We start from the raw sequence: 72,089 nt of genomic DNA, 5'->3' as shown, positions 1-72,089 counted from the left end.
GGGGTGACATTTTGGAAGAAAATACAAAAAAAAATCAAAAAAATGTTGGAAGAAAAACAAAAAAAAATATATTAGTGAGAAAAATATACTAGAAAGCCCAAAAAATCACCAAAGATTGGTTGAAGATGATAAAATATACAAGATTGAAAAATTTGACAGTGTACTTTTTACTAATTAATGCTTTATCAGTAAAGAAAATTTAATTTGAGGAGAGAAATTCAAAATTGAATGTTTAAGGACTTGATTAGAAGTTTTTTCAAGGTTTAATTGAATTTAATGACTGCTTAATTACAATAAAAATTGATTTTTTGAATTTAACATAGGCTTTAATAGGAAGAAATTAAAGTTTAGGGGGTCGAATATCAATTTTTAAGAGTTAATTTGATCAAATTAGGGGCTATGTTGAAGAATTTGAAAGTTTGTTAAACAATTAAGGATCAAAATGCACAAATTTAGAACCAAGAACCGAAATGAAATGGGTGACCAACTTAGGGGTTGATAAATGAGTTTGGCGGAGGTGAAATTGTAAGAAATTAAATGTTTAAAACCAATTAAGGGTGCATATGCCACAATTAGTACAATTGGTTAGGGTGTCTTCTACTTATTTGATGGTTCAACATCGTGTCCTCCCTCTCATGCTTATGATAGTCATGTTGGTTCTTCTTTGGTAATTAACCTCTCTTTTCTTCATTGGAAGTAATAAGATTAACTTATTTTTGAGCACGTTATTCTCCTCTCTTTCGTGGATGTATTACACCTTGTGGTAGATTGTCAAACCTCTTATTCTGTTTGGCACACTTTTGAGAAAGCTCTCACCTCTCCATCTAATTCTTGCATTATGCAACTCCATCGATCTTTCAGGATCTTCGACAAGGAGATGCTTTGGTTGATATGTACATGCACCAAACAAAATCATTATTTGATGATTTAGCTGCTACTAGTTAACCTATCTCCCTTGAAGACTTCAACCTCTATGTATTTTGTAGCCTTTGTGGTGAGTTCAAAGACTTTGTAACCAACCTCATGACCAAGGCAGAACCGCTGTCATATGCTGACCTTTATAGCCATCTTCTTACACATGAGTTTCTACACAATACATCCCTTCAATCCATAGATGCAAACCCATGTATGTTGCCCAAGCCATCTTTGTTGTCCTCAACTCCTCTTACCCAGTATCAACACAACCCTAATTGTAGTTGTAATAGAGGTTGTTATCCTAGCAACTAACATCCCAATAATAGCATTATAGCCACTAACACAAATTTGATTTTTGTGGCTTTCATTCCCTTGCTCCCACCAAATGGAAGTAGAACATTTCTGGTAATAGGACAGACAACCCTCTAGTTCTGGGCAGTGGTCTCCTCACCACTATTTTGAGTAGAACATCAAGTGTTATCTGTGCTTCTCCTTGAGCCACATAGCCCTTCAATGTGCCTAGTTTTGCAGCAGTGGCTAGCAGCCCTCTGCCTATCTCATTGTTGGTATTGTTTTAGCCACTACTTGGTTTCTAAATACTGATGCGAACCAACACGTTATGTCTAATGTTTTAACTCTGACCGATTCTGCACCGTATCTTAGTAATGATCATTTGCATGTTGGTGATGATAAGGGCCTTTCTATATCCCATATTGGGCATACCATGTTACGTTCCCTAAAATGCACCTTTACATCAATATTACCAAACCATTTCTTTCTGTTCAAAATTTTTTTCATGATAATAATGTTTATTTTGGTTTTCATACATATGTGTTTTATTTAAAGGATCTCAACACCAAGGTAATACTCCTTTCTAGTCAGAGTGATGATGGTCTCTATGTTCTATTTGAGTCTTCTACCATGTCCATCCATTAAGCTTATTGGTCTCCTTGTGTCTCTACCATTGATGATCCATGGGATTGTTAATTGGGTCATCCCACTTCTTTTATTTTCAATTTGTTAGTTTCCAAACATAAAATAGCTTATACTTCTAGACGCTCTCTTGTTCAATGTTAAGCTTGTCACCTAGGCAAGTCGTCATGTCTGTCATTGAGACCTACAGGTCACAAAACTACTACCCCACTTGATTTAATATTTAGTGATGTTTGGGGCTTTGTTCCTATGTTTTCATTTGATGATTTTCATTACTTTTTTTATTTTTATTGATGCACATACAAAACATATATGGTATTATCCTCTTTGTCGAATGTGGTCACACGACGTTGATGGCGATTTCGTCGTTGTTTGTTGATTTAGGAGTCGCCACCTAGTATTTAATTAAGGGTTACTAGGAAACCCGGATGTACTGGTCTTTGTCAGATATTTGAGAGTAAGGGACTGGTTATGGATAGGAAATGTATTATCACCTCTATCGCACCCTACCTGAGGTAAGCTGCTCTACGATTTGAAGTGCTTTAAAGATTTTAACAGTTGTCTTATTGGTGGTATCAAACAATTTGAAATTTACAAAATAAACCCCCTAAAATTAAAGCAGTTTTGGGAAGACTTCTGGAATTGCAGGAATAGTAACGGAGCATTTTCAAATTGACCTGCTGCTAGCAGCGAAGAGGAAGGGGTGAGGGGACTAGTTTGGGAGAAGTGGGGGACGATTGAAAATGGTAGAGGAAGGGGTCGTTGATGTGGTTGGCGAGTTTTGTGGGAGGAGGAAGAACATATCAAGGGGAAGAGAAGGAAAATGCAATGGCCAGACTGAGTTAGTCAAGAGAAAATGGTGATGGGGAAGAGAGTGAGGGGCTTTAGTGAGGGGGAGTTGGTTTAGGAGCAAAAAAATCAAACCCAAAAGGGCAGTGGCTTGTTTTTGGTAGAGGTCAAAGATTGCTTTAGGGTTCCCTCTGTCCCTTTCCTTTATTTTCTTTTTTACCCCTCTCCCTATATTTTTTCTCCGCCTCCTGACTCTTCATTTTTCTTCTATATTTATAATAAAAAAAAAATTAAAATGCTTGGTAAAACATCTATATTTTTGGTTTTTTTTCCAAAAACAAGCAAAATCAACATTGACTCAACGAGAAAAATCAGTAATTTTGAAAATGACGCATTAAAATTCAAACGCATTTAAAAGATCTTTGAAATTTAAATTTTTTGTGAGACGATAAAAATGCCAAAAATAATGCAAATATATTAAGAATGTATTTTTTGGCTTTTCATTATTTTTTGCTATTTTTGGTTGTTTTAAAAGATTTATCAAAAAACTTGGGTAAAAAATTAGGTAGCTACACTCTTGTTACAAAATTAGATGTATTTTCTACATTTCTTTGTTTTCAAATGCTTGTTGAGCGTTAGTTTTCACACAAAATTAAATTTGTTTAAACTAATTAGGGTTGTGAATATAGTAAGTTAAACAATTTCTTCCAAACTATTGGTATTTATCACAGATTAATTTGTCCTCGTACACATGAGTGAAATGGTATTGTTAAGTGTGTCATTGGTATATTATCGAAACTGGCCTTATCCTCTTAAGATAATGTAGTGCTCCATTATGGTTTTGAAATTATACCTTTAAATTATTAGTTTATCTTATCATCGCATACCTACTCTTGTCGAAATCAATTTTTATCAATATGTATTGAGTTTTCAAACAAAAATTAATCTAGAATTAATTCTGATAATTATCAAAATTAATTTTCACCATTTTTCTTTACTTATGTGCCATAAAAAAGAAAAAAGAAATGAAAATTTTACTTAAAAAACTAGACACTTTTACATAGATAAAACTATTGGGAAGGTTGTCATTCATGGGTTGGTAAAATAAAAAACTATGGACCAAAGAATTATTTTCTATCAAACCCAAGTCGACTTATAAAATTAATTATTTGCTTGTACCTGAATCAAGTGAGTGCAATGTGTGACTTACGCCCAGGACACACACTTCACTTTGGCTCAATTATGTCTACTAAACTTTCCACAATATAAATTACAAGAAAATATTTAATTTTTTTTAAATATAAAATAAAGTGTTTTGAGTTTAATTTTTCATTCATTCACAATTTATTTTAATTATGTTAATGTTCCATGTTTAAAAAAAAAAATTGTTGGAGAATAATTTCCAGTAAATTTTAACCCTAAAATTAAGTTGTTTCCACTTTTAATTTGGTTTTAAAAGTGCCAATTAACCATGTTTTTAAAACCATTTTCTAACAAAGAACAATTGTAAACAATCACGTCAACTTGATACATTACATTGGTGGTAAGTATTTTATTCAGTGTTTAATCATGCCTAGATATTGATGGTGGATTGAAAATGTAATTTCTTAATATCTCCTAAAGAAACTGAAGTTTTCGTGTAGATAAACTTGATTGGAAAACCAACACTACCTCGTGCTATAAACTGAAGTTGTCGTGTAGATAAACTTGATTGAAAATGTAAAATTGAATTCCAGGCTGATGACTAGTTGATCGCTTGAAAGCATAAAGGTAACTGGTTTTCCAGCAAATTTCGTGCTTTCTTGCACGATTTAGAGATGGTCAGCACAATATTTCAACCATGAGCTGATGACTTGATGAGGTAGCAACTCATATTAATTCTTGGAAGAGTAAAGTGTACTTTGACGTTGACAAAATTTCCTCATCAATACTTTTAGGGTTAGGCGCTTGTTGAAAATGCTAAGCAAATAGCATTTTATGAAAAAATATATATATTTTTTTATGTGTTTAGATAGTTTAATATTTAAAATAATTATTTTAATATAATTTTAAATAAAATAAAAAATAATTACTACCACAAATAAAAAAACATTATAAACTCAAGATAAGTTTGGTTTACTATTATTGCACACGTTGTCGCCAGCATCCATGTCTATCTCTTTTATTTATTAAGGTTTTTTACTTCTTACAGTAATTAAGCATTGTCGTCTTTAACATAATAATATTCTAATTTAGAAAGCAAAATGCCTTTGGACGTTATACCTCCTTCCTAATTTCTTAGTACTTTCAAGCTCTAACATTATACGTACATTGCGCACATGCTCGGCAACTTTGGGCAGTGACCTGCAGGGTGGGCAAATCGCTATCTTAGCTTGAGTTTAGTATTCCATTACTATACACGGCTAATTGATTAATATTATGGCTTTTAAACTTGAAATTTATACATGTTTATATTATTTAATATTATTAATTAATTTTAATTAGAAAAGAGAATAAGCATACTAAAATTCAAACTATTAATTAATTTTAATTACAAGAGAAAATAAGATGGGAAGATTAAAACTTGTAATTATTTGGTTATTAAAATTTTGATATCATATTAAATAAATATCTCAACCTAAAAAATTAAATTTTTAGATAAGGTTTAAAAAATAATGTTTTATATTAGTCTCCAAGGTTTTTGGTTTAAGATCATGTACATTGCTTGACTTGACTAATTCAACATAAAGAAATTGAACATGTTTTAGGTTTTTATAAACTCTTATTGCCACGTTTCATCACATAAAGAATTTAACATGAATTCTTATTGCCAAGTGTTTGGATTAGGTTTTTGTATTAGGCTGCTTAATTTTCTCTGCTGCAAGAACAGTTGGTAAGCATCACAATGCAATTAGAGCACGGAATCTTAAGTTTGGTGTTTCTATCAACACTGCAAATTCCTCAAATGACAAATATACAATTAGAAGTTCTAAATTGAATTTTCTTTGATTTGTCAATTGAAATAATTAAAAAAATAATAATTGTCCAGGTTCATGATTGTGGAGAATAACCTTTTCTGATGATGCCTATAAATAGGGTCTGGCATGTTCGATGTCCTTTCAAAATAATTACTCAAATTTCCTTTGGTCCCTTTGGCAAGCAAAGTTGGTAAACCAATCCCAAGCTTTTATTGCTCTTCTTGGAGGCTGCTCAACAAAGACTTAGTGTATATCATGGGAAGTATTGCCAAGTTGAGTCGTAATTCTTTCCCAGCTGGTTTCGTTTTTGGATCTGGTTCATCAGCTTACCAGGTACAACAATATTGCTTCAAGTACTCTGGTCGAGGAGAGAAACGCCTCAATTGTTTGTTCTCTGGTAACGTTTAAATTATATGCAGTTTGAAGGTGAAACGAACAGGAGAGGTAAAGGGCCGAATATATGGGACACCTTCATCGAGGAGCATCCAGGTATCTCTTTATTCAATGCAGGAGTTCGTTACAATGCTTTCGTAACTAAAACAACGAACATAAATCCCTCAAGGAGTCACCTGCCAGCATGTTGATGGCCTGCCTAAAACCATAGTGTATTTTGTCTATTAAATCCAGAAGAAGAGAGAAAAAGGAAAAGAGAGAAGGTGACTTTTAGGGTTAGGGGGAGAAAGTGCGTGCAAATTAACGATGTAAATATGATTTTTATCAAATAATATATATTCAAATAAATTTAAGAACAAATTCTGAAAAATTGCAGAGAGGATAACTGACCATAGCAATGCAAATGTGGCTGTTGATTTCTATAATCGCTATAAGGTACGATGTTCATCTTATTTTTCTTTTAGTTGCCTTTTGTCGATCTGATCACCATTACACTTGTTGATATGTTTTACACACAAAATGTTATAGGAAGATGTGCAAAGAATGAAGGAAATGGGAATGGATGCTTTCAGATTCTCTATTTCTTGGTCTAGGGTATTACCACGTAAGTTTTGTTTGTTCCTATCTCTTCTCAATTCCTTTTTAATGACACGTAACTTGCTGATATATTTAATTCTTTATTTTTTTTTTTCAATTATCGAATCCAGATGGCAGACTAAGTGCTGGAATAAACGAAGAAGGCATCCAGTTTTATAACAATCTTATCGATGAACTCATAAAAACAGTTACGATCTTCTCCTTTTCTTCAATGACTGTGTTTCATATTATGATCCTTTTAAAAGTAGAACTCGCCATGGTAAATTCTTAAATTTACCATCTAAGCATAAAAATAAAGGCAATATTATTTTGATTAAATTTTGAAAATTCAAAAAGCAGTTTCCAAACTTTCATATAAAACGTTTCACATTTTAATTTTCTCATTTTATTTTTGTTTTTAAATGTACAGATATACAACCTTATGTAACTCTCTTTCACTGGGATACTCCACAAGCAATTGAAGACAAATATGGTGGTTTCTTAAGCTCTAATATTTTGTAAGCAATCTTTTTTATATTAATATTAGCAATTGAAGACAATATTATATTTGCTTCAGAGTTTCATAACCTAAATTTAAATCCGCAAGGCTTGAATCTAATAATTTAAAAATTCATGTAGAAATGATTTCCGAGACTTCGTGGAGCTTTGCTTTCAAAAATTTGGAGACCGAGTGAAGCACTGGATCACTTTAAATGAGCCTTATATATTCAGTGTCTATGGTTATGACACGGGCACAGTAGCACCTGGCAGACTTTCAACTTTGGAGAATTATCCGATCCAACCCAAAATCTCTGGTGCTACTGAGGTTTTACATAGTAACCCATCATCAACTGCTTGCTCATGCAACAGCTGTGAAAGTATACAAGGAAAAGTATCAGGTTTGCGAAAGCTCAAGCTGTAATTTGTAGTTCGTTTCATAACATATTTCAGTTAAGTTTTTCAGTGTGATTGTGCTAATTTTATCATTGACAAAATCTCTTCAGGCATGTCAAGGAGGAAAAATTGGGATAACACTTGTTTCTTATTGGTTTGAACCTTACTCAACTAGTGAAAGTGATCGGATGGCAACTAAACGAAGCCTTGATTTTATGCTTGGATGGTAAGCATTTTGCCAGCCGATATGGATAATATAATAATTTGAAACATTAATTTGCCAAGATCTTAAATTCTATGTTGTTGGCAGGTTCATGGATCCTCTAACTAAAGGTGACTATCCACAGAATATGCACGACTACGTTGGAGGAAGATTGCCTAGATTCAGTGAGGAGGAATCCAAGATGCTGAGAGGATCTTATGACTTTATTGGGATCAATTACTACACTACATATTATGCTCAGAACGTTGAGGATGTTAACTATAAAAATATTGGGTTTATGGAAGATGCTCGTGTTAACTGGTCAGGTGAAATATTTATTTGCTTGTTAATTAAATGATAAAAAAAAAACTCTCAGAATAAGATGGTCTAAAATTCTACACTTTCTCACTTATGTTGATATTATTTTACGTACAGGGGAGAGAAATGGAATACCAATAGGCCCACAGGTGAATGTGATTCTTCATTCTTGTTTCAACAAATTAGTAATTGATATGTAGAATCTTTCCTTTTTCCCCTTGGTATTGAGATATATAAATCAAATTCGCAGGCGGGTTCAAGTTGGATTTATATTTATCCCGAAGGTATTCGTCATCTTTTGAATTACATAAAGGACGCGTATGAGAATCCAACAATGTATATCACTGAAAATGGTAAGAACAGAGCTGACAGCCCTCATGTGTTTATGGTTGTAGTTTTCAAGAAGCTCTGATTTACTGATTTGTTGGTTTTTATTTTATTAGGTGTTGATGACCTGAAATCCTCGTCATTAGAGGAAGCCCTCAATGATCCCATCAGAGAGCAATGTTATAAAGACATTTTCCACAATGTTCTGAAATCTATCAAGTGAGTTTGTTCTTTTCAAATTCATGTTCTCCGTTCCTTTTTCAAACAGTACTAGTTTTTACTTTAAAAGGAATTTCTTTCTCAGTCTGATCTGCTCTAAAAACTTGACTTTTGCAGTGACCATGGTGTCGATGTCAGGGGGTTTTTTGCTTGGTCATTCTCGGATGATTTTGAATGGGAAGCCGGTTATACTTCAAGGTTTGGTCTCTTCTACATTGACTACGAAAACAATTTGAAACGATATGCCAAAAATTCTGTGAAGTGGTTTACGCAATTTCTGAAGAAGGACGAAACTAAACTCAACGATAACATGTAAGGACTCTTTTCATCTCCTCTTATTATTATAAAAAAAAATCTCTCAACATTTCTCATAACACAAATGATTGCAATAGCAGAAAATCAAAATCTCGAATGGAGGACGGATCAGCTCGTAGCCGTAAGAAGTCGAGAATTGATTAAACATTGAAATATAATAAGGTATTGTATATCATCTTCCATAGCTACTAATCTTTCTTTTTATATATATATATATTGTTGTATATGTTTTTCTTTATTTTTTTTATGCTTAACAAACTAATTTATTAACAATAGGAGCCATATTCGTACGGTCAAGACCCACTTGAAACCAGGAGGATCTACATGAGAATAGCACCAAGGCTGAAGTATTGCAGCAAGTTAGGTTTCCATGTCTGATAAATTATTTTCGTTGTTTGCATCCTTCAAGGTTCGTGACATCAGTGGATCTTTGTCTTCGAATTCCCACATTTTCGTCTAGGAAATTATTGTGATTGTAATAATATTACTGATTTGTATTGTTTTAGTGTGCTACTTAAAATAAATGACTTTTTATTTTTACTTTGTTATTGTTTTATCGATTGATTATTAATCAAAATCGATATTAAATAATAACTTGCTTTCCATCCTCGGTTTGCGCAGTTTGAATTTTTTTTTTTTTTTCATTTTGTACTTTATTCACGCATAATTGTTTTCACACATTGAAATTTAACAAGATCCAATGAACAATCAAATAAATAAATAATACCTATAGATCATAATTAATTTTTGAGGATGCAAAATGCAGGGACTCTTTGAAATAAGCTTTCAATTCAAGGGTCGGTGGTACAACGGATTTTGGCAGTTATGGTACTACAGTGAAAGCTTGTTCAATTTTTAGGGATGACGAGTTGCCTAGGCAGTAGGCATAAAGTGCCGTTTGTTGCAGGTCGTAACCTTGAATCGTTAATAATAATAACAAGGTCTAGCTCAAGCCCTTTTCACTAATTTCTGAACTTTGATTCCATCATGAGAAAAGAAGCACATCTTTTACTAGATTACTTGAACGCTAGTAAGAAATCAGAGAACCACAGCCCAACATATATTTCTCAAAATTAGCGTAAGAGAAACGCAAGCCCACATGGAAGTGTTAGAATTGAATATCAGTAGTGTTTAGAGTTTGTAAAAGTTCTACTATTTTAGAACTCTACAGTATTAAGATTATTATGTATTAGAGTTTTATTATATATAAGGATAAACCTTAGATAGACAAGGATAAAAGTCTTAGTTTAAGTATGACTTGTGAAGCTATATATAGTCATCTTAAACATTTAGGTTATAAATAAAAAAGCACAAGAAAATAACAAAGAGAGTGTTAGCGCAAGAGAAATGCAAGCCCTTAACAGTGACAGCACCAACAAGATTCATTTTCCAGAAGATTGGAAAACAGACCCAAGGTAGTTGTAGCCTCCCAAAATGATCCAACAGTGATCAAAAACTTTTCCAGCAGCAGTTGTACGCAGCAGTAGCCTTGGAAGAGCAAATCATTCTCTGGCAGTAGCAGCTTGGAGCGCCAGCAGCCTTGGACCAGCAGATCACGACTGCACGTTATTCTAGCAGCTTGTAGCTGACGTGGCAGCAGTAGACAATTTTACTAGCCTCTTTGAAATAAAAAACACAGCAATAAATCTTCAACACAGTTAGTTTCTAGTAGTACTTGTTTATACCCATTTTTTGAAGCTCTACATAAAACAAATTCAAAAAAGCGGGGAAGAGAAAATAGAAAAAAATGTAAAAATGTAAAAACAAAAAATATATATATCAATTGATAAGAACATACCAGAATGCCCATGAAGTTGCCAAAAACTAGTTGAGGAGGAATAAAATATATCAAATTGGAAAATTTGACCATTTTGACAAAGAAAATTCAGTTTTTAAGGAGGAACATTCAAAATTTTATGTTTAAGGATTCAATTGGTATTTTTCAAGGTTTAATTGAATTTATTAAGGGCATATTTGCAAGGAAAATTAATTCTTGAATTAAATTTAAGATTTAATTGGAAGAAATTAAAGTTTGGGGGCCAAATTGTAATTTTTAAGAGTTAATTTGGTCAAATCAATGGCTTAATTGCATAAATATTAAAGTTTTATTGGTAGTTAGGGACTTCAGGTTTTGAAATCATTGAGATCAGAGGCTAAATTTTTTAAAAAATAAACATTTGATGGTTAATTTAGGTCCAATTGAATAAAAAAAAACAAGGATCAAATTGTAAAAGATGCTCAAATTCAAGGCTGACAATTGAGTTTAGGAGGCCTGAAATTGAATACAGGTTCAAGAGAAACTTAAGGGTTTAGCCTATATGACATTGAAGTTTATCAAATCCCAATTTTTTTTTTTTAAAGAAACCTAATTTGTAGGGTTTAGCCTATATGACATCGTTCGGCTACTATGCATCTTTTTCTTCGGCAATTTTGGTTAATCAAGTAGGCATTAATACCATTTCCATGAAATCAAATGTTTGCATGCCATTTTCTTTAATGATCTCAACAACTTGTCCAAGATCAGCGACCACTACATTTTCAGATTCTATGCTTATCATGTGGAAACTTTCAAACGAATGAATGTGGAGCTATAAATCTCTAAATTGAGCAAGTTTAGATCCAACATAAGGGTATGGACCCTTTCAACCATGATCAAGTGTTCTCCAGCAATGTTGATTTCAAAGTTGCTCTAGCGAAGCTGTCGCACGTGTGCGGCGATGTAGCGATCGTCCACCCTCTCAGGAAAAATGTAAATGGTGTTAACCTGTCAAATATAGGGAGACCAGAAATTCTTGTCTTTTATTAGTGGAAAATTTGAATGGGAGTCGCCACCTAGTATTCTAGTAACTAGAAACCTTAATTAGTCTTAGAGATCGGGTACGTAGACTTGTTGCATAAAGGGAAGGTATTAGCACCCCAACTACGCCCTACCTAAGGTAGTCTGATTGTTTTAATGTCTGATAAAAAACTATGGTCTTATTGCGTTTTCTAATTGTTGGTCTGTTTAACGTTCAAGAAAAGCCCTCCTTAATAAGCAGGCTCTTATTTTAATGGTGTAAAAACTAATTGTTTTAGTGTCCAAACAAAACGAATTTAATATCCAAAATACATATTACATGTAATTTCATATCCTGGATACTAAAAGAAAAACAAAATAAAATTTTTGTTGTTTTTGAAATTTTGGCTAATGTTCTCTTGATTTTAATAAACTGGTTATTAAAGCCAAAGTGTATGCTAAAACATTGTTTTTTAGTGTATGAAAAATACAATATGATTTTTTAGCTTTGAGACACTTAGCCGTATGCCAATATATATATATATATATATATGAATATGGGTCGGACTCGGCCCAGATCAGTGGGCTAGTTATTGTGCTTATACACAATAACCAGCCCCCTCATCAGTTGCAGAACGTGAATTATTCATGTTCTACATGCAAATGCAGGTAGGGACAACAAGAAGAAAATAAACGGGGCAGCAAGAGGTTACCTGGGGTGGTGTAGAGGTGGTGCTACTGGCGATGGCAATGCTGTTGTTGCGGTGGAGGGACTGTAGTGGGCGGTGGTGCTTCTCATTCTTCTTCCTCTATTTTTTTCTCATCTGTTTTTTCTTTCTCTTTCTTTCCTGTTCTTCGCCTCTTTTCTCTCTTCATTGTTCTCTCTTTCAGTCTCCTCCCTTTCTTCTACTCTCTCTTTTCTGTTCTACACCTTTTATGTCCTTGTCTCCCTTGTTTTTATAGGTGAAAATAGGGGAGAGACATGGCTGGGGCAACCATTGTGTTGCCGCCCCAAGACTGCCCGAGGAGGCATGTCTCCTTCATTTCTCCAACCCGTGGGAGGCCATGGGTCAGCTAAGCAAATGAGGTCTATGGTCGGCGTCTTTTTCAACTAAAATGAGGAATAAAAGGCGGTGAAAACAGGTGAACAAAAGCTCCCTTCCCCTATTTTCAACACGTCTAAGGGAAGAAGAAGACATACAGGGTCGTTCAAAACGACACTGTTTTGGGTCTATCTTTTTTGTTTTTAATGAACACTATATGAAAGGATGTCATTTTAGACAAAACACGTTGTTTCATTTATAAGGAAAAGGCAGCAAAATGTGTTAGAGTTCACATTGGTCCTCGATTTGTGATTTGTTCAATCGAGTCTCCAATTGCAATTTTGATTTAAAAAATAATGCAATTGGATCCCTGCCAAAAATCAAATACTGGCCTTGAAGTTGGCTACCTTTTTCACTTTGGTACTTGGTCTTGAATTTATACAATTTAACCCTTAATTGATCAGTAAACTTCTAATTTCTTTAATTTGGCCCCAAATTTGGTTTAATTACAACCCCTTTATTTACGTGCATTTTTTATTTTGGTCCTTGGTTTTAGATTTCTTCAATTAAGTCCCTAATTGGCTGTCAAACTTCAATATTTATGCAATTAAGTCCCTGATTTGACCAAATTAACTCTCACAAATTATAATTTGATCTAGAACTTTAATTTCTTCCAGTTAAAGCCCAAATTGACTTCAAAATCAACTTTTCTTGCAATCAAACCCTCCATAAATTTAATTCAACCTTCAATAAAATTTATTTGAGTCCATAAATATCTAATTTTGGAATTTTCTTCCTCAAATTGAGATTTCTTTGTAAACAGGGCTCCCATCAGTCAACAAAATGCTGTCAAATTTTATTTTGTATTTTTGAACCTCTTCAATCAATTTTTAACAATTTTTAAGGTGCTGTGGCATCCTCTTTTCACTGTTATAATTTTTGATAATATATTTTTTTTATGTATTTTATATTTTTTTTAAGAGAGAAAAGATGTATGGCAGTTTTTTTTTTTCTCCAAACAGCCGCCCCCCATCATCCAAAAGCTTTTTTTTCTTTCCCCAGCTTCCAGCCGCTCAAGTTCCCCCCAACACACGACAGCCTTTTGAAAAAAACAGAAGACTATGGCAGCCACCCCTGATCTCCTTCATCCCTCTCTTGGTCGAGCCTCTATTTCGGCTGAAAATCAAAGAGTCATTCCCCGCACAAGCCTGTTCCTCTTCTTCCCTCTTAGCTATCTCCTCAACTGTCAGCCACAGTAGCCAACACACGACAGCCCACAGATCGATGCAATTTCCTTCAACCACCAATTGCAGTGTCCAAAGCAACAATCTGAATCCAGCGCCGTCGCTGCCCATCCACCAAATCTGCCACCTAAAGCAGAGGAGAAGACAAAACCCATAACAAACTGATCCACTGTGAAGTAAATCTGAAGAAGGAGAAGGGAGAGAAGCCGATCTAGACCAAAAAGAAAAAAAAAATTAAAATCAACTACTGTTGTGTGTTGTTTCCCTTGTTGCAGGTGACGGTGACCTTCACCGTCAGCGTAGGAAGATAGAGAAGAGGAAGACAACCTTGATCCACCGGTTTTGCCACCTTTAGTAGCGACGACGTGTGGAACAACCCGTTGCCACTGTTCCTGCAATTACAGAAGGACTTCTTTGCAATTTTTGGAGTTTTAGGGGCTATTTTGTAAATTTTAAATTATTTAATGTAATTTTTGTTTAGTTTTGAATTTTTTTTATAATTTGTAGTGTGGATGTACTAGAAAAAAGAAAAGAAAATATAGTGAAAGTGAATGTGTTGTTTGTATTTTGTTTATGAATGTTTTTTTAGGATAAAATTGCAAAGAATAAAAAAGAATTTAATATTTTGATTTGTTAACGGTTAAGGATTATGAACTTACACATAAATCGTATTTCTAAAATCCGATGAAAGAACAAAATTTTTAAAACTTCTTTAACACATCAAAGCCACGAAGCGGCTTACCTCAGGTAGGGTGTGTTAGGGGTGCTAATACCTTCCTTAACCACAACTAGTCCCTTACCCATGAGTCTCTAACAAGACTAGTACATTTGAGTTTCCTACTAGCCATTAATTAAATACTAGGTGGCAACTCCAATGAACAAAGCAAAACAAAACTGAAAAATCGCAAAGCCGACGTCGTGCGAGTGACGTGTGACAGCGTGAAACACCCAACGCATATCAACACAATCCTGTATTTTTGTAAAAGCTTTTATAGGAAGGCTGACCGAAGGGGAATTACACCACCATTGCAGAATGGAGTCTGTTCTTGTTTTCCCAAAAAATAACTACATCTATTTGATCATACCTTCAAAACTTCTTGATTTTTGTTTCAATCTGTTCTAGTTTTTGTTGGTAATTCGGCTCAAAATTCCACAAGATTTTCCTTGTCAAATGATCTTTTATTGTTAACAAAAATCATGTGCTTATAACATGCCTTCATTTTTGTTGTTGTTTCATGCAAATAACACATTGAACATAACCTTTAAGCATGAAACCATTACGCCAAGAATCTTTAGGTATGTTTCCCATTTCTTCCAAAACTATGCATGATCACACATGTTCACAAGGATTTTTGGGAATTCAAAGTTTAGTACAAAAATAAAAATCATGTTGGTGTTTGTCCAAAACAAGCGAGTTATGAAAATTCAAATGATTCCTTCGAAAGGTAAGCATACACCTAGAAAACCTAAAAAAAAAAGGAAAAAAAAAACACATGAAGTGACTCCAAAAGCTGAGTTTTATTTGAACGAGTAATGAGAAATCATGTTGTACACTCGCATGAAAGCAAGGCTTATCGATCCTAAATGCATGAGTTTGGAATGAAGAAAGGCCATCTTTGATAACCTTTTCACAAGGCTAAAATATATCATTTGCAGTCCCCTTTTGAGCCTAATGCTTTTCTTGAGAAAATAACCTTGGCTAGGATCACACCCCATACTGGGGGCAAGTGCAAGAGACATATAAAAAAACAACCTTAACTCAATCATCAAAGGTGCCCAAACAAAGCTTGGAGGCATCAAGAAAAATCCAAAGGATCCAAACAATTTTAAGCAAAAAAAAAAAACCAAATGAGATGCTCAACCAAATGAAGAAAACAAAAACAAAGAGAGAGAGCCCAAGCCCAACACTGGAGGGAATGATAGACAATTTTGGAAAGACATTCAATGAAAAAAGGTCAAGAAACAAGCACAAGTGATCGTTAATCTTAAAATCCCTTAAACATCTGTTGAGCCTACAAATATCCTTTTTCTTCATAACCAAGAGCCCAAGCTTACATTACGTGCCTAATCAAGCCCTTTCTGATCAAAGGCAAGTAATCTGGATTGGTAGGCAGTGCTTTCTCATGCGAACCAAATTATTATTCATGCAAATAAAATGAATGCTTTCAAGACTGGTTCTTTATAACCTTCAAATTAAATCTTAAACCATTTTCGACCAGCCAAATGTCACTTCATGTTTTTCACCAAAAGCAAAACAAAAAAAAAGTTTTCGTCACTTCTGGAAACCTCTCTATAGGAATCACTTGAACTTCTTCAGAATGAGTTCGCTTTGAATCGATGTCAAAATGATTTCTGTGTCTGGAATAGCTTTGAAATTCCAAAACTTTGTATGGAAATAACTCTTTGTCAAACCTTCCTTCACAAAGCCTCATCCCCAAACCTGATTTGAATACTTGGGGGCATGATCAAGCTAGGGGGCAATAAAAAATTGCATGATAGGGCTAGCTCCAAGATTCCCTTCCTAAGAAAAATGTCAGGCAAAATTGACAACCATTGAGATCAAGGGTGGAGGACAAAGAAGTATGATGACATTAAGTCCTTCCTAGGGGTCAAGATCATAGGATATGACTTGAGTAAGCAAGAGGGAAAAAACCATCGATGTTTACTCTATCACACCCCCTCAAAAAATTATAAAGGCATGACATCGGCTGGCGATTTTCGTTGTGTTCTAAGGATTTGGTTCTTTGGAGTCGCCACCTAGTATTTGGTCACTAGGAACCCTAACTGGTCTTTCAGAGATTCTAAGGCAAGGGACTGGTTGCGTAAAGGGAAGATACTAACACCCCTAATACGCCCTACCTAAGGTAAGCTGCTTGGTGTTTGGTTTGCTCCATAGTCTATGGTGTTGGTGTCTTCTAAACCCGTCAATTTATTTTAGATAGAAATCTAAGGAAATTCCATGTGCTATGAAAGTTCGTTTTTTCCTTTAGTATTTCAAAAGTCGGTGACTCGTAAATCGCAAGGAAAAGGAGAAAAAAAAAAGAACGAAGAAAATTTCACAGTTACATAAAAAAACAATTTTATACTTTTCACGACTCGTAAATCGTGGAGAAAAAAAAAATTAAAATTTTGAAATGTTCTCGATCGCAACCAAAGCTTCTTTCAAACATGTGCGTTGATTTATTACTCCCGATAATATTTTGGATGTTCGTCCTTTTAAGAATTTCTTCATCCAAACATTAGCGGTGAACAATAACCACAACTTCTCCTCCCAAAATAAGATTTTTATAGTTTTTGGAATATTGGCCAATACCCTTTGGAGTTTTACAAACAGGTTGTAAAATCCACAAATGCAAGAAAATGATTTGTGTTTAAGAAATCCATGCGAAAACACATTTTCAAAACTTCCAATATTTTTTTTTTATATATAAAAAGAACATTCAAAACATGTTAGTGTATTGGCCGTATGCATGAAAACAAAACATTTTTTTTTTAGTAAACATTTTTTTTTTGACGAAAACCGGGTATTTTAAATGCTAGATTTCTATTTTTACAAATAAAAATACACATGCCTTACTCGGTTACTGTTCAAGTGAATTAAATTTCACTTGAACAGTAACAAAATGCAAAAATGCATGCAAAAGCTGGGAATAAAAGGCTTACCTGCTAGACAACGGCTGGAGGCGAAATGGAGGGAGACGACTGGTTACTGCTCGCGAAAGACGTCCCTGCTCTCTGTTCCTGGTGGAGCCAGGTTTGCTGCAGTGCTGGACGTGTTGTAGACACGGTGCTGAGGAGGATAGACTTCTGGTTTCTTGCTCTCTTTTTCTGTTTTCTTGTGAGCTGCCGCTGTCTCTACTGAGCAGAGATGGTTACTGCTGCTATGGCTGGCAGGCTCACAGTAAGAAAAGGGGAGTGAGGGCTGGTGCTTACGGGGGATATGGTGGTCATGGTTTGGGGAAGATGGTGTGGGTGTACATGGGCTGCTGGTTTGAGTACAAACAGGGGCTGCTGAGGGAGAAGGGAAGCTTGTGTGCAGAGGGAAAGTCTTGGCTGAGAAAGGGGGAGGAGCGGTGACGGCTGTTGTGGAGAGGGAGAGTTGCGCCGGCTGCCTCTTGGTTGGGAGAGAAAACCGTGAGTTTGTGTTCAGCTAAAAAGGGAATGTCTTCTGTGTGGGAGCTGAGGGAGGAGAAGAAAAAATCTGCAGAAATTGGGCGAAAATGCTGGTTTTTGGCTGACTTTGGACCCCCCTTTCTCCCCCCCAGATCATCAAATTCGACTCTATTTATAGGCTTTGGAAGAGGGCAATCTTGTCTATGTTATGGAAAAATTGCAACCCTTGATTCAGTTGGGAAGCATCTCAACCGTTCGCTCAAAATGTGCACCTCGAGCTGCCAAATTTGGCAGCTCAAGGCTGCGAACTGCCCGAGGTGGCCACTTTGAGCCACTCAACGGAGCCGTTTCTAACTTTTTCGACCCGACCGGACCATTCTCCGGGATAAAGGGGTTGCATGTGAACATGTTGGTGTAAGGTTTGTCGGATTTGGAGGCCACACGAGCCGGAAAACTCGCCTGGAAAGCAGCCACTCAGGCAGCGTTTTGAGGAAGAAAGTGAACAGTAAATTAAGGCACATTTTCCAAATTGGTCCCTGGTTTCGGATTTTCTCAATTAAGTCCATAATTGGCCCTTAAACTTCAATATTTATGCAATTAAGCCCCTGATCTGATCCAATAAAAATATTTTGGCCCCAGAACTTAAATTTCTTCTAATTAAAGCCCAAATTGACTTAAAAACAATTTTTCTTGCAATCAAATCCCCTATAAATCCCATTAAAAATCCAATTAAGTCCATAAACATCCAAATTTGGGCTTTTCTCCTCAAAATTTAAATTTTCCTTCTAAACAGGGCCCTCATCCTTCAAGAATATACTGTCCAAAATCCATCTTTGTATTTTTAACCTCCTTGACCAATTTTTCTGACCACTTTCTGGGCGCTTCTACCTCCTGTTATTTTTCTAGCCCCTTTTGGTTATTTATTTTATTTATTTTTGTGGGGACCCAAAAATGGGTTACAACAATCAACACTCTAATTTTTTAGAAAAGAAAGACACCATGAAGAAATGGGGACCTATATTTCTCAGGAACGTGTACATGCATATTGATCATAATGCATTATTTTCAACATTGTCAGATTAGTGTTTCATCATCACATTGTGGGTAGTGCGTTTTCTAACCCTACCTCATTTCTAGTGCGTCTTTGAGCCCTCACTTCCTTTTATGTGCACCTTTGAGCCACCATTTCTCAGGAAGTGTGTTTTTTAACCCTACCTCATTTTGAGTGCGCCTTTGAGTCCTCACTTCTCAAGTAGTATGTTTTCTAACCCTAACTCCTTTCGAGTGCGCCTTTGAACCGCCATTTCCCAATTAGTGTGTTTTCTAACCCTACCTCATTTTACATGCACCTTTGAGCCACCATTTCCTAGGTGGTGTGTTTTCTAACCCTGCCTAATTTTGAGAGCGCCTTTGACCCCTCACTTCTTAGGTAGTGCATTTTCTAACCATACCTCCTTTTGAGTGCGCCTTTGAGGCACCACCTTTTAGGCAGTGCGTTTTCTAACCCTATCTTATTCCGAGTGCACCTTTAATCCCTCACCTCCTTTTGAGTGCGCCTTTGAGCTACCATTTCTCAGGTAGTGCGTTTTCTAACCTTACACCCTTTCGAGTGCACCTTTGAGCCCTCACTTCTCAGGTAGTGCATTTTCTAACCCTACCTCCTTTCGAGTGCGCCTTTGACCCCTCATTTCCTTTTGAGTGCGCCTTTGAGCCCTCATTTCTCAGGCAGTGTGTTTTATAACCCTACCTCATTTTAAGTGTGCCTTTGAGCCATCACCATCATTTTTCTGGGTAGGTCACTCGTTACAACGCGACCAATTCTCCATGTTTTTTTTATCTGGGTAGGTCACCCATTATAATGTGGCCATTCTTCCATTTGGGTAGGTCACCCATTATAATGAGACCACTCTTTCCTTTTTTTCTAGGTAGGTCACCCATTACAATGAGACCACTCTTTCCTTTTTCTCTAGGTAGGTCACCCATTACAATGAGATCGCACTTCACATTTTTTCCATTTGGATAGGTCACTCATTACAATGAGACCACACTTCACATTCTTTTCATCTGGGTAAGTCACCCATTACAGTGAGACCACTTTTTACATATTCTTTTGTTTTGGTTAAATGAGGTCACCAGATGGGATCTCAAGTGGCTTTGGTTAAAAGGAATCGCCAAATGGGATTTCAGGTTGACCGAGCTACACACATTGTTTTGGTTCTAGTTAGAGGAGATCGCTAAATGGGATCTCAAGTGGCTTTGGTTAAAGGGAATTGCCAAATAGGATTTCAGGTTAACCGAGCTACACACATTCTTTGGTTTTGGTAAAGGAGGTCGCTAGATGGGATCTCAGGTTAACGAAAGAAAAAAAGAGAGAGAGAGATATAGGAAGAAAGAAGAGATTGAAAAGAGAAGGAAAAGAGAAAGAAACATAAAAAGAAAAAAAATAAGGTCTTTAGATAAGTGGATATTGAGCAAGTTAGGAAGACAAGAAGACAAGTTTTCTATACAAAGCTTACTATACATAACATTAAGGAGTTTTGCTTCGTAAGCATTGTAAAGAGGGGGCATCTGTTACTACCCAATTTTTTACTCATGTTTTTGTCGCACCCCAAAAAAATCTCGGCGCGCGGCATCGGCTGGCGATTTTTATCGTTGTTGTGTTTGCTTTGAATTCGTACGTTGGAGTCGCCACCTAGTAATTAATTGTGGGCTACTAGGAAACCGGATGTACTGGTCTTGTCAGAGATTGCGGGTAAGGGACTGATTGTGGTTAGGGAAGGTATTAGCACCCCTAACACACCCTACCTGAGGTAAGCTGCTTCGCGAATTTGATGCGTTAAAGAAGTTTTAATAATTGTCTTTTCATCGGAAATTAGAAATATCACTTACGTATAAGTTAATAATTCTTAACCGTGATCCGATCAAAATATTAAATTCTTCTTTAATATATTTGCAATTTTATCATTAAAAAATATATACAAATAAATAAAACAAAATACAAACACACACACACACACACATACACTTCCACTATTTTTCTTTTTTTTTTTCTTTTCTTTTCTTTTCTTTTACATCCCTATTTACAAAATACAAATAAAAATTCAATACTAAAATAAAAAAATTACATCAAACCATTTAAAATTACAAAATAGCCCCTAAAACATCCTAAATTTTCTGGAATCCGCAGGAACAGTGCTCGGGAACAGTGGCGGGAAGGTTGCTGGGGCAAAAATCAGTGGCGGCACGTCTTCCCACGCGCCTTCTTCTTCTTTGTCTTCGTCCACCGGCGGTGAGGGTCACCGTCGCCTGCAACAAGAACAAAAACGCACAACAAGCAGTCGGTTTTAATTGATTTTTTAGATCTGTTTTCCTCTACTTTCCATCGTTATCTAATTCACGTTCTTCTTGCTCCGCTCCGGTCTGTTCTTAGGGCTTCGCCGTCTTCGCCTCTGCTTCAGGTAGTTGGGCGGCGGCTGATGGAGAAGCTGGGAGGCGTCGGCTTGCTTCTGTCGAGGCCGTCGAAGACGGCGCTGCTGCACCTCTAGCTGGTTCTGTCCTTCCCTTCTGCAGGCGGCGGCTCTGTGTTCACAGAGGAAAGTGATCGGTGGGTGGCCAGCTGAAGGCCGATTAGCCGATCGGTCGGCTGCCTCTGGCAGGCTGGTCGATGGAGATGAGGGAGACGATTCGGTTCGGCTGACCGGGTCAGTGGCTCTGGTTTTGAGACGGGGGAAGAAACCTTTGGTGAACGCCGGCTTGGGATACAAATCAAAACCGGGGGAAGGGGGGGAAGTGAAACGGCTGCTCTGGTGTCCCTTTTTTGGCAGAGAAGTGGTCGCCGACGTGGGTTGGAGAGGTGAGGGGCTGCTGTTTTTGAAAGTGGAAAGGGAGGAACAAGCCGGCTCTGGTTTCTGAAGGATGAGTCGCCGAAGGAGAAGAAAGGGAGAAACAGCCGAGAGGGGGATGAGAAATGGTGGGGGTCCTTGGCTCTCTGGTTCTGGGAGAGGAAAATCCAAGGACCCCGGGGAATAAAAATTCAAAACCAGTAGGGGAGGCGCCGCCGGCTGGTTTTTTTTTGTGAGTGGGGAGAAAGAGTGGGTTTTTAGGGTTTTTGTGTTTTTTCTGAATCTGTCAAAATTGCCCCCCCTCTTGAATGTGTTGAGGAAACCAGTATTTATAGGCAAAATGTTGCTAGGTTTTTCAACTTGGTCCCTCAACTTCTTTTTTCTTTTGTAAATTTTGATTTTTCTTATTTTTTTGTATTTTTTGAAAACGAGCAATATCAACGTCGACTCAATGAGGTAAATCAATGATTTTAAAAATGACGCATGAAAAGTCGAACGCGTTTGAAAATTTAAATTTTTTTTTAGACGACGCTGAAAATGCTAAAATGACGAGAAAATATTAAAAAAAACATATTTTTTTGGATTTTCATTGTTTTTCTCTATTTTTGGATTTTTTTGAAAATATATAAAAAACATGGGTCAAAAAATGGGTAACAACAGTTTTGATAAATTTTCTGAAAAATCAAAAAATAGAGAAAAAACAACAAAAATCCAAAAAAAATATATGTTTTTTTAATATATTTTCATCGTTTTTAGCATTTTTTAGCCATCGTCTCAAAAGAATTTAAATTTTCAAAGATCTTGGGAACGCATTCGACTTTTAACGCATTATGTTTTTAAAACCATTGATTTTTCTAATTCGAGGCGATGTTGATAAGAAAAATCCAAAAAAATAAGAAAAAATCAAAATTTACAAAAAAACAGAAGAAGTTGAGGAACCAAGTTTGGAAACTTAGCATTATTTTTACCTATAAATATTGGTCTTCAACACACACCAAAAAGGGGGGCAATTTTGAAACATTAAAAAAAAACACAAAAAAAAACCCTAACCCTAACCCATTGTTTTCAAGCAACTGGCCACCCCCTGGTGAAAAAAAGGAAAAAAAAATTTAAACATAGCAAACCCTTTTCTTCTTCTTCTAGGAGCCGCTGCCCCACGACCGTCTCTCTCCCTTACACTATCTCCTTAGCTGCTCCCACTCCAGCCTTCACCCAAGCCACCTCTCTCTCTTGCGCTTCCTTAGCTGAGAGCCAACTCCTCTCCATTCATCAACACAACCAAACAGCCACCCCCCTGGCCATCTCACCATCTTCGGTTCCTCCATCTCCCCTTCACTCTCCCATTCTTCTCAGCCACAAAAAACCAAGACCAAGCCTCATTTTCCCTCAACCCACAACTGATCTTCCCCCATTCCCTTCATTTCAGCCAACAACACAGAAGCCATCCCCAATTTGATTTTTTCTACGCACCAGACCTCCTCCCATACCAGATAAGCTCCCCTCCATCAGTCGTAGCAGCGCCCATAGACATCGTCCCTTCCTCATCCGCCAGAGCTGCCACCTTCTTCAACTAGCAGTGATGACCCGCTACCCATGCAGCAGCGCCTGCCTCCTTCAGCTCCTCCTCCACAGACGTCGTCCCACACAAGCCGAACCCCTACCTGAAGCGAAGGAGAAGAAGATGTAAACCAAAGAAAGATCTACGGTGAAGAATGTTGCTACCCAATTTTTGACCTATATTTTTAAAATAAATTTTTAGAAAAAAAAATAGCAAAAAACAATGAAAACCTAAAAAAATGCATTTTTGATATATTTGCACCGTTTTAGCATTTTTAATGTTATCTCAAAAGAATTTAAATTTTCAAAGGTATTTGGAACGCGTTCAACTTTTAACATGTAAATTTTATTATCACTGATTTTCCTTGTTGAGTTGACATTGATATTGCTTGCTTTCAAAAATACAAAAAAAGAAGAAAAATCAAATTTAAAAAAAAAAGAAAAGAAAAGAAAAGGAAAAGTTGAGGGATCAATTTGGAAACCTAGCAACACTTCTCTTATAAATACCAAGCTACAGTGAAACAAAAGGGGGGAGAAAAATTTAGAGGCCGAGGTGGCGGAGGAAAATTAATAGGGGGGCCATCAGCTAAACAAAAGAAACCCTAAAAAGCCTATCACTTTCTTCTCCATTTTCCAGGCCGTCGCACCCCCTCCCTTTTTATCAAAAAAACCAGATCCCCCTCAGCTGGGACCTTCTCCCCTTAGACATTTCGGCTTCCCTGCAACCGCCCAAAATAAAAAATAAAAAACCCAAGCTTTCATCTTTTCTCAAAGCAGCCACACCCCCATTTTGTCTCCAGTGATTTTCTTCTTTGAACCCGCCAACCAAACACAGCTGGCAACCACCTCACCCGATTTCCCTCTCCTATTTTTAGGGTTTTCTCCCTTTTCTTCTCCCAAAATTAGCCAAAGCTTCGCCCTCACCCCTGGCCATTCCAAAACTTCCCCTTTCCCATTCTAGCCTTCGCCCAAATCAACCATCCTCTTCACCTGCTCTCGGTGACCAGCTTTCTTTTGGACCTCTGTCAAAAGCAAGCCAAAGTTCTGGATCGATCCTATGCCTCCAACTCCTCTATTTAAGGTCAATACGCCTCTAACTCCTCTATTTAATCTAATATCCCCCTGGCCATTTGCAATGTGGGGAATTGACATGATCGGTCTTGTTAGCCCAAAAGCTAGTAATGGTCATAGATTCATCCTCATAGCTATTGACTACTTCACAAAATAGGTGGAAGCTAATTTGTATGCCCTCGTAACACAGAAGGTAGTGAAGAGGTTTGTAGAAAAGGACTTGATTTGTCGATATGGTCCTCCAGAAAGGATAGTGACAAATAATGCACATAATTTCAACGGCAAAATGATAGTGGAGCTATGTACTAAATGGAAGATCAAGCATTCAAATTCCTCACCATACCGGCCAAAAATGAATGGCACAGTAGAAGCCGCCAACAAGAACATCAAAAAGATCATTCAGAAAATGGTAGTCACGTATAGAGATTGGCATAAGATGTTGCCATTTGCTCTCCATGCATACCACACTACAGTCAGGACCTCGACAGGGTCTACCCCATATTCTCTAGTGTATAGTATGGAGGCAGTGATGCCTTTAGAAGTGGAAATCCCATTGTTAAGAGTGTTGATGGATTCCGAACTAGAAGAGGCTGAGTGGGCCAAAGTGAGATATAAGCAACTGAACCTGATAAGTAAAAAGAGGATAGCTGCAACATGTCATCATCAACTTTACCAGAAATGAATGGCCAAGGCATACGATAAAAAAGTTAGACCGTGGTTGTTTCAAGAAGGGGATTTAGTATTGAAGAAAATATTGTCGTTACCCGAAGAAGATCAGAGCCAATGGGCACCAAATTACGAGGGTCCTTACGTAGTAAAGAAGGCATTCTCAGGAGGAGCGCTAAAGTTGCTAGAATGGATGGAGAAGACCTAGCTAGACCTGTGAATTCCGACTCTGTAAAAAGATATTAGGCTTGATGTATGCTCCTAAATCAATAAAGTGAAGTTTGGCCATCGATTTCTTTCTTTTTTTCATTGCATTGATCTTATAACACAATTTATTTTCTAGAATGAAGAATCTTAAAAGGACGAAGAGAAGAGAAGAAAGATAAGAATAGAGTTTCTCAATCCTAACAGTGTATTTTTTTGAAATGAAAAAAAAAATTATTTTCATCACTCACTAAAAAGTTTATCATTAGCGGAATGAATTTCTTCTTTATATAAAAGCCTAGACTAGGATCACACCCCAACATTGGGGGCAATAAGATATGTTCCATAAAAAGTTTTACGTATTTGAAACGGGACAAAAGCCCATAGATTTGAAAATTAAACTAAAGCATTTGACAAAAACATGACAAAGAAGGCAATGACAAATCATACATTTTTGAAAAAAGCTACTTGTAAAAAGTCGAAGACTTCTTCCCAAAGATATGATAGGTGGCATGAAAAACAAATCCAGCATACGACTTCAATAGCAAGCTCTTGTCAAGAGAGAGTTTCATGAAATAAAAGAAGATGATGGGACCTATGTTTCAAAACCAGGTAAGAATGCATGCATGCAATCTAACATAAATCATTGCATGAATGTTTTTTGTATTGTTACAAGAGGAATCCTTAGTGTAATCCAACAAGATTGTGGACGAAGAAAGAATTATTGAGTTGATAAAATCAAAGAATCATGGTTTCGATTCTAGAAAAATAATAAAGTGAGAAGAACCTATTAGGAAATTTTGAAAAAAGAAAAAGAAAGGTTCAAACCTTGCCATCAGGAAGAAAAAGTATTGAATTCAGCTTTGGTTAAAGGGAATCATCGGATGGGATTCTAGGTTGACCGAGCTACAAATATAGTTTTTTGGTTTTGGTTAAAGGAGGTTGCCAGAAGGGATCTCATGTTTCGGTCAAAGGAGGTTGCTAGAAGGGATATCATATTTCATCTTTGGTTAAAGGGAATTGCCAGATGGGATTCTAGGTTGACTGAATTATAAGCATATATATTTTTTGGTTTTGGTTAAAGGAGGTCGCCAGAAGAGATCACATTTTTCAGCTTTGGTTAAAGGGAATCATCAGATGGGATTCCAGGTTGACCGAGCTACAAATATGGTTCTTGGTTTTTGTTAAAAGAGGTCTCCATAAGGGATTTCATATTTCGGTTTTGTTAAAAGAGGTTGCCAGAAGGGATCTCATATTTCAGCTTTGGTTAAAAGGAATTGCCAGATGAGATTTCAAGTTGATTAGGCTACAAATATAGTTTTTGGTTTTGGTTAAAGGAGGTCACTAGAAGGGATCTTAGGTTAACACAATCGTAATACTGATATCAGCTTTGGTTAAAAGGAATCGCCAGATGGGATTTCAGGTTGGCCAAGCTATAAATATAGATTTTAGTTAAAAGAGATCGCCAGAAGGGATCTTGGATGTAATGCCAGGCTAATCGAACCGAAGTTAGAATTCAGAGGATCGCCAAATTGGGATCTCGAGATGACTAAGTTTGTGATCATAGCTTTTGGGTTGAGGAGGATTGATGTTAAAGACAATTTCAGATCGATCAGACTTCGACAAGATCAGTCTCAGAAGTTCAGCTTTGTTTATCTTTATAAAACTTACTACGCAAAACCCCTGCTCCGTATGTATTATAAAGAGGGGGCATTTGTTGTAATCCATTTTTAGGTCACCACACAAAAATAAAAAAAAAAATATATAAAAAGAACATAATAATAATAATAAAATATATAGCAGGAAGAAATTAAAAAAAAAACATATATATATATAATAATTATAGGAGGTGGGAGCGCTTAGAAAATGGTCAGAAAAATTGATTAAAGAGGATAACAATACAAAGATTAAAATTTTGACAGTATATCCTTGAAGGATGAGAGCCATGTTGGAAAAGAAAATTTAATTTGAAGAGAAAAGTCCAAAATTGGATGTTTATGGACTCAATTGGAATTTATTGAAGGTTTAATTGAATTTATAGAGGGTTTGATTGCAAGGAAAATTGATTTTAAAGTCAATTTGGGCTTTAATTGGATGAAATTAAAGTTCTGGGTCAAATTATAATTTTTGAGAGTTGATTTGGTCAAATCAGGGGCATAATTGCATAAATATTGAAGTTTAATGGCCAATTAGGGACTTAATTGAGAAAATCCAAAACCAAGGACCAAATTGGAAAAGGCATGTAAATAGAGGGTCTGTAATTGATCGATTCAGGGACCAAATTGAAGAAATTGGAAGTTTTTTAATCAATGGAGGGTCAAAATGCACAAATTCAAAACCAAGGACTGAAGTGAAAAATGCGGCCGGCATCGACTGAAATTGGCAGGGATGCAAGTGAATTAATTCTTAAAATCAAAATTACATTGTGAGGACTTAAAAGAACAAAGGATAAATTAAGGATTGATTTGGAAACAAATATGTTGGCGCCACATTTAAATGAAACGACGTGTTTTGTATAAAACAATGTCGTTTCATGTTAAAAAAAAGAGAGAGAGAGCATAACAGTGTCGTTTTGAACGACACTGTTCCCCTTTCTCCTTCCCCTTGACGTGCAGCAGGGGAAGGTAGTTTTTATTTTCTTCTTCTTTCTTCATTAACCCCTGCACGCTGCATGACCTGACAAAACCCAAACCGCCACGCACTCTCATGATGAGAAACCGAGGGAGTCGCGCCCTGCCATCCAGCCCACTGGCCAACCAATCCGGTGTCGTGACAGGACAGTAAAGGCCTACTCCCCTTGCACAGCAATAGGGCGGTAATATCCTCCCAAACGCCAGCACGCGAGAGAGAAAAGGAGAGAGGAGAGAGGAGAGAACGAACCGAAGGGAGGAGAGAACAAACCAAAAAGAAAAAAAAAGCAAATAAAAAAGGAGAGGGACTGTGAGGGTTAGAGGAAAAGTTAAACGAAACAAAGGGGGAGGAAAAGAACCGATTAAGAGGGACAGTGAGAGGTAAAGGAGAGTGGACCGTGAGGGTTAAGGAAAAATGATACTAACACCGATGAGGTCGGGTCTTGGAAAGAAACATCATCTAACCAGAACAAAGGAAAAAAGGAAATGCAACAGAAGAAGAGGAGAAAAACAGAGGAGAAGGGAAGAACAAGAGCCTTTTTCTCCACCGCTTGAAACAGTAACATTACTACTTGGAGCCGTCGTCCGTGAGCAACAATATCGCCACCGGCCTCCACTACAGCACCGCCAGCGAAGCAGTCCGACTAGCAGGGCACCACCTCCTCCGCACTAGGTACACTTTTCTTCCCCCCTCATTTCTCTTATTGTTTGCGATTCCTCCTACATGCATAACGATCCTCTTGCATGCAGAACATTCATTCTCCATGTAGGAGGATGGGAGGGGAAAAATAATTCCCCCCCGTTGGTTTTCCAGTGCTGGGCCAGGCAGGTTCTAGCCCAGCACTGTTGGGTTCCTTTCATTGGGCCAGGTGGTTCTGGCCAATTTTTGATGTGTTTGTAGGCCAGACTGATTCTGGCCCAACCCTGCTGTCTGGGCCGGGTCTGGCCCAGACAAAAATAGGAGATTTGGTTGGGCCGAGATCGTCCCAATCCCTATTGGGCCGAGTTCGGCCCAACCCAGCCCACATAGTATTATATATTATATATTATAATGTTTTTTATATTATTTTTATATATAGATATATATAAAAATAAAAAAAAACAATTCTGAAAAAGCCTTTACAAAATTTGTTGATTTTCCTGCATTTTGTATCAAAATTGCTTAATATTGGTTTGTATTTTTATACTGTAAAGATACAAATCCAGTATTAAAATACCCGGTTTTTGTCAAGACAAAATATATATATATATATATATATATATATATATATATATATATATAATATTTTGCTTTCATGCATACGACCTAATCTCTCCAATATAAAGAAAAAAAAATCATCATATCATATTTTCATACAACAAAAAAAAAGTTAAAAAAAAAACATACATATTAGCATGCACTTTAGCTTTAATAACAAGTTTGTTAGAGACATGAGAACTAGGCTAATATTTCAAAAATTCTAAAAAAATCTTTTTATCTTCTTTTAGTATCTGGGATTACGAATTTATATGTAAAATATGTTCCTGATATTAAAAATATAGTTTTCATATAGATGTTAGAATAGTTAGGTTTTTACCCGATAAGATAAGGATTTCCTTACTGAGGAGGATTTTTCTTGAACCATAGACAGACCATCAACTAGAAATACAATAACAACTTAGCTTTTTATCAAACAATCAAACAATGCAATTTACCTTAGGTAAGGCGTATTTGGGGTGCTAATACCTTCCCTTTATGCAATCAGTTCCCGTACCCGATTTCTGAGACCAGTTAGGGTTCCTAGTGACCGAAATACTAGGTGGCGATTCCCATTCCATTTTCCACCGATAAAAGACAATAATTTATTGTCTCCCCATATTTTCCATATAGATAGATATTACATTTTTAGATTTAAAGTGGAACAATTTTCGTCACGACGCCACACACGTGCGACAAGAGGCTTTATAATGGATACTAAAAGTCATGCTTATAGTTCAGTATCTTCTAGTGTTTGAATTTTGGTGTTTGCCTTGTCTTCTAACTATAACATGATAAATTCCAACACCCATCTTCATTGTTTTGTTTGGATGGTAAGGAAAGACTAGCATTAGTATTTTCTGCCCCCTAGTCTATGTCTTCTTTTCTTTTAGCCCTTTCTCTTAACCTTCCCTTTTTCATTGATTCTATCAGAGTCTTCAAAATATCTCTTGTTTGCCCCCTAGTGTGGGGTATGATCCTAGTCAGGGTTTCTTTTGATAGAAAACAATTCTTGCTCAAATGGGGATTGCAAATGATATTTGTCAAGAAATGTGAAAGGGTAACAAAGATGGTATTTTCTCATTTCAAGCAAGATCCGTTAGAACAAATAAATTTTGACCTCATCTAGCGTAAGGCTTTGGACTTGTAAAAATCTTGATTCATGAGTCCATAACTACTGAATCCATTGCGTGTCATTTTGCATATTGCTAAAACTTAGCTATATGATGTGTGGTTCAATTTCAGGGTGTGAGCTCAAGATTTGTTCGGTCACCTTTTGCCATTTTAGTGAACATGAAGTCATTTCTGGAATCAGAACACTTTTAATCATTTAGGATTGATGAACCTTAATTTTACGTGTTGGATTTCAATCAAAATATTTTTGCCGAAATAAACTTTAAAAGAAATATCTTTTTATTTCAAGACAATAATAAGACTAAGAACAAAGCATATCCATTGAAAGGTGAGATGTAATTGACACGACCAAAAGCTTGATGTCTTCTCCCAAGTGTAGGAGTGTCGAAGTAATAAATAACCCGGCAAGACCGGGGTCAAACCACAAAGAGGTTAATTGTATAAATTATAAATAACAATACAACAACAACAACAACAATAACAACAACAACAACAATAATAACAATAATAGTAATAGTAATAATAATAATAATAATACTCAGTACGTGGCGTTGTTATACCTGAGAATGATCTAAAAGATTGGGTCACAGGTTTCCAACCTATATACTAAGTTTATGAAAAAGATCAAAGAGATATATTATATAATAGAAATAGATTTCTGATGCGAATGAACAAGGTAAGACCAACAATGTCAGGATCCTTGATCAAACACATGGCATACTTAACGTACATAAAATATAACAAGAATGCAAATAATAATAATAGTAGTAGTAATAATAAAGAGAGCTTTGAGAGGTAAGGTTGATGTAAGGATTAAACAATAATAAAAACAAATGTCAAGGTTAGAGGATCCACTAATGGTACTTCAAACAAGTATAGTATAAACTCTTATTACTCAATTAGAAACCATACATAAAGGAGGTTCGAATCAGATTATAATTTGTTAACATGATTACATTAGTTATCTTATTCGAATAATGCTAATACTTGTAAATGTTGTCAGGCATTCATGATTATAACTTATGTTAACAACAAATCAAGTTCCTTTCATAGCTTAGGTGTCGGTTATACCATACAGTATGTGGGCTATGAAAGTGTCAAGTATTTGTTGTACCAAGTGTTACACAACATAAATCTAGATTAACCATTTAACAAGCAAAGTATTAAAAGTGAACAAGATAACAAATATAAAACATGTTAGTATCCAACATTAAGGTCCATGTTAAGTTTATATTATACTTATTCTTACACCATTAGTGTGCCCTTTTCACCTTGACATAATTAACTTAGCTAAACATAATGAAAGAAAGAAACATAAATGAACAAGATAAGAACATAAATGAGAAAGAAGTTAACTAAGTAAAGGAAAGGAAATGAAGTGCATAACCTTGATATTAATGAAAGCAAAACATAAGCAATACAAAGAGAGAAAGCAAGAGCATGATCTTGATGTGAAAACCAAGATGCCTCAATACATGGTAAATGCCTCCTTTTATAGGCCAAAATTTGGAGCTATTGATTTGTTGACTAGTTGATGAATGGGTGGCCACATCTTGACTTGGTGATAATCCTTATCATCTTGTCTGAACAAGACGTCATGCTAACATCATAATTTACACAAAATCCTCAGGAATGTTCTAGTAAATTGTCTTAGCTTTCCAACAATAAAAAAGATGAGGTCATTTGGACTTCTAGAACTCAAGATATGGGCTGAACACTGAATAGTGTCTGGGCTGCAGGACAGTGTCGGACTTCTTCGTTGTTCCTACAATTTGGACTTCAAAACGGTCTTCTTAAATCTTGGGCTCCACATGAAAGTTGTAGGCCTATGTCTTACCTTTCTATCCATATAAAATGGACCTAAATCTGAGATCTAGAGCTCCAGATATGATCCAATTACCGAGCAATGTTTCGATTTGGACTGCACCAACATCTCTTTTCTAAGTTTGGCCATCTCTTTGTCCTTTCACTTTCAATACTTAAACTCATCAATCAATCCTTTTATTTATGTGATAGGCCTGCATTTAAGATGAGCATTTATCATAAATTAAGGTATCTTATAGTATCAAACTTGTTATTATAAAACATGCTTTAGTTAAGGAGTTATTGATACTTCAAGTGCAAAATGATGATATAAAACCTTGATAAACATGCACTTTTAAGTACTAATCAGTAATCCTAAAACAAAATGATGGACAACAAAATTGATAACATGACATGTTTAAATAGCCTCTTCATCAGTCCTCCATGTCTTGTTGTCACTCATTGGTGATGGCCTATTGACGATATGATCGTTGATATCATTCTTCACAAAATCTGCCCATCTCTTGCTCACCAACTTTTAGGCTTAATCTTCGAAGCTCTTGCAGTTCTTCACATCTTCTCTAGATTATTCTATTTAGAGAATCATGCCTTGGGTTAATGAACTAATTATGCTAGAATGGGAAGCATCCATGAAGTACCCTTCCCTAATTATAACATGTTGATGCATCCATATTATTTGATAGTTTCACCCACATTTAACTAGTGTTTTGCATATGTTTTATATATAAAATGCCTTGATATTCTTTGTTTTATGTTTTGAAGGCACTTTTGAATGAAAGATGCAAAAAGGAGTAAATTGGAGGTAATTGGCATATTTGACCTTTAGTCGATGTTTTGTGCAAAGTGTGAGCTCTAAAGGTCGAAATCAAGTGATTACAGTGGAATTGAAAAGCTAACATCCATACCTTTCTAGAAATCTAAGGCAAGACAATAAAATAAGGAACAACATGGAAATCGCAGCTTTCAAAGTCAAATCTCGTAATCTACCAGTGTTGACCTTCAGTCATTCTGACTTGAATATCTGGAGCTAAAGAAGCCCAATTGATGCAAACTCAATTGTTTTGGATTCTTGACTAAAAGACCTATAAACACTCCAAATTTCAACAAAAAATGATGTCATATGAGGGAGATATGATTTTTCAAAGATGACAACTGAATTCTACCAGCAAATAGGTTTCATAAAGAAATGAGTCCAAATTATGTTCCGAAGCATCTAAACCGACATCCAAGTTTTTATTTCAGCAATTTAGCTCCTCTAAGTCAAATTTGAAGATTTCATGCAAGGCTATTTCTCCTTTTCTAGGAAAATAGTTATTGAACTACTTAAATGTAAATTGTCTACTTAAAGGAGGACTATTTTGTAAAATAGAGACTAGGGTTTCCTAGCATATAAAAAGAATGAGAGAAGAGAAGGGGGGAAGCCAGCCAAGAGGTGAAAAACACCCCCTTACTCTAAGAAACCCAAAATCATGCATTCCTCCATCTTTTTGATTAGTTATTCAACAAACATGCAAGGCTACTTAAAGGTGGATGTGTGCTTGCGACCAAGGTTTGTTCTTTTGATAATTTTTTGATTTTATTAAATTTTGTTTGATAGTTTTCTGTTTTCTTTTGCTTTAACCTAGAAAACGTCCAAACCCCTCCCCCCCAAAGTGCATATGATCTACCATAAAAATCAGACTTGAACCGTCCTCGTGGGATCGACCCTTTGCTTGCTCTATGCTATCTTGTGTGTTGTGTTTGAAGCTAGGGTAATTAATTTGTGCGACTACGACATCGTAACAGTTTTTGACGTTGTTGGTAGGGAAGTAATTATAGTTGATTCTTATGCTATTATTTTTATTTTTTGTGATTTTTATTTCTTTTTCTGAAAAAAAAAATAGAATTTTTGCTTGCTACGGTACTATTCATTACGACAACGGTATTGTTCAAAACATATTTTTTGGTGGAATTAGGTATCGGCCTTTTGTTTCCTAAAGGGAAACGACGTTCTAAATAGGACTAGTGGCAAACCACTCTCCCAACTCTGTCGAGGCCAAATTCTGCTGTTTTCTAGGGTTTTTAGGCAGTTTTAGTTTTCTAGCGTAGGATTTTCGTACAATTTACAATGTTTTCGATCTCTTGTGTGGTTGGTTTCTTTTAAGTTTTCTTGATGATTTATGCCAGTAACCCGTTCTACTAATCAAAGTCAAGTGCAGTTCTCGAAATAGAAAAAACTTTACGCAGGTTACGAAGGGAAGCTCGCCTCAACACCATGGTTGTTGCACGACAACAAACACTCAAGGAGCTTGTTGCTCCTAACATGGTAAATCAGCCATTGTGCATAAACATCGACAATAATGTAAACTTTGAGCTCAAATCTTGTTTTATACATTTGCTACCAACATTTAATGGTCTTGTAGGAGAAGATCCTCATACTCATCTCAAGGAGTTCCATATGGTTTGTGTTGGCATGAAATCGAATGGAGTTGACGAAGAACAAGTTAAGTTGAAAGCTTTCCCTTTCTCTTTAAAAGGGGTAGCAAAGGCATGGCTTTTCTCCATTCTCCCAGGTTCAATTGGAACTTGGAATGGCATGAAGAAAATCTTCCTTGAGAAGTATTTTCTAGCATCTCGAGTTGCCAACATAAGGAAAGAAATATGTGGGATTCGACAATCTTATAGAGAGACATTTTTCGAGTATTGGGAAATATTTAAGCAACTGTGTATTCAATGCCCTCATCATCAAATACCCGATCAGCTGCTCATTCAATATTTCTATGAAGGATCTCGAAATAGAAAAAACTTTATGCAGGTTATGAAGGGAAGCTCACCTCAACAACATGGTTGTTGCACGACAACAAACACTCAAGGAACTTGTTGCTCCTAACGTGGTAAATCAGCCATTGTGCATAAACATCGACAATAATGTAAACTTTGAGCTCAAATCTTGTTTTATACATTTGCTACCAACATTTAATGGTCTTGTAGGAGAAGATCCTCATACTCATCTCAAGGAGTTCCATATGGTTTGTGTTAGCATGAAATCGAATGGAGATGATGAAGAACAGGTTAAGTTGAAAGCTTTCCCTTTCTCTTTAGAAGGGGCAGCAAATGCATGGCTTTTCTCCATTCTCCCAGGTTCAATTGGAACTTGGAATGGCATGAAGAAAATCTTCCTTGAGAAGTATTTCCTAGCATCTCGAGTTGCCAATATAAGGAAAGAAATATGTGGGATTTGACAATCTCATAAAGAGACATTTTCTGAGTATTGGGAAAGATTTAAGCAATTGTGTATTCAATGCCCTCATCATCAAATACCCGATCAGCTGCTCATTCAATATTTCTATGAAGGATCTCGAAATAGAAAAAACTTTATGTAGGTTACGAAGGGAAGCTCCTCTCAACACCATGGTTGTTGCACGACAACAAACACTCAAGGAGCTTGTTGCTCCTAACGTGGTAAATCAACCATTATGCATAAACATTGACAATAATGTAAACTTTGAGCTCAAATCTTGTTTTATACATTTGCTACCAACATTTAATGGTCTTGTAGGAGAAGATCCTCATACTCATCTCAAGGAGTTCCATATGGTTTGTGTTGGCATGAAATCGAATGGAGTTGACGAAGAACAGGTTAAGTTGAAAGCTTTCCCTTTCTCTTTAAAAGGGGTAGTAAAGGCATGGCTTTTCTCCATTCTCCGAGGTTCAATTGGAACTTGGAATGGCATGAAGAAAATCTTCCTTGAGAAGTATTTCCTAGCATCTCGAGTTGCCAACATAATGAAATAAAAATGTGGGATTCGACAATCTCATAGAGAGACATTTTCCGAGTATTGGGAAAGATTTAAGCAACTATGTATTCAATGCCCTCATCATCAAATACCCAATCAGCTGCTCATTCAATATTTCTATGAAGGATTGATGCCTATTGACCATAGTATCATTAATGCTGCAAGTGGGGGGGCATTAGTAGATATGACACCCGAGGCTGCATGCTAATTGATCTCAAACATGGCAGCCAGCTCAAAATAGTTTGGCACCCATGGAGACTTCGCAAACAAACGAGTAAATGAGGTAAGTATTTCTAACCTTGAGAATAAAGTTAATGATCTTACTTCTCTTGTGCGTTCTTTGGCTTGTGGCAATGTACAGTAGGTGAAAGCTTATAGCATATGCTCTTTACAAGGACATGCTTCAGATATGTGCCCAACAATGCAAGAAGATTACATTGAATAAGCTAATGCACTTGATGGAGCATTTAATGGACAACCTCAGCGTAAGTATGATCCTTTTTCCCACACGTACAATCCTGGATGGAGAGATCATCCCAACCTACAGTATGGGAACTTGCCTTAACAAGGCAATCAAGGCCGACAATTCCATCCCCATGGATTTCAGCCCCAACAGAATTATCAAGCAAGACAACCCCCTCCATTTACAAACTCCAATGTTATGGGGTTGTCATCTAGTGATGATCTTCATGAGATGATGAAAATTTGGCTTCTAACACTATGACCTTGCAACAAAATGTCATGTCTTTTCAACAGAAGACAAGGTTAAGTATTCACAACTTGGAGAAGCAAATAGGGCAAGTAGCTTCAAGTGTGGGGAAATTGGAAGCCCAAATGAATGGAAAATTGCCCTCCCAAGCATTGAATCCAAAAGAGAATGTTAGTGCGATCATGCTGCGAAGTAGGAAAGAACTTGAAGAGAAAAGGTTGAAACAAATTGAGATGGAGGAAGAAGAAGAGATATAAACTGAATTGAATACAAAGAAGGAACATCCTTCTTCTTCACAAACTAAAACAAAGACCAACACTCCATAGGTAACTCCTCAATCAATGACTTCCAGTTTTAAAACAATTCCACCCTTTCCTGTGAGTTCTTCTAGGTCAAAGAAAGAGGACAAAGAAAAAGAGATTTTAGAGGTTTTCAAGAAAGTAAAACTCAACATTCCTTTGTTTGATACTATCAAGCAAATTCCCAAGTATGCCAAATTTTTGAAGGAGTTGTGTACTACCAAGAGAGCTTTCAAACTGAAAGGTCATGAAATGGTAAGTATGGGTGAAGTTGTATATGTTATTGTTCAAAAGAGTATGCCTTTGAAGCAAAAAGACCCAGGTGCGTTTACTATCCCATGTGTTATTGGTAATGCTAGTTTCAAAAGGGCCTTGTGTGATTTAGGTGCATCCATTAGTGTTATGCCCAAACATGTTTATGATTCTCTTAGTCTTGAGCCTTTGAATAAAACTAGCATTGTAATAAAACAGATTGTAGTTTTGTTTACCCACTTTGTGTGATAGAAGATGTCCTAGTCAAGATTGATAGTTTGGTCATTCCATGCGACTTTTATATTCTTGATATGGAACATGATTCTTATGATTCATCAAACAACACTCCCATATTGTTTGGGAGACCATTCTTGAAAACTACCAATATAAAGATTGATTGCGGTAAGAATACTTTGTCTATGGAGGTAGGAGATGAAAAAATTGAATTTAATTTTCATGATGCAATGACATATCCTTATAGTAATGTTTATTCTATCACATGTTATGACCAAGTTGATAAGCGTGTGTACCTAGTTTGTGATTTTAATAGTGAGGATGGATTAAGCATAGCTTTGAGCTATGGCTATGATTTTACCAAGATAAAAGAGATGGAGAGGCATATATGTGTTCCCTAAAATGTGCATGACTTAGCATTGGATTTGCAAGCTTTGCAAATTGTCCTCCATGATGCAGGAGTCATTTACCCCATCACGGACAGTGAATGGGTGGCGCCTATCCTTTTGGTGCCCAAAAAGATTGGAATTATGTTCGAAGAGATTCAAAATGATGCTTATGAGAATGCAAGGATTTACAAAGAAAAGACTAAGAGTCTCCATGACCGAATGATTTCAAGAAAAGAGTTTAATGTTGGAGAAAAAGTCCTTCTTTATCATTTACTTTTGAAACTTTTTCCTAGAAAGTTGCGCTCTCGTTGGATTGGATCCTTTTTTGTTTCTAATATTTTTCCTTATGGTGCAGTTGAAATTACAAGTTTAGAAACCAACTAAGTACTCAAGGTCAATGGGCATCACTTGAAACCTTTCAATGAAGGTTGGACGGCAAAACTCACCACTTTTGCAAAGTTAGCTGAACCAATCTATGAAGAATGAGCATGCAAAATGTCGAGCCAATGAAATAAAACAAAAGCGCTTACTGGGAGGCAACCCAGCACACACACAAAAAAAAAAAATTGCTTTCTTTTTCCCTTATCTTTTATTTTTTCGCATTTTACTTTTGTCATTCTCCTATAGTCCTTTCCTTTTATTTCAACATTAAGGACAATGTTGTATTTTAAGTGTGGGGGTACTGGGAGAATGTTGATTTTCTTATTTTGATTTTCTTTGTTGTTCCAAAAAAAAAAATTATATGTTTGATCTTTTAAACTCCTATTAGTTTATGAGAATGTGAGTATTACATATGAGAATTAATTGAGATAGATAGAGATATGAATCGAATGAAAGAGTGTGCATGTAAGTTGTAAGGTTTAATTGATTTAGGGATTGACTTTGAGAATATGCCATGTTGACTTTACAGTGTTATACCAATGCAAGCTTTTGAGCCTTCAACATTATATTCTTTGATTGTGCATTCTTTCAATGATATGTATCTCTAGAACTTGCTTTATATCTTGTTGAGATTACATTCGCATTACACATATACATGAAGATGATAAAGGCATTAGGAATTTTAATCACTTGAGCCAAAAAGCCAACCTAAAGCATATTATCCTTAATGAGCCCTTTTTGAGCTTGTTTATCTTTTCTTTGCTTTATCCATGTATAAGCCTTAACTTTATATATGTTTTCCTTCTCCCCTGGCCAAGGATTAGTAGAGCATATACTTGTGATATTTCATGGAATTATGGTTGGAAATTATGTGGAAAGAAAGAAGAAGTGATGCTTGATGAAAAGATGGGCAAAGTTGCGAAAAATAAAAAGAAAAAAAATGTTCCTTTATGTTCTTAAGATTTTATGTTGAAAAAGCTTGAAATCAAAAGAAGTTAAGCATTAGTGATTAAAGATGGAAAATTTATGTGCTTTGATGGAATATCTTCTTTGAAATATTATTTTTCAGAATGCTCTACTTTCTTTGGTTTGAACCTTTTCTTTTACTCTCTTTTACCTTACCTTAACCTTAACCCTATTACAACTAGAAAATAAGACCTTTTGATTCATGCATTGTTTGTAATATGTTAGTAATGGAGATGAGATTAAAGAGCAAGCTTATGGTAGAAGATATTCATTGATTGAATTTGAGAGATTTAAACACATAAGCCTTAAACAAATGAGTGTTGAAGTGTATATCAATGAGAGGACCTATCACTTTGGCATGGCATAGATTTCATTTAAATCCCGATAATTAATTGAGTTTTGAAGTTTGCATGTAAATAAATTCATGAAAATTTAAACTCTTTATCCTTCTTAATTGTGTTCTTGTTTATAATGCATATATTCTTGGATATTGATGGGATATTAGAAGATTAGTCATAGTGATTTGATTTAATTTAACTTCAATTTAATTTTACCTATCCTTTCTCAAGGACGAGCAGGATCTAAGTGTGGGGGTATTTGATGCAACCATATTATTCAATAGTTTTACCCACATTTAACTAGTGTTTTGCATATGTTTTATATATAAAATGCCTTGATATTATTTGTTTTATGTTTTGAAGGCACTTTTGAATGAAAGATGCAAAAATGAGTAAATTGGAGGTAATTGGCATATTTGACCTTTAGTCGATGTTTTATGCAGAGCGTGAGCTCTAAAGGTCGACATGAAGAGATTCCAGTGGAATTAAAAATCTAACATCCATACATTTCTGTACATCTAAGGCAAGATAATAAAATAAGGAAGAGCATGGAAATTGCAGCTTTCAAAGTCAAATCTCGCAATTTGCTAGTGTTGACCTTCGGTCATTCCAACTTGAATATTTGGAGCTATAGAAGTCTAATTGATGCAAACTCAATTTTTTTGGATTCCTGACTAAAAGACCTATAAACGAGTCCAAATTATGTTCCAAAGCATCTAAACCGACATCCAAGTTTTTTTTTCCATAAATTTAGCTCCTCTAAGTCAAAGTTTAAAGATTTCATGCAAGGCTATTTCTTTTTTTTAGGAAAATAGTTATTGAACTACTTAAATGTAAACTGTCTACTTAAAAGGATGACTACTTTGTAAAATATAGTATAGGGTTTCCTAGCATATAAAAAGAATGAGAGAAGAGAAGCAGGGCAGCAGCCAAGAGAAGAAAAACGCCCCCTACTCTAAGAAACCCGAAATCATGCATTCCTCCATCTTTTTTATTAGTTATTCAACAAACATGCAAGGCTTAACTCGTTTTCTTGGTTGCAAGGACACGGAAACCTCCGGATTTTAAGAACTGTGAGATTTATTTTACCTTTTCTTTTATGTTTATATGATGAATATGTTTGTTCTCCTATGCTTATTTTTCCTATGATTGTTTATTTTAATTGCTAAAGCGGATTCTAAGTTTTTATTGTGGACAATCTATTGCTAAGTTTGATATCAAAACCGGAGTTGTGGTATATGAACTTGTGAAGGAACTGAGTTTAATAATTGAGGCGGATCTACGTTATTAATCTTAGGGAGAACATTCAATCAAATCAAACATAGACTGCGAACAGTTATGTTTTCTTGATTAATGAACTTATCTAGTTCTTAAGGCTACCATTGAATTAAATTACTAGTGCAAACACTGTGGTTGTTTGATGGTTAGGGTTAGTTATACGGCAGATCCGTTAACTAACCAATGTTAAGAAGAGATAAATATTCAAAATATAAATTGATGTTTCGTTTCCATGATCAATTCTGATTTCTATAGGTGGATGTGTACTTGTGACCAAGGTTTTTTCTTTTGATAATTTTCTGATTTTATTAAATTTTATTTGATAGTTTTCTGTTTTCTTTTGCTTTAACCTAGATAACGTCCAAACCCCCCCCCAAAGTGCATAACATCTGGCATAAAAATCTGACTTGAACCTTCCTCGTGGGATCGACCCCTTGCTTGCTCTATACTATCTTGTGTGTTGTGTTTGAAGCTAGGGTAATTAATTTGTGCAACCGCGACTTCGCAACAAATGTCAATGTGCCCGATCTTAAAATTGACAAAGTTTCAATTTAGTCCCTCTTCTTCCAATTGTTGCATATGCACCCTTAATTGACACAAAACTTTTTAATTGAATGCAATTTAACCCCTGCCAAACTCAAATATTAGCCCTTAAATTAACTGTCTTTTTTATTCTGGTACTTGGTTCTGAATTTATACATTTTGATCTTCAATTAATCAACAAACTTCCAATTTCTTAAATTTGGCCTTTGATTTGCTCAATTTTAACCCTTAGATTCTCACATCTTTTCTAATTTGATCCTTGGTTTTGAATTTCTTTAATTAAGTCTCGATTTTCCCATAAAACTTCAATAATTATCAATTAAGCCCCTCATTTGATCAAATTAACTTCTAAAAATTACAATTGGACCCCCATACTTTATGTTTTTCCGATCATAACTTAAACTGACTTTAAAAATAAATTTTTCTTACACTAAAGCCCTTAATAAATTCAAATAAACCTTGAAAAGCTCTAATTGAGTCCTTAAACATCCAATTTTGATTTTTTCTCAAATTGAATTTTCTTTGTTAGTAAAGCCTTTATCAATTGAAAAAACACTATCAATTTTTATTTTTTTTTGTATATTTGATCTTCCTCAAGCAGTCTTCGATAATTTTCTAGGTGTTTTGGTATGCTCTTCTCACTAATACATGTTTTTCATTTTCTTCCAACATTTTTTTTGTGATTTTTATTATTTTCTCTTTTACCTTTTGTTGATTTTCTGTTTATGTTGATCCCAAAAATAGGTAACAACAATTATATAAAATGATCCAAAAGAAAAATAGCAATTAAAATATTGAAAGATCAAATTTGAAAAAATAAATAAATGAGAAAAATTAAAATCACAAAATAATTAAAAGAAGAAACCAATAAAAAATTTGTTCAGAGCAAGTTATTATTTAATATCGAATTTGATTGATAACCAATCAATACATATAAAAAATAAAAAATACAAATCAATATTATTATTACAACAAGAACAGCATCGATCCTAGACGAAAATGTGAGAGTGAAGACAAAGATCCACCGACGACCATAAACTAGAAGGACGCAAACATGGAATAGAATTTATTAGACGTGGAAACCTAACTTGCTTCAACAAAGTTTGGCTTCAGCAAACATGACCATACGAAAAGGGCTCCTGCATTGTTAATAAATTAGTTTGTTGAGCATGAAAAATGAATGCAATAAAAGTAGTTATGGAAGATGATATACAATAATACCTTATTATATATTTCATGCCACTGTTTAATCAATTCTCGACTTCTTACGGCTACGAGCTGATCCCTCCTCCATTCGAGATTTTGATTTTCTGTTATTGCAATCATTTGTGTTATGAGAAATGTTGAGAGATTTTTTTTAATATAATAAGAGGAGATGAAAAGAGTCCTTACATGTTATCGTTGAGTTCAGTACTTTCGTCCTTCTTCAGAAATTGCTTAAACCACTTCACAGAATTTTTGGCATATCGTTTCAAGTTGTTTTCGTAGTCAATGTAGAAGAGACCAAACCTTGAACTATAACCGGATCCCCATTCAAAATCATCCAAGAATGACCAAGCAAAAAACCCCTTGACATCGACACCATGGTCACTGCAAAAGTCAAGTTTTTAGTGCAGATCAGACTGAGAAAGAAATTCCTTTTAAAATAAAAACTAGTACTGTTTGAAAAGGGAACGGAGAACATGAATTTGAAAAGAACAAACTCACTTGATAGATTTCAGAACATTGTGGAAAATGTCTTTATAATATTGCTCTCTGATGGGATCATTGAGGGCTTCCTCTAACGACGAGGAATTCACGTCATCAACTCCTAATTAAAAAAAAAACCAAACAAATCAGTAAATCAGAGCTTCTTGACAACTATAACCATAAACGCATGAGGGCTGTTAGCTCTGTTCTTACCATTTTCAGTGATATATATTGTTGGATTTTCATACGCGTCCTTTATGTAATTCAAAAGATGACGAATACCTTCGGGATAAATATAAAGCCAACTTGAACCCGCCTGCGAATTTGATTTTATATATCTCAATACCAGGGGAAAAACGAAAGATTCTACTTATCAATTTACTAATTTGTTGAAAACAAGAATGAAGAATCACATTCACCTGTGGGCCTATTGGTATTCCATTTCTCTCCCCTGTACGTAAAATAATATCAACATGAGTGAGAAAGTGTAGGATTGTAGACCGTCTTATTCTGAGAGTTTTTTTTTTTTTCATTTAATTAACAAGTAAATAAATATTTCACCTGGCCAGTTAACACGAGCATCTTCCATAAACCCAATATTCTTATAGTTAACATCCTCAACATTCTGAGCATAATATGTAGTGTAGTAATTGACCCCAATAAAGTCATAAGATCCTCTCAGCATCTTGGATTCCTCCTCACTGAATCTAGGCAATCTTCCTCCAACGTGGTCGTGCATATTCTGTGGATAGTCACCTTTAGTTAGAGGATCCATGTACCTGCCAAAAACATAGAATTTAAGATCTTGGCAAATTAATGTTTCAAATTATTATATTATCCAAATCGGCTGGCAAAATGCTTACCATCCAAGCATAAAATCAAGGCTTCGTTTAGTTGCCATCCGATCACTTTCACTAGTTGAGTAAGGTTCAAAACCAATGAGAAACGAGGGTTATCCCAATTTTTCCTCCTTGACACGTCTGACGAGATTTTTTCAATGATAAAATTAGCACAGTCACACTGAAAACTTTGGTTAAATATGTTATGAAAGGAGCCTCAAATTATAGCTTTAGCTTTAGCTTGTGCAAACCTGATACTTTTCCTTGTACACTTTCACAGCCGTTGCATGAGCAAGCAACAGATGATGGGTTACAATGTAAACCTCGGTGGCGCCAGAGATTTTGGGTTGGCCTGGATAATTCTCCAAAGTTGAAATTCTGCCGGGTGCTAATGTGCCCGTGTCATAACCATTGACGCTAAACATAAAAGGCTCATTTAAAGTGATCCAGTGCTTCACCCGGTCTCCAAATCTTTGAAAGCAAAGCTCCACAAAGTCTCGGAAATCGTTTCTATATGAGTTTTGAAATTATTAGATTCTAGCATGCATGGAGGATTTAAATTAAAGTGAGATGTTTATATAATATGAATATAAAAACGATTACTTACAAAATATTAGGGCTCAAGAAACCACCATATCTGTCCTCAATTGCTTGTGGAGTGTCCCAGTGAAAGAGAGTTGCATAAGGCTGTATACCTGTACATTTCAAAGCGAAAATAATATTAGAAAACTAAAGTGTGAAACGTTTTGTATGAAAGTTTGGAAAATGCTTTTCAAATTTTCGAAATTCAAGCAAAGTAAGATTGCCCCTGCATTTACCATGGCCACTTCAAGATTCTTATTTAGTCGGTAACATTATTATGAAACACAGTCATCGAGGAAAAGGAAAGGGTTATAACCATTTTTTTATGAGCTCATCGATGAGATTGTTGTAAAACTGGATCCCTTCTTCGTTTATTCCAGCACTTAGTCTGCCATCTGATGAATTCAATTCGATGATTGAAAAATCAAAGTAAGGAAAAATGTGGGACTTCGAAAGTCAAGTCGTGAATTAAAAAGGAATGAGATGTAGGGTAAAAACAAAAGAAAACACTTACGTGGTAATACCCTAGACCAGGAAATAGAGAATCTGAAAGCATCCATTCCCATTCCCCTCATTCTTTGCACATCTTCCTATAACATTTTGTGTGTAAAATATATCAACAAGTGTAATGGTGATCAGATCGACAAAAGGCAACTAAAAGAAAAATAAGATGAACATCGTACCTTATAGCGATTATAGAAATCAACTGCCACCTTTGCATTGCTATGGTCACTTATCCTCTCTGCAATTTTTCAGAATTTGTTCTTAAATTCCTTTGAATATATATTATTAAGATCAACATGCTGGCAGGTGACTCCTTGAGAGATTTATACTCGTTGTTTTAGTTAGGAAAGCATTGTAACGAACTCCTGCATTGAATAAAGAGATACCTGGATGCTCCTCGATGAAGGTGTCCCATATATTCGGTCCTTTACCTCTCCTGTTCGTTTCACCTTCAAACTGCGTGCATATAATTTAAACGTTATCAGAGAACAAACAATTGAGGCGTTTCTCTCCTCGACGAGAGTACTTGAAGCATTGTTGTACCTGGTAAGCTGACGAAGAAGATCCAAAAACGAAACCATCTGGGAAAGACTTACGACTCAACTTGGCAATACTTCCCATGATACACACTAAGTCTTTGTTGAACAGCCTTGCAGAAGAGCAATAAAAGCTTTGAGCAGTACAAAAGATTGTTGGGTGATCAGAATAAAGAATGTATAGTGAGATAGCAGTGAAAAAATAAATAAATGAACGTATGAAGTATGGATTTTTGTAAGAACATCGACATGCCAGAACCTATTTATAGGCATCATTTTGAAAGGTTATTCTCAACAACCAAGAACGATAATTGTGGTCAACTATTATTATTTGTTTCAGTTGACCGATCAATGAAAATTCAATTTGGAACTTCTAATTGGATAAGGATATTTGTCATTTGAGGAATTCATGGTGCTGAAACAAGCACAAAACTTAAGATTCCGTGTTTTAATTGCACTGTAAAGCCTAGCAATTGTACTTGAAGCTTGCAGAGAAAATTCAGCAACCGGATCGTCAACATAAGAATTTTCAACGACATTAATTTTCTTGTCTGATAGCAATCATGGAGCCAAGCGAAAGTTTCCAGCCCAAGAAGAGTTTTTAAATGGTAATGTGTGTATGTTGACCTTTCTCATTCAGACATGAAGGATATTCTGAGCTACAAAAAACATTACCAATCGCTTGCTAGAAATTTTGCATGAAACAATTTTAAATTCTTTACGCTGAATTAGCCAAGTCAAGCACAATACATGGCCTTTAACCAAAAGCCTAGGAGAGTAACCAATTACGATCAATCTCTAAGATGACCTTTCTTCAATCCCAAACCGACAACCCATCTCTAAACCGTGCAAGAAATGTTTTGAAGCGATCAACTAGTCATCAGCCTGGAATTCATTTGGCTTTGAAGCCATCAACTAGTCATCAGCCTGGAATTCAATTTTACAACTGTCTGGAATTTATTTTCCAAGAAAGTTTATCCTCGCGAAAACTTCAACTTGATTAGGAGAAACAAACTGTGTTTTGCTTCTATCGGAATTCAAGCATCCTCTTAAAGTCTCCAATGAATTCCTTAACAATTTGCAGTATTAGATTACCATTTTTATCATACTTGTTATAAAATAATATAAATCATTTCCTGAGACTTAAGCTATTGGGTTGAATTGGTTTTTTAATATAGTATCAGAGCCTTAATTTCCAAGCGATCACGAGTTTGAATCTCATTATCCCTATTTATTTGATAAAAATTAAGTGCAAGATAATGTGAGTTTATGTAAGTTTTAAACCCAAAGGGCCTTGACTTGAGGAAGTGTGTTAGAGAATAATATAAATCATATCTTGGAACCTCACCTAATAGTTTAAACTATTGGGTTGAGTTGGTTCTTTAACAAAATTATCCCCATTATCTAGGGGCGATTAAACATAGAATACAAATCACACCACCAGTACAATGCCTCAAGTTCGTAATTATTGTCATTACACTTCATTGTTGAGATTTCTGAACATTTGCAAGATTCTTATAAACCTATTTTCTTTTCTTTAATTGAAAGGTTATCATTAGGAAACCTAAAATTCTACGACCGTGCATTGCTCCATACATGAGGATTAGAAGTCAGAGTTGTATAAAATATATAGGTGTATCTTTAATCCAATGCTTTATATAATAAACTTAATAGAACATGAGCACAAAAAATCATCTCAAATTAAAATCTTAAGTTCTATTATAGAATGCATATATGTATATATATAGGAAATACTATAGGACTACTCTAGTGTTGTAACCTCTACACTTACTATTGTATGCTGCTCTATACATATAAATAGGAAAGGTTGGCTAACTGATAAGTTAGGTCTTCTATTATTCTCAACTTGGTATGAGATCCCTAAACAATTTAAAACTCTTTCTCCTTCTCTCCAATGGACTCTTCTTCTCAGCCACCAGTGCAGACTTCCTTTGCCTCTGCTGCTCCACTAGTGCAAACCTTCTCCTTTGCTGCACAACCAGTGCAATATGAGGCTTCCCTTGCTCTTGTCATGCCTCTACAAAACTTATTCTCTTCCTCTATTCTACACTCTACTCCTGTCGATGTTAGGGTGAGTTCAAAGACTTGGTAACCAGCCTTGTGACCAAGGCACAACCTTTTTTGTATGCAGATCTTCATAGTTATCTCATAACTCATGAATCTCTTCACAAGACCTTCCTTTAATCCATGGGTTTTGCTACAATCAATGCTCCTTTACTGCCCATACCAAACATCCCCCTTTAGCTCCTGTTGCCCAACGTCAGTCTTTTGGTTCCTTTTGTAAGGGCAGAGGATGATTTCATGGAGGGTGGTGTCCCAACAATGGCAACGGTACACACAGGTCTGATTTTTACAACTTCAACAGGTCTTCCAACAATTACTGCAGACAGGGAAATTGACAGCAAAACAAGGGGCATCGTGGCTCTTCATAGTTGTCTAATGTCCGCTGCCGATTATGTCGGGCCTCCAACGAATTCCATAACAATTAGCGGTATTAGATTACCCTTTTTATCATACTATCCCTATTATCTAGGCATGATTAAACATAGAATACAAATCACACCATCAGTATGGTGCCTCAAGTTCACGTAATTATTGTCATTGTACTTCATTATTGAGATTTCTGAACATTTGCAAGATGCTTATAGGCCTTTTTTTCTTTTCTTTATTTGAAAGGTTGTAATTAGGAAACCTATAATTCTGCTTATAGGCCTTTTTTTCTTTTCTTTATTTGAAAGGTTGTAATTAGGAAACCTATAATTCTGCTACCATGCATTGTTCCATATATATGGGTTATAAATAGGAGTTGTATAAAATATATAGGTGTATCTTTAATTTATTTCTTTATAGTAATTGAGTATAATTAAATTAAAAGAGCACCATTAAGAAGATAGTGACTGAAGGAATAAAAAAATACTATATAAGTATCTAAAAGGAGCAAATAAACAAAAACCAAACTAATTAGTCTAGTTCAAGATACAATCAAGACTTCATATGTGATTAGAACTCGTGTAACTAAATTTTCTAACTGAGGATTTCAACCAAAAAGCCAAACATTGAAAGGTAAGATAAAAAATCACATCCCAATCATAGACCTTGCACTCGAATATAAGTCAATTGTGAACTAACTAGATAGACCAATAAAAGCCTTTGCATAGAAGAATAATAGCCTAACACTGAAAATTACCTCTAACCAGCATGTACCATTCTTGAAGATTTTGTTCAGGGTCCTTGAATAGACAAATTAAATACCCGAACCAGTGCATGAATCTACCCTAAAAATTCCATGCAATAGTACAATGATGGAATAGATAATTACTAGTCTCAATCTCCTTATAATAAAAAGGAAAAGGAGCATCCTCATAATTAACAATCCCCCTCTCAACTAAAAAAACCCCTAGTGCTGAGACTACCATTAAGTAGGACACTACAAGATTTAACAATTTTACCGACAGAATTTTTTCATCGGCGTAAGACATATATTCCATCGGTAATTAATTTACCGACGAAATCACTGGCAGAAATTCTCCATTGGTGAATCTTTTGTCAGTAATTTTTTGTCTGTTGGTAATAAAAAAAATATTATTACTGACGGATTTACTAGCAGAACAGACATGTCAGTAATAATATTTTTTTTATTACCAATAGATTTACCGACGAAAATTTCCGTCGGTAAATCCGTCGATAATTATTTAAAATTTTTTTTAAAAAATTCATTTTATAAAAATTATAAAATAATTAAATTAACATAAATCAACATTGTGTAATATATACTCAAAATGCTTGGAAAAAAGAATAAGAAAATCAACTCAAACAAAATTTGCAACAAATAAATAAAACAAAAAAATTAATCCAACTAAAAAAATTCATATGAAAAAAATGAAGTTGCAATTGCTAAAAATTTAAAAAATCCTATAAATAAATCTACTAAAAATTGATCTCATATGAAAAAGAAATCTCACAACAACATTTATACAATTATTAAGAACAAAAACAATTAAAAATAAAATAATAACAAATATAGTGAAAAAATCATGAAAAATGAAGAAAAAAGAAAAATCTTACCTTAATGTACTTGCAAGTGAAGTTGAGGAGAGAGAGAAAAAATTCGTTAAGCATATTAATTAAAAAAAAAAAAAACTAAGAGGATAAAAGAAGGAAGAAGAAGAAGACATACCTGAGCATGGAGAAAAAGAGAAGGAGATGAGGAGAGAAAAGAAGAGAAAGAAATAGATATTGATGTTTTTTACATATAGTGAAGAAGAAGAAGAAGTAGAAGAAGAAGAAGAGGAGGAAATGAGTCTGTCTCTTGTAAAATAAGCAGATTCAGGTTTTTTATTGGGGCGCGTTAGCAATGGATTTACTGACGGATAATTGAATATTAATATTTTTTAATTATTCTATCGGTAATATTTAATTTAAATTTTCAATTTCGTAAAAAATTTTTAGAAACTGCAAAAAATTATCGACGATTTTTCAATCTATCGGTGATTCCGTCTATAATATTTAAATGAAAATTTTAAATCAATTGATTTTTTTTTTAGAAAACCACCAAATAACACCGACGAATTTTCAATCCGTCAATGATTTTGTCCGGAAAGAACAACAATTAACAGTGCAATTGAAAAGTGAACAGTTTTGGAGCTCTATAGAATATACCGACAAAAAATTCCGTCGGTAATTCCCTTTGTAATTGACATGATGAACAGTGTTCACAGTTTACCAACAGATTTTACTGATAGAATAAATTCTGTCGGTAATTTTGTTGGTAAAAATGACACGTCATCATTTTTTTTTGCTTTGTTATAATTTTTTTTTCCACTGTAATTCCCTCAGTATATACCGAGGGTATTTTTCCATCGGTAAAATCCCTCGAAAATTTACCGACAGAAATATTCCCTCGGTATTTCTGTTTGTATTTATCGATTTTCTGATAGTGGGAGCCACATGAACACATCAATTTTAGGAGGTACAAAACCTTTCCAAAGCGAAACACAAAAAGGAGCCCCTGAAGCAGATAACCTCTTTAGAAAATTGCAACCTGAATGAACTGAATAAGTGTTGAAGCTATCAAATTTTCATACCTTACTATCTTAACCTCCAGAAAAAACTAAACCATGCTCCACCACTGTAGTTAAATGTTCCCTTATACAAAGCTAACAAGACCTCAGATTCCTCCTCTAAGTCAAGCTAAATGAATTATCAATCAGGCTATACATATTAGCAAGGCCAAATAATTGCTGCAGAGAAAGATTAAATGGTGTAGGAAATAAATTATGAAGAGGAGCTAGAGTACCTAGCAAAGAATGGATCCAAGAACAAATGTTACTATCATCACCTACCTTGAACACAATGCTTGACTTAAGTCGAATGGCTATGCTTTCTCTTGTGGATAAATTCAAAACAATGCCATGCCAGGTTGGATAAAGAGAGATAACAAACACAGGAAACTCATTGTTGTGGTGTGCATGACCACGATTGGCAGATATGTCTCCTAAGTGTGTTGGAAAGGGGATTTGGATTTAATCATAAAATTATGATTATAAGGTTTAGGAGTTGCCATCTAGTATTATAGGGATTGGTTGTCCAAGAGGAAGACGCATCACTCCCAGTGCACCCTACCTAAGGTAAGCTGCATTGTTATTTGATTGTTATTCTAAGTCGCATTTCTATCCATTGGTTTTGTCTAAAGTTTAATGTAGATTTCCCTTCATGAGGAAGTCTCTACCTTATCAGGTTAAATCTTGACAATTCTAAAGGCTAAACTTATTTATTTCTTGGATATAGCTAAGTCATATCATTCCGAATGACAAAGTAATTATAATGGGATATTTGTTTTTTGATCTATTATAGAATGTACAACATGTATATATATATATATATATATATATATATATATATATATATATATATATAAGAATTAATGTAGGATTATTCCAATATTGTAACTCCTATAGTTACTACCGTATTCTACCACATATATATAAATAGGAAAGGTTGGCTAAGGCCAACCTAAGCCATTCTATTATTCTCAACATGGTATCAGAGCCCTAAATAAACTAAAACACTTCCTCTCCTCGCTCTCTCTACAATGGACTCTTCATCACAGCCACCTGATACTATTCTTTTACAGCACCGGCGGTGCCAACTCTTTCCCCTGCCACAACACCCCTATATTAAATGTTACTATCATCACCTACCTTAATTTATGGTAAATGTTCATCTTAAATGCAGGCCTATCACATAAATGAAAGGATTGATTGATGAGTTTAAGTATTGAAAGTGAAAGGACAAAGAGATGGCCAAACTTAGAAAAGAGACGCTAGTGCAGTCCAAACCGGAACATTGCTCGGTAATTGGATCATATCTGGAGCTCTAGATCTTGGATTTAGGTCCATTTTATAAGGATGGAAAGGTAAGACATAGGCCTACAACTTTCATGAGGAGCCCAAGATTTTAAAAGGCCGTTTTGAAGTCCAAATTGTAGGAACAACGAAGAAGTCCGAATTTGTTCTGCATCCCAGACACTGTTTAGTGTTCAGCCCATATCTTGAGTTCTAGAAGTCCAAATGACCTCATTTTTTTTTTTTTTGGAAAGCTGAGAAAATTTCCTAGAACTTTCCTAAGGATTCTGTGCAAATTATGATGTTAGCAATGACATCTTGTTCAGACAAGAAGATAAGGATTGTCACCAAGTCAAGATGTGGCCACCCACTCATCAATTAGTCAACAAATCAATAGTTCCAAATTTTGGCTTATAAAAGGAGGCATTTACCATGTATTAAGGCATCTTGGTTTCTAGATCAAGATCATGCTCTTGCTTTCTCTCTTTGTATTGCTTATGTTTTGCTTTCATTAATATCAAGTTTATGCACTTCATTTCCTTTCCTTTATTCAGTTAACTTTTTTCTCATTTATGTTCTTATATTGTTCATTTATGTTTCTTTCTTTCATTATGTTTAGTTAAGTTAATTATGTCAAGGTGAAAAGGGTACACTAATGGTGTAAGAATAAGTATAATATAAACTTAACATGGACCTTAATGTTGGATACTAACATGTTTTATATTTGTTATCTTGTTCACTTTTAATACTTTGCTTGTTAAATGGTTAATCTAGATTTATGTTGTGTAACACTTGGTACAACAAATACTTGGCACTTTCATAGCCCATACTGTATGGTATAACCGACACCTGAGCTATGAAAGGGACTTGATTCGTTGTTAACATAAGTTATAATCATGAATGCCTGACAACATTTACAAGTATTAGCATTATTCGAATAAGATAACTAATGTAATCATGTTAACAAATTATAATCTGATTGGAACCTCCTTTATGTGTGGTTTATAATTGAGTAATAAGAGTTTATACTATACTTGTTTGAAGTACTATTAGTGGATCCTCTAACCTTGACATTTGTTTTTATTATTGTTTAATCCTTACATCAACCTTACCTCTCAAAGCTCTCTTTATTAGTACTACTACTACTATTATTTTTTACATTATTGTTATATTTTATGTACGTTAAGTATGCTCTGTGTTTGATCAAGGATCCTGACATTGTTAGTCTTGCCTTGTTCATTCGCATCAGAAATCTACTTATATTATATAATATATCTCTTTGATCTTTTCATAAACTCAGTATATAGGCTGGTGACACGACCAAAAGCTTGATGTCTTCTCCCAAGTGCAGGAGTGTCGAAGTAATAAATAACCCGGCAAGACCGGGGTCGAACCACAGAGAGGTTAATTGTATAAATTATAAATAACAACGCAACAATAATAATAATAACGATAATAATAACAAAAGTAGTACTAGTAATAGTAATAATAATAATAATACTCAGTACATGGCGTTGTTATACCTGAGAATGATCTAAAAGATTGGGTCACAGGTTTCTAGCCTATATACTAAGTTGATGAACATATAATAATAACAACAACAACAACAACAATAATAATAATAAAGAAGAGAAGGAAGAAATTAATGAGAACTTTGAGTTGAAAGATTAATGTAAGGATTAAACAACGATAAAAATAAATGTCAAGGTTAGAGGATCCACTAATGGTACTTCAAACAAGTATAGTATAAACTCTTATTACTCAATTGGAAACCACACATAAAGGAGGTTCCAGTCAGATTATAAATTGTTAACATGATTACATTAGTTATCTTATTCGAATAAAGCTAATACTTGTAAATGTTGGCAGGCATTCATAATTATAACTTATGTTAACAACGAATCAAGTCCCTTTCATAGCTCAGGTGTCGGTTATACCATACAGTATGGGCTATGAAAGTACCAAGTATTTGTTGTACCAAGTGTTATACAACATAAATCTAGATTAACCATTTAACAAGCAAAGTATTAAAAGTGAACAAGATAACACATATAAAACATGTTAGTATCCAACGTTAAGGTCCATGTTAAGTTTATATTATACTTATTCTTACACCATTAGTGTACCCTTTTCACCTTGACATAATTAACTTAGCTAAACATAATGAAAGAAAGAAACATAAATGAATAAGATAAGAACATAAATGAGAAAGAAGTTAACTAAGTAAAGGAAAGGAAATTAAGTGCATAAACTTGATATTAATGAAAGCAAAACATAAGCAATACAAAGAGAGAAAACAAGAGCATGATCTTGATCTGGAAACCAAGATGCCTCAATACATGGTAAGTGCCTCCTTTTATAGGCCAAAATTTGGAACTATTGATTTGTTAATTAATTGATGAGTGGGTGGCCACATCTTGACTTGGTGACAATCCTTATCTTCTTGTCTGAACAAGACATTATTGCTAACATTATAATTTGCCCAGAATCCTCAGGAATGTTCTAGGAAATTGTCTCAGCTTTCCAACAAAAAAAAGATGAGGTCATTTGGACTTCTAGAACTCAAGATATGGGTTGAACACTAAATAGTGTCTGGGCTGCAGGACAGCTTCGGACTTCTTAGTTGTTCCTTCAGTTTGGACTTCAAAACGGCCTTTTTAAATCTTGGGCTCCGCATTAAAGTTGTAGGCCTTTGTCTTACCTTTCCATCCATATAAAATGGACCTGAATCCGAGATCTAGAGCTCCAGATATGATCCCATTACCGAGCAATGTTCCGGTTTGGACTGCACCGGCATCTCTTTTCTAAGTTTGGCCATCTCTTTGTCCTTTCACTTTCAATACTTAAACTTATCAATCAATCCTTTTATTTATGTGATAGGCCTGCATTTAAGATGAGCATTTACCATAAATTAAGGTATCTTATAGTATCAAACTTGTTATTATAAAACATGCTTTAGTTAAGGAGTTATTGATACTTCAATTGCAAAATGATGACATAAAACCTTGATAAACATGCACTTTTAAGTACTAATCAGTTGGAAACCTATGACCCGATCTTTTAGATCATTCCCAGGTATAACAACGCCACGTACTAAGTATTATTATTATTACTCTTAATATTATTATTACTCTTGATATTATTATTACTATTACTATTATTGTTATTATTGTTATTGTTGTTGTATTGTTTTTTATAATTTATACAATTAACCTCTCTGTGGTTCTGCCCCGGTCTTGCCGGGTTATTTATTACTTCGACACTCCTGCGCTTAGGAGAAGACATCAAGCTTTTGTCCATGTCAAGGTAATCTTCTCTCTTTCTCTGCTTTGTTTTTTGTTTTCTTTCATTTGCATGCAAAACGTTAGCAATTCACGTTCTACAGCAAGATGAAAATAATTGGCTGGTTACTGTGCTGTGCACAGTAACCAGCCAATTATAATCTTTTGGGTCGATGCTGGCCCATTTTTCATGATAATTAGAGAACACACTAAGACCAGTTATGGCGACTCCCATTCAAATTTTCCACTGATAAAAGACAAGAATTTCTTGTCTCCCCATATGTTGTAACCCATGTTTGGGTCCCCGCATAATAATAATAATAATAATAATAATAATAATAAAATCAAAAAAAATCAAAAAAATATATATATCAAAAAATATAACAGTGAAAAAAATGCCAGAGCGCCCTAAAAAATGCTCAAAAAGTGATTAAGGATGTTCAAAAATATAAAAATTGAAATTTGACGGTATATCATTGACTAATGAGAGCCCTGTTGAAAAAGATAATTCAATTTGAGGAAGAAAAGTCCAAAATCATAAGTTTATGGACTCAATTAAATTTTATTGAAGGTTTAATTGAATTTATGGAGAGTTTAATTGCAAGAAAAAAATGATTTTGGAGTTAATTTGGGCTTTAATTGGAAGAAATTAAAGTTCTGGGGTCAAATTATAATTTTTGGAAGTTAATTTGGTCAAATCAGGGGCTTAATTGCATAAATATTGAAGTTTAATGGCCAATTAAGGACTTAATTGAAGAAATCCGAGACCAAGGACTAAAATGCAAAACACGCGCAAATTGAAGGCCTTCTTTGAATCTGATGCATTTTGGCGCCTTTTTCTTTTAAATGAAACGGCGCGTTTTGACTAAAACGGTGCCGTTTCATGCACTGTTGCAAAAAAAAAAGAAAAGAGAAGCCCGAAACGGTGCCGTTTTGACGGCACTGATAGGAGACAAGAATTCCTTGTCTCTACACATTTGCCAGGAATAAATATTCCAATAGTTTTCCTTGAGGGTAGACGATCGTCGCGCCGCCGCACACGTGCGACAGAATGGCGACTCCACTGGGGATCTTGTGGACTAAGCTTTGTTTTTGTCTGATTATGGTGTTTTTTTGTTGTGGTTTGCGTGGTTATTTTTATGCATTTCCTTTATTTCTTACGCGCTTTAATTTCTGTACATATTTGTTCATGCATTGTATAGAACTGCCTCATGCATCACATGCTTTACATTTTTCAAGCACACACAAGCTTCTAAGTTAAGTGGGGAATTAGCGATCTACCTTATGACCATTGGTCAGGGTTCAGATGCGTGAAACACCTAACTCATATCTGAGTGCCTGCTTGATAATGGTGGGTATACGTGCCTTAACCATTTCTTGCAACGCCCCTATACTGTCTTTACGAAGATCGTCACTGGGCAGATATGAGACCCTTTTGAGACCAGGTAGAAAACCTACTCATATTCATATAATGAATATAACCTGTCCTTAGGTTGTATGTGCTTTCTATATTTACATCAAGGCAAACCCTTCTTGAAGCATCTTGAACTCAAGACTGTCACTCCAAAAATTTTCATTGTAAAGTGTGGACAAGAATCAAGATTTTTGTTTTCATCATGCAAGAGTTATAATCATATGTCACCCCTCGAAGGGCAAGTTCAGCATATAAATTACATATTCATACATTTAACATGCATACATGTCAGATTGAAATATAGGTCCCTAAAAAGTCTACAACACCCGACTTCGAGCAAGAAACATGGAAGATGAAGAGCATGCTCAACGTGATGCCTATTTGCAAGAAGAGTTGGAGTCTCTGAAAACAAGTGTGGCTCACCTCACTAGCTTACTCGAGCAAACACTAAGAAATACCTCTAGTGAAGGTCCTTCTAATCGACTGATCACCTTTGATTTGGCTCCTACTGCAGTTTAGCCTGAGGAAAGAATGAGCGAACATGGTCAAGAGCCTCAGCAAAATCCGACATTTGTGCAGTCAACGACACCTACACCATCCCCAACAGTCGTGAAGGCATCTACTAATGAGTCCCACAAGGCTAAGTCATCTGATAGCATTGATCAAGCTAAGATAGAGGCGATGGAAGCCAGACTCAAAGCCATTGAAGGGGTAGACTTATATGACCCAGTACGGGCAGCAGAGATGTGTTTGGTCCCAAACGTAGTTGTCCTAAAGAAATTTTGTGTTCCTCAATTCATCAAATACAGTGGAACACAATGCCCCATGACTTATCTCAGGTTCTACTACAATAAAATGGCTAAGGTAGTACATGATGAAAAACTACTAATGCACTTTTTCCAAGACAGCTTAAGTGGGGCAACATTGAGTTGGTACATCAGATTGGACAACACAAAAATCCGCAACTAGAAAGATCTTGTGGATGCTTTTGTCAAGCAATACAAGTACAACATGGACATTGCGCCGGACAGAACCAGTTTGTCCAATATAGAGAAAAAGGATAAAGAAAGCATAAGGGAATATGCTCAAAGATGGCGAGAATTAGCTGCTCAAGTACATCCCCCACTTCTGGACAAAGAAATGGTCTCTTTATTTGCCAACACACTCAAAGCACCATATTACGAACATATGATGGGTAGTTCAGCCCAACAATTCACTAATGTTGTGATAGTGTGTGAATGCATAGAGCAAGGTGTCAAGAGTGGTAGAATTTCTGCACCAACCAAGAAAAGAGGCTTCGAAAGAAAAGAGGTTCACCATGTTAAAGATGGCTACATGGGTAGAAAAAATACATCCCAAAATTACCATACTCCATCCCAAATTGCCAACATCAAAAAACCTGAACCCCAAAACTTTCAAGCTAAAAGCCAAATCGGAAATTCCCAAAGGGTTCAAGAACAACTACCTCCACTATCGTTACCCCTGAATGAGATGTATCAAAAGCTATTGAGCATTGGACAGATAGCTCCAGAACCTTTGACACCTCTGCAACCACCTTATCCTAATTGGTATAAGCCAGAACTCAATTGTGAATACCATGCTGGTATTGCTGGACATAGCATCCATACCTGCAACGCCTTCAAGAGAAAGCTTTTGCAATTAATCAAGGCCAGGTGGATAGAATTGGCAGACGCCCCCAATGTGAATACGAACCCACTACCTAATCATGCTTGAAGCATTTTAGGATGGAATGTTTGGGGAATTAGAAAGCATCAATGGTCCTGCATGATAGCATTTGACCGTGGTGTTGTTCCACATTGTCTATGAGTCCTCTACACATAAATTTTGAAAGGAGGCTAGCCTATGAACAGATTCGCCAAAATAGAGGAATGAAACCTACCTTGTTATTGCCTTTTGTTAATGCTTTTGAACAAGACTTTCTCTCTTAATGAGCTTTTCTTGTTAGTTAAATAAGATCATGTGTTTTCTTGTGTTTATATCACACTCTTTTTTGTTGTTATTACATGTAAATCACATTTTGAGTACAACTTTTGCTCACAAAACTACAACATAAAGAATCCTTCGGTGTTCCTTTCTTCTGAAACCATACATAATCTCATATGTTTTAAAGGATATTTTTTGGGACCTCCAAAGTGAGTACAAAAACAAAAATTGTGTTGCTATTTGTCCAAAACAAATGCATTCTGGAAATTCAAGTGCTTCCTTAGGTAGGTACACATATACCTAGAAAACTTGAAAGAAAAAAGACAACAAAGACAAACAACACTATGAGGTGACTCAAAAGCTGAGTTTTATTTGATTGAATAAATCATTTTGCATACGCACATGAAAGCAGGACCTATCGATCCTTAATGCATGAGTTGAGATGAGGAAAGGCCATCTTTGATAATCCTTTCACAAGGCTGAAATATGTCCTTTGCAGTCCCATTTTGAGCCTAATAATGTTTGTTGGAAATAACCTTGACTAGGATCACACCCCATACTGGGGGGCAAAATAAGAGAGTTTTTTTTTGTTTTTACCATCTAGACAAAGCAATGAAGATGGGTGCTAGAATTGATCATGTAATTTTTAATCTTTCATTATCATCTAAATGAAGCAGTGATTGGTTAAGAAAAGAAAAGAAAAACATCCAAAGGATCTAAAAGATTTGAGCTTCTCATACAAACAACTGATATGATTGTGCTCAACCAAACAAAAATGAAGAAAACAAAGAGAAAAGCCCAAACCCGACACTGGGGGGCATGAAGACTATTTAAAACAAAAAAAACAAATTCAAAAGACAAAAGGTCAGGAAACAAGCACAAGTGATCCTTAGTCTTAAAATCCCTTAAACACTTTTTGAGCCTGCAACATATCCATTTTCTTCATAACCAATAGCCAAAGCCTACATTATATACCTGATAAAGCCCTTTCTGATCAAAGGCAAGCAATCTGGATCGGTATGCAGTGCTTTCTCGTGCGAGTCAAATCATTATTCATGCAAATAAAATAAATGCTTTGAATCAATTCGGTTCTCAATAACCCTTAAATTGAAATTCAAACCTTTTATGACCAACCAGATGTCACTTCATCTTAAACCCAAAAGCAAAACAAAAGCTTTCATCACTTCAAGAAACCTATCCATAGGAATCGCTTGAATTTTTTAGAACAAGTTTATTTTTAACCAATGTCAAAATGAGTTTTGTGGATGGAATAACTTGGAAGTTCCAAAAATTTTGCATGAAAACATTTCATTGTACAAAAAACCCAAACTTACTTTTACATATCCTCACCCTAAAGTAAACCCAATTTGAACACTTGGGGGGCATGATCAAGCTGGGGGGCAATAAAAAACACATAGTAGGGCTGGTTCCATGATTCCTTTTCTAAGGAAAATGTCAGGCAAAATTGGCAACTCTTGAGATAAAGGGTGAAGGACAAAGATGTATAATGACATCAAACCCTTCCCAAACGTTAAGATCACAATATGTAACCCGAGTAAGCAAAAGTGGAAAAGCCATCGAAGTTTACTACCAACACTACAACTTTTGAGAGAAAAGAAAGACACCATGAAGAAATAGGGGCCTATATTTCTCAAGTAAGTATACATGCATATCAATCATAATGCATTTTCTTTCAACATTGACATATAAGTGTTTTATCATCATCCTTTTGGTAGTGCGTTTTCTAACCCTACCTCATTTTGAATGCACCTCTGAGCCTTCACCTCCATTTTGAATGCACCTCTGAGCCTTCACCTCCATTTTGAATGCGCCTTTGAGCCCTCATCCCTTTGGTAGTGTGTTTTCTAACCCTACCTCCTTTTGAGTGCGCCTTTGAGCCCTCACCTCCATTTTGAGTGCGCCTTTGAGCCCTCATCCCTTTGGTAGTGCGTTTTCTAACCCTACCTCCTTTTGAGTGCGCCTTTGAGCCCTCAACTCCTTTGGTAGTTGTTGCGATGTCGCGGTCGCACAAATTAATTACCCTAGCTTAAAACACAACACACAAGATAGTATAGAGGAAGCAAGGGGTCGATCCCACGAGGAAGGTTTAGTTCGGATTTTTATGCTATACGTTATGCAATGGGGGGTTTGATTTGCAATTATTTAAACTATGGCAGAAATTAAACTAGCAAACAAAATCAATTGAAATTGAAATATATCAAGAAAACAAACCTTGGTTGCAAGCACACATCCACCAACGGAAATTAGAACCGATCCTTGAAATGAAACTCCAGTTTATATTATGAATTTTATCTTTTCTTAATATTGGTTAATTAACGGATCCGCCGTATAACTAGCCCTAACCAACAAACAATCACAGTGTCCGCACTAATGATTTAATCCAATGGCAGCTTTAAGATCTAGATAAATTCATTAATCTTAACAACCAAGTTGTCAATTTGTGTTGCTATGATCGAATGTTCTCCCTAAGTTTAATAACGTAGTTCCGCTACAATTATCAAGCTTAGTTGCTTCACAAGTTTATATACCACAACTCCGGTTTTGATATCAAACTTAGCAATAGATTGTTCACAATAATAACTTAGAGTCCGCTCTAGCAATTAAGATAAACAATCATAGGAAATATGCATAGGAAAACAAACATACTTATTCATAACATAAACTAAAAATAAAAGGAAGAATAAATCTCACAGTTCTTGAAATCCGAAGGTTTGTTGTGTCCTTGCAACCAAGAAAACGAGCTTAGCCTTGCATATCTATTGAACAACTACTCCTAAAGATGAAAGAATACATAATTTCTGATTTGTAGAGAGGAGAGTTTGTGTTTCCTCCTCCTTCTTCTTCTTCTTCTTACCTCCTTCTACTCACCCTCTATTTATACACAAATTGTAAGTAAGAAAATATCAAAGCTCAAGTGTGAACATCAATAGATGGTGGTAGTGTGAAGGCTGCTGGCTGCTGGCTGCTGGCTGCTGGCTGCTGGGTTGAGGTTGGTGGCTGCCATGAGGTTGGTGGCTGCCTTGAGGTTGGTGGCTGCCTTCCTTGACCTTCTAGAATATTTACTAGAGGAGCTAAATTGCTGGTCGGTTTGGATGCTTCTAGATGAAATTTGGATTCGTTTCTTCACGCAACCTGCTTGCTGGCAGAATTCAGCTGTCATCTTTGAAAAATCATATATCCCTCATATGACATCGTTTTTGGCTGCAATTTGGAGCGTTTATAGATCTTTGAGTAAGGAATCCAACAAAATTGAGTTTGCATCAATTGGACTTCTGAAGCTCCAGATATTGAATTTTGAATGGGAAAAGGTCAACATTGGCAGACTGCGAGATTTGACTTTGAAGGATGTGATTTCCATGATCTTTCTCTTTTTATTTTTCTTGCATTACATTTCCAAAAAGGTATGGATGTTAGCTTTTTAATGCCACTGGAATCACTTCATTTCGATCTCTGGAACTCACGCTCTGCACAAAATACCGACTGAACGTCAAATCTGCCAATTACCTCCAATTTACTCCTTTTTGCATCTTTCATCCAAAAATGCCTTCAAAACATAAAACAAAGAATATCAAGGCATTTTATATAAATAACATATGCAAAACACTAGTTAAATGCGGGTGAAACTATCGAATAATATGGTTACATCAAATACCCCCACACTTAGCTCTTGCTCGTCCTCGAGAAAGGATAAATAAAATTAAATTGAAAATAACTATGATCAATTTCTTAATCTCCCATCAATGTCTAAGAGTACAAGCATTATAAACAAGAATACAATCATGAAGGATAAATAATATAATTCTCATGAATTTATTTACATGCAAACTTCAAAACTCAATCAATCATCTGGATTTAAATGAAATCTATGTCATGCCAAAGTGATAGGTCCTCTCATTGATATACACTCCAACACTCATGTGTTTAGGGTTTATGTGTTTAAAATCTCTCAAATTCAATCAAAGAGTATGTTCTACCATAAGCTTGCTTTTCAATCTCATCTCCATTAGCAACTTATTACAAGTATTATATGAATCAAAAGGTCTTATTTTCCGGTTGTAATAGGGCTGAGGTTAAGGTGAGGTAAAAGAAAGTAAAAAGGAAAGGTTCAAACCAAAGAAAGTAGAGCATTTTGAAAAATAATACTTCAAACAATATAATTCCATTAAAGCACATAAATTTTTTCATCTTTAATCACAAATGCTTAACTCCTTTTGATTTTAAGCTCTTTCAACATAAAACCTTAAGAACATAAAGGAATACTTTTTTTTTTCTTTTTTCTTTTTCTTTTTTTTTTTTTCTTCGGCAACTTTGCCCATTTTTTTCATCAAGCATCACTTCTTTGTTTTCATATAATTTCCAACCATAATTCCATGAAATATTACAAGTATATGCTCTACTAATCCTTGGCCAGGGGAAAAGAAAAACATATATAAAGTTAAGGCTTATACATGGATAAAGCAAAAAAAGATAACCAAGCTCAAAACGGGTTCACTAAGGATAATATGCTTTAGGTTGGCTTTTTGGCTTGAGGGGTTAAAATTCCTAATGCCTTTATCATCTTCATGTATATTTGTAATGGGATATAATCTCAATAAGATATGAAGCAAGTTATAGAGATACTTATCATTGAAAGAATGCACACTCAAAGAATATAATTTTGAAGGCTCAAAAGCTTGCATTTGTATAACACTATAAAGTCAACATGGCATATTCTCAAAGTCAATCCCTAAACCAATTAAACCTTAAAATTTGCATGCATACTCCTTCATTTGATTTATATCTTCATCTATCTCAATTAATTCTCATACATAATACTCATATTCTCAAAAACCAATGGGAGTTAAAAAGATCAAAATTTGTGTTTTTTTTTTTTTTTAAGAACAACAAAGAAAATTAAAATAAGAAAACCAAAATTCTCTCAATACCCCCACACTTAAAACACAACATTGTCCTCAATGTTGAAATAAAAGCAAAGGAACATAAGAGAATGACAAAGATAAAGTAAAATACGAAAAATAAAAGATAAGGAAAAAGAAAGCAAATCTGATTTTTTTTTTTTCTTTTTGTGCTGGGTTGCCTCCCAGTAAGCGCTTTTGTTTTATGTCATTGGCTCGACATATTGCATGCTCATTCTTCATAGATTGGTTCAATTAACTCTACAGAAGCGGTGAGTTCTGCCGTCCAACCTTCATAGAAAGGTTTCAAACGATGCCCATTGACTTTGAGTATGTTGTTCGTTTCTAAACTTGTAATTTCAACTGCACCATAAGGAAAAATATTAGAAACAACAAATGGTCCAATCCAACGAGAGCACAACTTTCTAGGAAAAAGTTTCAAACACGAATGATAAAGAAGGACTTTGTCGCCAACATGAAACTCCTTTCTTGTAAGCATTCGATCATGAAGATTCTTAGTCTTTTCTTTGTAAATCCTTGCATTCTCGTAAGCATCATTTTGAATCTCTTCCACCGTAATTCCAATCTTTTTAGGCACCAAAAGGATAGGCGCCACCCATTCACTATCCGTGATGGGGTAAATGACTCCTGCATCATGAAGGACAATTTGCAAAGCTTGCAAATCCAATTCTGATTCATGCATGTTTTGAGAAACACATATATGTCTCTCCATCTCTTCTATCTTGGTAAAAGCATAGTCATTGCTCAAAGCTATGCTTAATCCATCTTCGCAATCAAAATTAAAAACTTGCTGCACACACTTATCAACTTGGTCATAACATGTGATAGAATAAACATTGCTATAAGGATATGTCATTGCATCATGAAAATTAAATTCAATTTTTTCATCTCCTACCTCCATAGACAAGGTATCCTTACCATAATCAATCTTTGTGTTGGCAGTTTTCAAGAATGGTCTCCCAAACAATATAGGAGTGTTGTTTGATGAATCACAAGAATCATGTTCCATATCAAGAATATAAAAGTCGCATGGAATGACCAAACTATCAATCTTGACTAGGACATCTTCTATCACACCAAGTGGGTAAACAAAACTACGATCCGCAAGTTGTATTACAATGCTAGTTTTATTCAAAGGCTCTAGACTAAGAGAATCATAAACATGTTTAGGCATAACACTAATGGATGCACCTAAATCGCATAAAGCACTTTTAAAACTAGCATTACCAATAACACATGGGATAGTAAACGCACCTGGGTCTTTTTGTTTCAAAGGCAGATTATTTTGAACAACGGCAGATACAACTTCACCCATACTTACCGTTTCATGACCTTTCAGTTTGAAAGCTCTCTTGGTAGTACACAACTCCTTCAAGAATTTTGCATACTTGGGAATTTGCTTGATAGCATCAAGCAAAGGAATGTTTAGTTCCACTTTCTTAAAAACCTCTAAAATCTCTTTTTCTTTGTCCTCTTTCTTTGACCTAGAAGAACTCACGGGAAAGGGTGGAATTGTTTTAAAACTGGAATTCATTGAGTGATGAGTTACCTTTGGAGTGTTGGTCTTTGTTTCAGTTTGTGGAGGAGAAGGATGATGTATCTTCTTTGTACTCAATTCAGTTTCTATCTCTTCTTCTTCCTCCATCTCAATTTGTTTTGACCTTTTCACTTCAAGTTCTTTCCCACTTCGCAGCATGATCGCACTAACATTCTCTATTGGATTCAATGCTTGGGAGGGCAATTTTCCATTCATTTGTGCTTCCAATTTCCCTACACTTGAAGCTACTTGCCCCATTTGCTTTTCCAAGTTGTGAATACTTGACCTTGTTTCCTGTTGAAAAGACATGACATTTTGTTGCAAAGTAACAGTATTAGAAGCCACAGTTTTCATCATCTCACGAAGATCATCATTGGATGACGATTGTCTTGCTTGATAATTCTGTTGGGGTTGAAATCCATTGGGATGGAATTGTTGGCCTTGATTGCCTTGTTGAGGTTGGTTCCCATATCGTAGGTTAGGATGATCTCTCCATCCAGGATTGTACGTGTGGGAAAAAGGATCATACTTACGCTGAGGTTGTCCGTTGAATGCTCCATCAATTGCATGAGCTTGTTCAATGTAATCTTCTTGCATTGTTGGGCACATATTCGAAGCATGTCCTTGTGAGGAGCATATGCTACAAACTTTCACCTGCTGCACATTTCCACAAGCCAAAGAACGCACAAGAGAAGTAAGATCATTAACTTTATTTTCAAGGTTAGAAATACTTACCTCATTTACTCGTTTGTTGGAGAAGTCTCCACGAGTGCCAAATTGTTTTTGAGTTGGCTGCCATGTTTGAGATCAATTGGCGTGCAGCCTCAGGTGTCTTATCTACCAATGCGCCTCCACTTGCAGCATCAATGATACTACGGTCAGTAGGCATCAATCCTTCATAGAAATATTGAATGAGTAGTTGATCGGGTATTTGATGATGAGGGCATTGAATACACAATTGCTCAAATCTTTCCCAATACTCTGAAAGTGTCTCTCCATGAGATTGCCGAATCCCACATATTTCTTTCCTTATGTTGGCAACTCGAGATGCTGGGAAATACTTCTCAAGGAAAATCTTCTTCATGGCGTTCCAAGTTCTAATAGATCCTGGGAGAATAGAGAAAAGCCATGCCTTTGCTGCCCCTTTTAAAGAGAAAGGGAAAGCTTTCAACTTAACTTGTTCTTCATCAACTCCATTCGGTTTCATGCCAACACAAACCATATGGAACTCCTTGAGATGAGTATGAGGATCTTCTCCTGCAAGACCATTAAATGTTGGTAACAAATGTATAAAACCAGATTTGAGCTCAAAGTTTACATTATTGTCTATGTTTATGCACAATGGTTGATTCTCCACGTTAGGAGCAGCAAGCTCCTTGAGTGTTTGTTGTCGTGCAACCGCCATGGTGTTGAGGTGAACTTCCTTTCTTAACTTGCGTAAAGTGCTTTCTATTTCAAGATCAACCTGCACTAGACTCTGATTAGTAGAACGGGTTACTGGCATCAATTGCTAAGAAAACTCAAAAGAAAGCAACCACACAAGAGAAAAAAAAATGCAAATTATATGAAAATCCTATGCTAGAAAACTAAAACTACCTAAAAACCTTAGAAAACAGTGGAATTTGGCCTCGATAGGGTGGGGCTAGTGGTATACCACTAGTCTTGTTCAGAACGTCATTTCACTTCAGAAAATGAAGGTTAGAAACCTAATTCCACAAACAATTCTGTCTTCAACAGTACCGCTGCGGCAAGTGAACAGTAACACCGCAAGCAAAAATAATGTTTCTCTTTTTTTTTTTTCTTTTTTTTTTCAGAAATGTAAATAAAAATCACAGAAACTAAAAATAACAGTACAAGCACAAGAATCAACTAAAATTACCTCCCCGGCAACGGCGCCAAAATTTGTTGCGATGTCGCGGTCGCACAAATTAATTACCCTAGCTTAAAACACAACACACAAGATAGTATAGAGGAAGCAAGGGGTCGATCCCACGAGGAAGGTTTAGTTCGGATTTTTATGCTATACGTTATGCAATGGGGGGTTTGATTTGCAATTATTTAAACTATGGCAGAAATTAAACTAGCAAACAAAATCAATTGAAATTGAAATATATCAAGAAAACAAACCTTGGTTGCAAGCACACATCCACCAACGGAAATTAGAACCGATCCTTGAAATGAAACTCCAGTTTATATTATGAATTTTATCTTTTCTTAATATTGGTTAATTAACGGATCCGCCGTATAACTAGCCCTAACCAACAAACAATCACAGTGTCCGCACTAATGATTTAATCCAATGGCAGCTTTAAGATCTAGATAAATTCATTAATCTTAACAACCAAGTTGTCAATTTGTGTTGCTATGATCGAATGTTCTCCCTAAGTTTAATAACGTAGTTCCGCTACAATTATCAAGCTTAGTTGCTTCACAAGTTTATATACCACAACTCCGGTTTTGATATCAAACTTAGCAATAGATTGTTCACAATAATAACTTAGAGTCCGCTCTAGCAATTAAGATAAACAATCATAGGAAATATGCATAGGAAAACAAACATACTTATTCATAACATAAACTAAAAATAAAAGGAAGAATAAATCTCACAGTTCTTGAAATCCGAAGGTTTGTTGTGTCCTTGCAACCAAGAAAACGAGCTTAGCCTTGCATATCTATTGAACAACTACTCCTAAAGATGAAAGAATACATAATTTCTGATTTGTAGAGAGGAGAGTTTGTGTTTCCTCCTCCTTCTTCTTCTTCTTCTTACCTCCTTCTACTCACCCTCTATTTATACACAAATTGTAAGTAAGAAAATATCAAAGCTCAAGTGTGAACATCAATAGATGGTGGTAGTGTGAAGGCTGCTGGCTGCTGGCTGCTGGCTGCTGGCTGCTGGCTGCTGGCTGCTGGCTGCTGGCTGCTGGCTGCTGGGTTGAGGTTGGTGGCTGCCATGAGGTTGGTGGCTGCCTTGAGGTTGGTGGCTGCCTTCCTTGACCTTCTAGAATATTTACTAGAGGAGCTAAATTGCTGGTCGGTTTGGATGCTTCTAGATGAAATTTGGATTCGTTTCTTCACGCAACCTGCTTGCTGGCAGAATTCAGCTGTCATCTTTGAAAAATCATATATCCCTCATATGACATCGTTTTTGGCTGCAATTTGGAGCGTTTATAGATCTTTGAGTAAGGAATCCAACAAAATTGAGTTTGCATCAATTGGACTTCTGAAGCTCCAGATATTGAATTTTGAATGGGAAAAGGTCAACATTGGCAGACTGCGAGATTTGACTTTGAAGGATGTGATTTCCATGATCTTTCTCTTTTTATTTTTCTTGCATTACATTTCCAAAAAGGTATGGATGTTAGCTTTTTAATGCCACTGGAATCACTTCATTTCGATCTCTGGAACTCACGCTCTGCACAAAATACCGACTGAACGTCAAATCTGCCAATTACCTCCAATTTACTCCTTTTTGCATCTTTCATCCAAAAATGCCTTCAAAACATAAAACAAAGAATATCAAGGCATTTTATATAAATAACATATGCAAAACACTAGTTAAATGCGGGTGAAACTATCGAATAATATGGTTACATCAGTAGTACGTTTTTCTAACCCTACATCTTTTTTAGTGTGCCTTTGAGCCCTCACCCCTTGGATAGTGCGTTTTCTAACTCTACCTCCTTTTGAGTGCACCTTTGAGCCCTCAACTCCTTTGGTAGTGTGTTTTTCTAACCCTACCTCTTTTCGAGTGCGCCTTTGAGCCCTCGCCATCCAATTCTCCATGTTGTTTATCTGGGTAGGTCACCCATTACAATAAGACCATTCCTCCACCTAGGTAGGTCACCCTTTACAATGAGACCACTCTTTACTTTTATGTTTGGGCAGGTCGGCCATGAAAATAGACCAGTGTCAGCATGAGTGTGTGGGTTGGTCGCCCCTGAAACTAGACCATTTTTAAGTATGTATGGGCAGGTCGCTCATGAAAATAGACCAGGGTAAGTGTGAGTGCGTGGGCAGGTCACCCGTGAAAATATACCATCTTTCTTCAAAAAGCAAAGGGTTTGAACACATAGAATGTTGGTTCTGGTTAGAGGGGATTGGCAAAAGGAATCTCAGTCTATCGTAACCGAACATGTAGAATTTTGGTTCTGGTTAGAGGGGATTGGCGAAAGGAATCTCAGTCTATCCTAACCACACGTAGGATTTTGGTTCTGGTTAGAGGGGATTGGCGAAAGGAATCTCAGTCTATCCTAACCGCACACACAGGATTTTGGTTCTGGTTATAGGGGATTGGCGAAAGGAATCTCAGTCTAGCCCAACCATACATAGGACTTTGGGTCCGTTTGAAGTTTTAGGTCAACCAAATTTTGAGAAGACTAATTTTGGAAGACCAATTTTGTTTATCTTTACAACACTTACCACGCAAAATCTTTGTAAACATTGTAAAAGAGGGGGGCAATTGTTGTAACCCATTTTTGGGTCCCCGCATAAAAATAATAATAATAATAATAAAATCAAAAAATATATATATCAAAAAATATAACCGTGAAAAAAAATGTCAGAACGCCCTAAAAATGCTCAAAAAGTGATTAAGGATGTTCAAAAATATAAAATTCAACATTTGATGGTATATCATTGACTGATGAGAGCCCTGTTGACAAAGATAATTCAATTTGAGGAAGAAAAGTTCAAAATCATAAGTTTATGGACTCAATTAAATTTTATTGAAGGTTTAATTGAATTTATGGAGAGTTTAATTGCAAGAAAAAAATGATTTTGGAGTTAATTTGGGCTTTAATTGGAAGAAATTAAAGTTCTGGGGTCAAATTATAATTTTTGGAAGTTAATTTGGTCAAATCAGGGGCTTAATTGCATAAATATTGAAGTTTAATGGCCAATTAGAGACTTAATTGAAGAAATCCGAGACCAAAGACTAAAATGCAAAACGCGCACAAATTGAAGTCCTTATTTGAATCTGACGCATTTTGGCGTCGTTTTCTTTTAAATGAAACGACGCGTTTTGACTAAAACGGCGCCGTTTCATGCACTGTTGCAAAAAAAGAAAAGAAAAGAGAGAAGCCTGGAACGTTGTCGTTTTGACGGCACTGTGGGTCTTCTTCTTCCCCTGGACGCGCGAGGCAGGGGAAGAAGAAGATTTTCTTCCCCACTTTTCGCCAAACCTCCTTTCCTGCTTTTGCTCAAAAAGACGCCCAACATGGACACCCACTTGCCTACTTTCTATCTGTTGAAGGGATGGTGGAGGGGCGGCAACACAGTAGCCACCCCAGCCACGTCCCTTCCCTTGTTTTTCTGGTATAAAAACAGGGGAAGGGGAGAAAAAAAAAAGAAGACCAAGAGAGAGGGAGAGAGGGAGAACAAGAGAGAGAGAGAACACAACAGAGGGGAGAGGGAAGAGAGAAGAGAAGAGAAAAAAAGAGGAGAAAAGAAAAAAAACAGAAAGAAAAGAAAAAGACAGGAGAACGAAAAAACCAGAGGAAGAAGGAGGAGAAAACCACCGGCCACCGTGCCTCCGCCGTTAGCAGCACCACCTCGATGCCACTACAGGTAACCTCCCGCTGCCCCATCTCTTTCTCCTTTTTCTCAGCCGCCATCTCCATCTTCATGCAGAACGTGAATTAATTCACGTTCTGCAACTAATGGAGGGTTGGTTACTGTGCTTAGACATAGTAACCAGCCCATTTGGTTTTGGGCCGGGTTTGGCCCAACCCACTGATATGGGCTGGGTCCGACCCATTTCAAACAAAAATTTTAATTTTTTTTTCCTTCAGAATTTTACAATTTTCCATCACATTTTCTTTTGTTTAATATCGGTCTGTATTTTACATTGTAAAAATATAAATCCGGTATTAAAATGCCCGGTTTTCAGCAAAAACCTCTAAAAATACACAAAATAATAATAAAAAAAATGTTTTTATGCATACGACCAAGTGTCTCAAAGCTAAAAAATCATATCATATTTTTCATATTTCAAAAAACAATGTTTTAGCATGTATTTGGGCTTTAATAACCAGTTTATTAAAGTCAAGAGAATATTGGCCAAAATTTCAAAAACAACAAAAATTTTATTTTGTTTGTCTCTTAGTATCCAGGGTATGACATTACACGTAATGCATATTCCGGATATTTAATTATTTTTTTTGGACAATAGAACCTGGGGTATGACATTACATGTAATGCGTATTCCGAACAATAAGAAACCACAACACGATCTTAGATTTTATCATACCTTAAAACAATGCAGCCTACCTTAGGTAGGGCGTAGTTGGGGTGCTAATACCTTCCCTTTACGCAACCAGTCTCCGTACCCCATCTCTAAGACCAGTTAGGGTTCCTAGTAACCAGAATACTAGGCGGCGACTCCCATTCAAATTTTTCACTGATAGGAGACAAGAATTCCTTGTCTCTACACATTTGCCAGGAATAAATATTCCAATAGTTTTCCTTGAGGGTGGACGATTGTCGCACCGCCGCACACGTGCGACACCATATTTGCCTGATAGACTTATACATTTTCCATTGAGGGTGGACGATCGCCGCGATGCTGCTCACGTGTGACATTCGTAATGCCATTCTTAATGACTTTCTTACTAAAGAGGTCTATATGAAACAGCCTCCAAGTTTTATTGACTCTACTCTTCCATCTCATGTGTGCAGATTGCACAAGTCATTGTATGGTTTAAAACAGAGCATGGTATGCTTGTCTTAGTGATTTTTTGCACAAGTCTACGGGTGGCTACGGTGTCTTTTTAGGTTATACGTTGATTTCATGGAAAGCCTTAGCAGACGGTATTGCTAAGGTCATTTGGCTTCAATATTTATTAACATAGCTGCAGGTTCCCTCCGTCTCTACGCCTACCATTTGGTGTGATAACATTGGCGCGACCTATCTATCAGCAAATCCTATTTTCTATGCTCGTACTAAGCATGTTGAGGTTGATTATTACTTTATCCACGACCGGGTTGTGAAGAAAGAGATACAGATTCATTTTATCCTCTCTCAGGACCAACTTTTAGATGTCTTCACCAAACCACTTTTTGATGCGTCCTTTACTGCTTTTCGTTTCAAGCTTCAGGTTGATCCTCCACGCTCAAC

General features: G+C 35.8%; 1 protein-coding gene, 1 non-coding gene and 2 pseudogenes across 2 annotated transcripts; 2 read left to right on the top strand and 2 right to left on the bottom strand.

Annotated features, from left to right (window-relative positions):
* Positions 1-5,743: 5,743 nt before the first annotated feature.
* On the top strand, positions 5,744-9,378 carry LOC118045322 (beta-glucosidase 12-like; annotated as a pseudogene).
* Positions 9,379-24,770: 15,392 nt separating this feature from the next.
* LOC140954971 (uncharacterized) lies at positions 24,771-25,166 on the top strand. The gene has a single exon (XM_073406262.1). It carries the CDS (start codon positions 24,771-24,773, stop codon positions 25,164-25,166), a length of 396 nt encoding a protein of 131 aa, XP_073262363.1.
* A 10,204-nt stretch (positions 25,167-35,370) lies between these two features.
* Positions 35,371-35,477, bottom strand: LOC118045354 (small nucleolar RNA R71). The gene has a single exon (XR_004686967.1). It is a non-coding gene; the product is annotated as a small nucleolar RNA R71 (small nucleolar RNA).
* A 6,848-nt stretch (positions 35,478-42,325) lies between these two features.
* Positions 42,326-45,714, bottom strand: LOC118045324 (beta-glucosidase 12-like; annotated as a pseudogene).
* Between the last annotated feature and the right edge of the window lie 26,375 nt (positions 45,715-72,089).

Source organism: Populus alba, chromosome 1 (genome assembly GCF_005239225.2).
Source record: "Populus alba chromosome 1, ASM523922v2, whole genome shotgun sequence".
Taxonomy (NCBI): Eukaryota; Viridiplantae; Streptophyta; class Magnoliopsida; order Malpighiales; family Salicaceae; genus Populus; species Populus alba.
This window is presented reverse-complemented; position numbering and strand designations above follow the sequence as displayed.

What these genes read in the sequence shown, in the direction of transcription:
- LOC140954971 (XM_073406262.1), top strand. Translation starts at nt 24,771, where the DNA reads ATGATAGTGGAGCTATGTACTAAATGGAAGATCAAGCATTCAAATTCC.